The 72,089-nt window shown below is 45.0% G+C and overlaps 1 protein-coding gene and 1 non-coding gene across 5 annotated transcripts; both read left to right on the forward strand.

Annotated features, from left to right (window-relative positions):
- The first annotated feature begins 1,815 nt into the window (after positions 1–1,815).
- On the forward strand, positions 1,816–28,674 carry LOC133044772 (uncharacterized). Of its 4 annotated transcripts, none has more exons than XM_061126473.1 (5): positions 1,816–1,953; positions 4,295–4,595; positions 5,738–6,122; positions 18,500–18,563; positions 28,178–28,674. In XM_061126473.1, the coding sequence occupies exons 2-5, from the start codon at positions 4,392–4,394 to the stop codon at positions 28,359–28,361; spliced, it is 837 nt and encodes a 278-aa protein (XP_060982456.1). In that variant the 5' UTR covers positions 1,816–1,953; positions 4,295–4,391; the 3' UTR covers positions 28,362–28,674. The 4 variants fall into 4 exon arrangements, with proteins under 4 accessions (XP_060982456.1, XP_060982459.1, XP_060982458.1 ...); XM_061126476.1 differs by having other exon boundaries at positions 5,738–5,912; XM_061126475.1 differs by lacking the exon at positions 28,178–28,674 and having other exon boundaries at positions 18,500–18,792.
- Positions 12,008–12,111, forward strand: LOC133045315 (U6 spliceosomal RNA). Its single transcript, XR_009690193.1, has one exon. It is a non-coding gene; the product is annotated as a U6 spliceosomal RNA (small nuclear RNA).
- Positions 28,675–72,089: the final 43,415 nt, after the last annotated feature.

The following is a 72,089-nucleotide window of genomic DNA, read 5'->3' on the forward strand; positions in this document are numbered from 1 at the left end:
TTTGTGATTAATTCCTTATTAAAATTCAGACTTTTTGGTTTATTGGTACTTTTTAAATTAAAAATTTTTTTTTCTTTTAATAAAAGTAGTTCAAATATGTTGTCAAAAAGAAAAAAAAGAAAAGCCTGCATGGGATGGATGCAGAATACCGTGAGGCAGATGGCGAGGAGACAGCCCCAGGCCATGAGGCTGGAATGGACAGGTGAGCACCCAGCCTCCTAGCCTCTGAGTGGAATCACCCACATCCCACAACCTTCTTCCCTCACAGGATGGAGCCAGGGGCCCACAGCTGTGACTCCTCACGGCCTGCCTGTCCTTCTTCTTGGGATTGCCTTCCAAATAAACCACATGCACCCACCTTCCTGTCTCAGGTTCTGCTTCTAGAGGAACCCAGACTTAGACATGCACCTTCTAAATGAAGGCCTAGGTAACTAGGTGGACATAAGGGGGAAAAGAACATGCCCCTGAATGCCAGGATGCTCCAAAGGGACAGGTTCATAAATTCCAGTATCTACAACTACATTTTCAGTGTAGAGAAGTCTCCAAATTTTTTAAAAAATGGATTGATTTACTGATTGAGATAGCACTAGTTTATAGCATTACAGGAGAGCCATGTGCACATTGTATTTCTACTTCTGTGGACACTGCGCTCCTCACACCCACAATGCAGTTTCCATTCAGAAGCAGACAGTCGACCCCCTGCATCCATTTCCCCCTCCTGGCCCCCCGCCCCTCTGGGAACCACTACTCCATTCTCTGTTACCCACCTGTTTGTTTTTGTTTGGTTTGACTTGTTCATTTATTTGGGTTTTTGTTTGTTGGTTTTTTGTATTCCATATATGCCCTGAGGGACAGGACCTGTTAGAAACAGTCTGTTCACAATTCATGTAACAGGCAAAAGGGACAAGGACCCATATCGGAACTCACATCAGAGACAAGAGGCTGAGTTTCCATTCTCTGTTCCTTCATGAACTTACTCCATAGAAATGCTCCCTATGTACTGTGAAGTGAAAAAAAGCAACTTGCATGACCCTCATTTTGTGAGACTATTTACATTAAAGATAAGTTATCATATTTATGTGTCTATTTATACATTCATGGAGCACTGAGTTCCAGGCATTAGGTTTGCTATTATATGAGCACTTTTTCTCTATAAATATTTAGAGAGCATTCATTGCTCTTAACAGACATGTTATCAATTATATATAAACATGGAAGGATGCCAGAAGAAAATATAAGAACATGGTAGAATGGGTCATGGGATTATTAATAATGCTTCCTTACTCATCCTTCGTATATTTTTAGGAATTTCCAAAAGCTAACAAGAATTGTTTTATGACTTAGCAAAAATCAGCATGGTATTTCAAATTCCTTTGTAGCAAGAATCTTTATAGAAATTCCGGAGTCGGCGAGGAGCCAAACTCACACAACAGAGAGGTTTGATCTTGAAAAATGAAACAGCCTCCAGCCATTCTAGGAAGGTCTTTCACAGCACTCAACACAGCATCCTCCTGAAGGTACACCATCCCCAGCTTTCCACTGATGAATCTCCATGATTTTGCTAGGTCCTTCTACCAAGACATGCAGAAATTTACTCTGCATTTGGCTCAAACCTCTTTCTACATTTGAACAGGGCTGAAATTACTAGATGGAAGAAGTGGCTTCAGGAACTCCCACATCTCTCCCCAAGTTCCCATTTATCTCTGATGGTTGCTGACTCATCACCCCTCAACTTGGTGGTTTCAATCAGCAACGAACATTTTATTCTCTCATAGTGTCGGTGGGTGGTTCTGACTCAGGCAATCCTCTGGCCAGTCAGTCATCGGCTGGAGCTGGAACAGACTTGGGGAGCCTGGGCGCTGGAGCAGAGTGCTGGAGCAGTGTGGCTGGACATCTTCCCCCACCCCATCTCTGTTCATGTAACTGCAGGGTGGCCACGCGTGACCTCTACAGGTGGGTGACTGGGCGCCTTCCAGTGCGGTGGCATGGGGACCAGCAGCAAGGAGGAGACTGAATCCCCTTTCATGGCCTGGCCTCGGAAGTTACATCACCCCTGTACACTCTAATGGCCGAAGTAGTCACTGAAGACGTCCCAGTGCTAGGGGGGCAGGACATAGCTCCATGTCTAGACAGGGTGAGTGTTAAGGTACCTTCAAGAAGAGGCTGAGCCATGGGAGAAGCTGCTGTGGGGAAATGGAGATCCCTTTTTGGTAACCCCCCCACCTCCTCATCTTCTGAGACCCAGCTGCGTAGAGATTCTCCTTGTAGGGCAGTCTTCTTGAACATTTTCTCCAGCGATAGGGCTTGCTCCTTGGACCTCCTGTATGCCATCTTGCACAAGTTGGTTGCTCATGAGCCTCTTCGTACTGGGGGAGTTCATGTCTCTCTCCCCAGCAATCCTGTAAACTCCAGGTTCATTCATTTTCTCTTCCTTGTGTTACCTATTCAACAATGTTTAAAATGACATTTTCAAAACTCTTTACCAGCGTGGGTAGTGTAAAAACCCTTTTTGGACACTTTTCCTGATTTTTACTACAATGTGTTACTTGCTAAGATTGTCCCTGATTCCATAGGAAAAGTAAGAAAGAAAGTCTTATTTAGATGGAAGAAGATAAACTAGAAGAAATGTGAGGAAAAAGAAAACCCAAGATTCTACACAAAACTGAATTTTTTTTACTCTAAAGTAAAATTCCAAATTTTGAACAACTGTGGTCAGTACCAAATATATAGATCATAATGTTAGCAGGACAACATGAAATTACCTTACTTAAAGGGACACAAAATCCTCCTCTCTGTTCTTTTTAATACTGGGCCTACTTCATCTTTCACTTGTCTTTACACTGACTGAAAATAAATAAAATTCCCCTTAACAACCTGCTTTTTTTCTTTTTGATGTTTCAAAAACATCAAAACTTTTTTTTAAAAAAAACGGCAAACTTTTTTTTTTAATGTGGACCATTCTTTTAAAAGTCTTTATTGAATTTTTACAACATTGCTTCTGTTTTATATGTTTTCCTTTTTTGGCCAAGAGACATGTGGGATCTTATCTCCCTGACAGGAATCGAACGCACCACATTGGAAGGTGAAGTCTTAACCACTGACCACTAGGGAAGTCCTGAGAAAACATTATTGATTACATAACCACTGCAAAAATAAAAGAATACTTGCCTGCTTGTAACTGGAAATATTTACATTTAGCTAAGAACCGTTTTCACGGGAATGACAAGACATTCTAATCCAAGGAAAGGTTATGAAATTGGCTTCCTTCTCCTTGCCTTCCATGATGTGTGTGTATATATATATATATATATATATTCATCTTTTTCTCATCATTAATAATGGAGGTAGGAATTTCTAATCTGTGGGCTTTCTGATTAATTGTACACTGTAAATGAAACTATATTAAACATCCGTCATCATAAAAACTCATCTAAAGAAAATTTGATTCTTCCTTGGTAATTCAGAAAGGTTCATAATTAAGAATGACCATTATAGGTTTCAAATATGTTTGGTTATTTGAACAATGACTTAGGCTCTGGATAAGTTGTTTCTATTTGATGGATCACTGAAAAATCATAAATGATGTATTTTTCCAATTTTGGTCTGTTGAAAGATCATGCATTATTTATAGGTTGTTTTTAATTAGACATATTTTGTAAGATTCACAACATATTTCCCTTTAGGTTTTCATAGTGGTTTTCAGTGACGGGCCTGATTCTTACTTACCGCAAGCATTATATTGTTATCATTTACACTAGGAAGAGAAAGGAATTGGGAGCAAAGGGAGCCTTTTTAGTAACCCACACCTCAGAAGTCTAATTTCTTCCCACATCTTTCACAGCCAGTGGTGTTTTCTCTGATTTTGATGTTAGTATCAGACCCACTGGATCTTTGAACTGTCCAAATCAGTAAGGTCAGGCAGTCTTGATTTCTCTTTTCATGATTGGAGTTCATCTCTAATGCTGTTTGTCTCCTCAGCCAAGTTCCAAAGTGAAAATGTCCATCCTCACTCACAGTGGAGAAAACCACTTAGTTTTTAAGAATCATGGTGTACAACTGGGGTCTTCATCTTTCCCTGGAGCCACGTGTAGAAGGAGTGATGACCCCCAAGAGTGACACCCTCCCACGGACAGGCCCAGATTTGGGCTAAAATCTCTGAAATGTTCTGAATGGATGAAGCTCTAAAATGGTTTGCCATCACGATTTTATTCCTGGTAAAAGTGCAAGAACATGTCAAGAAGTGCCTCTGCAGGAAAGGAAATACTGGCCATTTCCCCCCTTTCCACCCATGCAGGCAAGGCCAGGGCATGAGCCTTCAAGGCAGGCTCTGCAACATGTGTCAGCTCGACTCCCTGGAATGACGGACCAGAGGTGGCCCTACTGCCAGGCCCATGGCTCCGAGCCCAGGGATGTCCTGCACTCACACCGTGAGAGCTTGGGCTGCCGGTGAAGACCTGCATGCTGCACGCTCCCCACCACGTGTGTCTCATCGAGCTCTGCTGACGACAGGCAGCCTCCCCCCCGCCCACACCCCCACACCCACCAGCGCATCACAGATCCAAGCAGGACACCTTCCTGGATGGCTTCAGCCTCAGGTAGGGGAACAGAACAGCTGAGTTACAGAAACCTCCCATGTCCACAGCTGTGTGTCTGATGGTGAGGGTCTCTGGGGCTTGGGGAGGATGAGAAAGTTGCATTCCCCTCTGTTCCTGGAGGCTGTTTCTGCTGGGCGCCAGTATAGCTCCTCTCTGTCCCAGTGATGTCAATTCTCAATCCCGTCCCCAGAGCCTACCCTCGGCTCTTGTCAACACAGCAGCAGAGAGCGGCGTTGTTATCATGATAACTAAAATTAGCTCTCATTTTCATGAAGGAAATAATCCCCAAGCTTTGGCACTTTTTGTATTGGTTGTAATTGCTTTTGACACGTTTCCCATCTGATTGGAAGTGCAGGTGTGGGATGGGATCTGTGCCCCACTTGGCTGGCTGGGGTCAGTGCCAGGAGCCAGCTTTGCAAGAGAAGGGCCCAGCACTCTATTTAGTCATACAAATTGCCAATTGCTCTTAGAAAACCAGGATTGTGGCAAGGTAAAGGCTACAGAGATTAAATAGAATATATTTTGATCTTTTCATGAAAACAATAAGAAAGGTCCTCAGATGCTGTGAAGTGTGAAAGTCACTCAGTCGTGTCTGACTCTTTGCGACCCCATGGATTATACAGTCCATGGAATTCTCCAGGCCAGAATACTGGAGTGAGTAGCCTTTCCCTCCTCCAGGGGATCTTCCCAAACCAGGGATCCAACCCAGGTCTCCCACATTGCAGGCAGATTCTTTACCAGCTGAGCCACAAGGGAAGCCCCAAAATACTGGAGTGAGTGGGTAGCCTATCCCTTCTCCAGCAGATCTTCCCGACCCAAGAATCAAATCGGGGTCTCCTGCATTGCAGGCGAATTCTTTACCAACTGAGCTATCAGGGAAGCCTTCCTTGCATGTTGGGATGTCCCCAAAAGCCCAAGACAGAGGAGGACAGCTATAAAGCCACACTGTTTCCTGCGTGCGTCCATCAGTCCAACCTCAGCATCTGAGAGTCATCTTTGGCTTTTCCCTCCCTTCCCTCCCCTAAATACAATCACCCGCATCCTGCCATTGTGTCTTTTGTGAATTCTGCCTCGTCCAGTTCTCCAGTCCCTGTTCTCACTGCCTTTCAGACCCTCACTCACTCTCGTATTTTCACTTTGAGGTATTTGTCACCTGCTCTTCGACCAGCACCTCCATCTGCCTCCACCCGCCCTGCATCCTGCCCTGCATCCAGCTTCCAGACTGGACTCCTCCACACATCCCTACACATGCTTCTTCTATAAGAGGAGGCTGTCCTGATCTAGAGGTGGATGGAGAAGAGGCAGTCAGAGAACGCGGTATGAATGCTGTGACAGCAGACACTATCTCGTCCCCACAGGCCCCTCTATGGGCAGTTTCCTACCGTGAGCCTCAGCATCTTGGCCCAGGGCAGCCCTGGGTGAGGAGGAGCTTCACTCACGGGCAGGGCAGGCCGGGAGCACCAGGGACCCGTGAGCCATGCTGCGAGGAGATGCGGAGAGTGCTTCAACTTCTCAGTGCTCAGAGAGGTGCTCTATGCTTCTTTTTCTGAGTCTCCATTGGGAACTGGCCCATCCATCCCCAGCAGTGACTTGTGTGAAGACACACCTGTCTAAAGTACAGTAAGTTCCCTCCATAGGAATAAATTCTGTTCCAAGAGTGAGCTCATGAGTCCCATTTGTTCGTTAAGTCCAACAAAGTTAGCCTAGGTACTCAACTAACACAATTGGCTATGTACTGCTGCTTTTACGCTTGCTTCCAGACATCCTGGGCTTGAAATAAAGATATTACTGTACTCTATACAGTGCTATAAAGTACACAGAAGCACAGCCCCTTGTAGAGGGCTCACGCATGTGACAATGTACACCAGACACGTGAACTAGTTTACATACTTGAACATATGAACACACATTCTGATCTTTGAAAGTTCACAACTTGAAGATTCCTATGTAGGGGACTTACTGTATCAGAATACAGAGTAATACATTTAGCAGTAGTTATTGGTTCAAAGTTATCATTGGTGTCAGACACTGGGCTGAATTTGGGTGACTTAAGGAGGAGGGCGAAGAGAAATCTCTGCAGAGGCTGAGAATGGGGAGTCAGGGCACTGGGGGAAGTCGGGGGGCAAGGACAGGGAGAGGCCCATGGGCTTGAAGGGGCAGGGGTGATCCGCAGTGCCTCATGGACCCAAGGAGGCTCCTGTCTGCAGGTTTTCTGGGTGGATAAAAATGTTCATCGCCTTTCTAGCCTCTCGGCCTCACATTTACCATCCTCTGCTTTGCTTCCTATTTCGGTTTGTTCCTCACATGCTAGACTTCTGACTTCTGCTCAGAAAGACCATTTACTTAGGTGATGAAGTCTGGACAGATGTCCAGGGCTCACTAGCCAGCATGTCATTGTACCTACCATGCTCTGGCTGACTTTCCCATGAGCAGCTCTACCCAGCCCTCACCGTCTCACAAGCTCCCAGGGAACAATCCTCTAAATGTATGTTTTCCTCTCTTTCCTGCTTGATCTATTAAGATTAAACGCAATGGTTCATTTCCCGAAACCGTCAGCACCACTGACAATTGCTGCAGTAACTTGTTACAATGGAGACTACTATTTTAATTAAAATCACCATGGAAACAATGGGGCCCACACAGGTAATGCCAGGGTGGGGTGGGGAGGACAGAACCAAAGTGGGATGTGTCTCGGGTTGACCAGTGTCTGGCCGTTGCTTTCCCGTTTATGAAGTCAGCCAGGAACGCTTGCCAAAACAACTCCCGTCACAGAGAACTATGAGTTAGTTGACCTTCACCCTTTTCTCCATCTCCTCCTACAGACTTCCTGGTAGGTCACATTGATTCCTGACATTTGCCTGACCTGGTTTGTGACTTTATAGCACACAGTTTAAACAGTTAACTTCCAAAATGGTCCTTAATTCACTTGCGCAGCCGGCATATGTCTGACTTTAGGGCGAACTCAGTCCTGGGTAATGCAAATGTCTTTCCATTGTCTGAGCAACTGACCTCTTGAGGGCAAGAATAAAGAATAGTATGCTTGGCAGGATTTATTTATTCAAAATTACTGTTGGTTCCTGACATTGACTCCATCTAGGGTCAGTCAGGCTAGGGGATAAATATGAATACAATATCTCTGTGTCCTCAAGGAACTCATTCACTACCTTGGAAGACAGAGATTTATTTAAAATTGTTCAATACAGTACAATCTGTGCTATAATAGAGTTTTGCATACACTTTTTTGAGGGAAGATACCAAAGTGCTATCCAATTATTAATATCAAATGCCATAATTTTAAATAAGAAATCATTAGAAATTATAACAAATTTCAGTATGGAACCAGTTAGCTGTTTTTGGTAAGTTCTTCTAACTTTTCTATCATTATTTGTTGTTGTTTAGTCACTCAGTTGTGTCCAACTCTTTGCAACACCATGGACTGTATGTAGCTCCACAACCTCCTCTGTCCATGGGATTTCCCAGGCAAGAATACTGGAATGGGTTGCCATTTCCTCCTCCAGGGAATCTTCCTGACCCAGGGATCAAACTTGCTGCATCTCCTGCATTGGCAGGTGGACTCTTTACCACTGAGGCACATTTGTGCAAAAAATAGTATGGTATTCTTTGGAATAAAATTTTCAGTGATAAATTAATCCCTAAGAAACATAAAGTAAATAATAGTTCAAAATAAAAATAAACTGCATTTTAGGCTGACTCGATAATAATTGCTTTTAAAATCAAATGCATATGGAAAACATCCCAAGCTATCTCATCCTGAGATGCCACCATGCTGCAATTCATCCCCTCAAGCTCCCAGGCAAGAAATCTGAATAATGTGTTGTTTACTACAGTTGTCCCTCAGAGTCCACAGGGGACTAATTCCACAGGTGCTGATCCCTTTCATAAAACAGCAAAGGACTTGCATATATAACCTATGTACATCCTTCCATATACTTTAAATCACCCATAAATTATTTATAACAACTAATACAATGTCATGCTACATAAATAGCTGCCAGTGCGTGGTGAATTCAAGTTTTGAATTTTGGAACCCAGGATTTTTTTTTCAAATTTTTGATCCCCCATTGGTTGATTCTGCAAATGAAGAACCTGTAGATATGGAGAGTCAACTGTAGTTTATACTCACTCCCAATTTCTGTATCAATACTGTTGGTTCTATTTCCTAAACACTGTGCCAGTTCATCTCTACTTCTCAATCACCACAGCTCTTGCCAAGGTAAACCCCTCACTGTCTTTCTTTAATATTGCTATATTGGGTCATAACTCAAAGATCTTGAGTTTTTCCACCAACTCTTGCTTCACTACAGGGATATGGGGTAGTTCACCTAAATCGTAAGCCAATCAAGCCACTTTGTTCTTAAAAACATTTGGTGGCTCCCTATTGCCTGCAAGAATAAGGTTAACAATGACACCCCATGGCTAGGCCCTAAATGGCTCATAGTCCTCTTCATACACTTTCTCTTTTGCTGTTTTCTCAATACAACTTAAACTCCATCCTCACCAGCTGTTCAACAGTCTTCTAAAACTTCCTGTCTGTGTCTCCATGCCTCTACGGCCTTTGCTCTTTCTGGAATCCACATCATTTAGGGAAAACCTACTATCTTCTAAGACCTTGCTACTCAAAGAGTGGTCTGCTGACCAGATGCATCATGGCACCTAGAAGGTTGTTAGCAATACAGATTCTTGAGCTCTCCTCCCGACCCTTGACTCAGAAGCAGTGTTTTCACAGCATCCCCAGGGGATCCTCAGACATGCTAAGGATGGAGACGCACTACACTAAGCCATCTCCATCATCAGCTTCCCTGACATACTCTTCATCCTTGTCAGGGACGCAGCTCCCAGAGCTCCACTGACTTTGATGTCGCATAGGAGTCATCTGAGCTCTTGAGAGACAAAGGAATGTTACCTGTTCATATTTATATGCTCAGAGCCAAACACTGAGCTCACTGTCTTTCATCCCACCAACAACTACCAAGCACCTGTGAAGGGCCAGTCACAGTGCGAGGTGGTGATGATGCTAATGGTGAAGAGATGGCGCAGCCCCTGTTCACAGGCGTGAGAATGATATACATCATCAAAGACAAACAGAGACTTTTGATAACAGTCTTGCCAAGAGAGCTGAGCGTGAAGTGTTGGAATTTAGAGGAGCAGAGAAACACGTGCTGACCCTGGGTGTGTCACAGGGTTCACAGGGACATGACTGTATGTAGTTAAGGTCATTGTTGACTCATGTAAATACAGAACAGAGAAACCAAAGAAGTAGAATTGATTACATTGTCCATCACAAAGTACACTGAACCTAGAAAATTTCACTCTTGGAAAACTTAGCGTTATAGCTATCAAGCTGCTGAGTCTTTTCAAGACCCCTGCCCTCTGACTTTTCATTCTTTAAATATTGCTGCAGTCAGAGACCTCTCTACACCCACAAGCAATTCCTTGCATCTTCAATTAGCTGTAGCAGCCAACTTCTTCCTCAGATTGAGTTCATAAGTCTACCAACATCTACTCTTAACCTCCTGAATAGTCTTGGATAAGTCATGTTCATTCTACTCACTGCTTCCCAGCTGGGATATCTTATAAGAATGAGTAACTATGAAGGATGCTTCATCAAGAAGCTAGTGTTGAAGGCAAGTGATTCATCCTATTTGGAATCCCTGGAGGACATGCCACAGAGCCGGTCCCCCTGGGAGGCTAGGAAATTGAGGTATACACCAAAAATCCATCCATTATCCTAAAAGGCTGTTTTTAGGGGGTGTGTTGATTCTTGGGCACTTCTGGCCTTTCATAAGGCAAAGTGAGCATGTGTCAGAGTCAGAACAAGTGCAGAGTAGAGAGTCTTTACCTATAGAGAGTGAGTCCTGAGAGGGTAGGAGCAGGGCCCCAGCAGCACCAGTGGCAGGAGAGATGGGAGAGGGACACTCAGGTGTGCTTGTTCAAATAAAGACCTTGGCCTCTGGAAAGCAGAAACAGAGCAAAAAAGTTGATTTTATAGTATTTCTTTCAAGGAAAGGTAGTAAGTATTCTATAAATCTAAAAAAATTAGTGTAGAGAGTAGACTTTTTCAGCAGCTGTTGCCAACACAGCTCTAGCTTTCTCTACGGATGCTTTTTTGGAATAGCACCACTCAGCCTAGGTCATTCCAGTGGCAGAGCCAGAGAATCTGGAGGGATGAAGCCCCTCATCTTTTCTCTTCCTAAGGGGGTGCTCCATGCCAATACCACCAGGTGCCCAGCCCCCAGGTCGCACCAGGTGACTGAAGTGAGATTGCTCACAGAAACTGGGGCAGCTTGGAATGCCATGGAATCCATCAGTAAGTGCCACCTGCACCAACTCTTGGTCCCAGCACCTCAAGAGAGCTGCCTCCACCCTCCGAGCACCCCAGGTCTCCCTCAAAGTGTTGCCTTGAGGACAAATGCAGCATAGAACTCATGAGAGAAGTTCCTGCCCTTTTCCATCAGAAACTCAAAAACTCCCAGGAACACAGAGGCGCTTATGAAGGTCGTAGCAGCAGGAGCCCTAAACTCCGCACAACAGGGAGGCTTTCCCTGCTGCCTTTAGGTATGATCTGTTAGGGGTAAGCCCACTGGTTTGCCTCCATTAGGTAGGTAGCTGGTTGGTCTCTCCAAACACCCAGGTTGGGACCTCAATTTTCAGTCATGGAGGACCAGGAGAAGTGGGGACAACAGCTGAAAAAGGCAGACATTCTGCTAATTAACTATGAGTTGGAGACAGGATGGAGTAGTGAGAAAATTGGAAGAAGTGGTTATTTTGACTGAGAAGTTACACTGAATTAAATTTAAACTTTTAATAGGGGGTAAAAAAATCTGTAAATGTTGGATGACTATATAAGGAAGTATTCAGTTCTGGGTTGTTTTCAGATGCATTCTTTATTCAGGACCCTGTAATAAACTCTGAAAAAAGCAGAGTGGCATATCTTCGCTGAAACCAGTAAAATCAGTCTAGCCATGATAGCATTTTCCCAGTCGGCGCAACCATGAATCACTACTTTCTCTAAGGACTTAATTAACGTCAAGGCAAAAGCCTCTAATTTTCCCCCTATTTATCATTTGGCAATAAAACCTGTTTACTTACCACGGATGCCAACGAATAGATTAAGCTGATAAAGAAAAGTATAAGATTAACAAGTGTAATTTACTTGTCAGATGGAGGTATTTTATTGTTTCACCGAGTTGTTCTCTCTAGAGGGAAACTTGTGCGTTGATACTTTGCAACAGAGATGAAGCCAGGGCCAGTTCATAGGTCAGTGACAGGGAGGTGAAGCCCGATCATCTCTGTGGTCCAGGGAATGCCCTTCCCACTCCCCTCCCATCACCGGAGAAGAGAGATAAGAAAGGATCTTTCTTACACGCTCCAAGTTAAACCAAGTTTTAAGTGTGCTTGCTTCAGCAGCACATGTAGTAAAAGTGGAACCAGACAGAGATTAGCGTGGCCCCTGAACAAGGATGACGTGTAAATTCGTTAAACACTCCATTATTAAAAAAAAGAGTTTTAAATATATTGCTGTAGTAAAGGGAACCACACACACACACAATAAAACAATATTACAGTGGCAAAAAGGGAAAAATGGGGAGGTGGGGGTAGTTAGGGAGTTTGGGATGGACATGTGCTCACTGCTGTATTTAAAATGGAAAAACCAACAAAGACCTACTGTATAGCACAAGGAACCCTGTTCAATCTTATGCAGTAGCCTGGATGGGAGAGGAGTTTGGGTGGGGGATGGATACATGTATGTGTATGGCTGAGTCCCTTCGCTATTCACCTGAAAACTATCACAACATGGTTAATCAGCTATACCCTAATACAAAATAATAAGTTTAAGAAAAAGAAGCAAATAATTACAATATTATAGGTGGCAAAAATAGGAAAGTGGAGTCTATAAAGTCTATCTATACTTCTTAAATTAAGACATAAACGTACTTATTATTCATAAGTGTGACATGTGAATAATAATGCTGATGACTTGACAAGTTAAAAATATACTATAAATCCTCCCAAGTACTGGAAGTCAAACACACATAGCCCACAAATATTGAAAAGAAGCGAAAGGGGAAAACAAAGCAAAGAAAGGAAAATAAATCCCTAGAGCAAACGAATTAGGAAATACAGAGTATATTGAAAACAAATCGCCAAAGTGAAGCTAGCAACAAGTAACACATAAACCATCATGTTCAAGTCATACATTCAGATGAAATGACACTAACAAATGCACATCATTCAGCATACCTAGTGGGAGAAAGTCTTGCAGAATGAAGTATGTGTGAAACAAACTGATAAAATCAGATTGGGCAAAGACTGACCAGGCAAACTCTAACAAAGAGAAAGCTATGAGTCACAGTAACAATATCAGGCAAGGATAAAGTTAAAGCAAAAAGTGACAAACCTAGCATGAAAGGGGTAACAAATATTAGCACACGGCATCACCCACAACGATAATGCAACTGTGTTTTATGCGCTAAATAACAATGGGGAAAGAAAACAAAGCATAACTCCAAAGACTTCCCTGGTGTCTTCGGCTTCCCTGGTGGCTCAGTCAGTAAAGAATCTGCATGCAATTCAGGGGACCAGGGTTCAATCCCTGGGTCAGGAAGATCTGCTGGAGAAGGGAATGGCAATCCACTCCAATATTCTCCCCTGGAGAATCCCATGGACAAAGGACTCTGGCGGGCTGTAGTCCACAGGGTCACAAGAGTCGGACATGACTTAGTGACTAAACTACCTAGAGACTTATAGAAAAAATTAACAAAACCCAGAAGTAGTATGAAATCTACTTATCTTATTCTTATGATATCGTGATTGATCAAGTGGATAAGATTTCTCAATTAGTTAAAGCAGTAGAGGTTCAGAATTCTGTCAGCCTCAGCCCAGATGGGTTTGCTCAAACACAAATCACTGGGGTCCACCCCAGGGTTCTGCTTCAGTTGGTCTGGGTGGGCACTTGAATCCTGTGCAGATGGACATTCAGTAGAGAAAACTGAGGAGAGATGGTGTCCTTTTGAAAGGTGAGGGATTACAAAGACAAAGATGATTCAACAAAGAACTGGTATCAGAAGTCTCCAGGAACTTGAAAGACTTAGGTGGTGGGTCCTCCAGCCCAGGGGGATCACAGCAGAGCCTTGAGGTGACTGCAGGCCCAGCAGGAAAGCCACCAGCCCTGGGGTTCAGAGGAGAGACATGAGGACAGAGAGGGAATTTTGCCCCCAATCTCTGTTTCCAGGGCTTCCCTGGTGGCTCAGATGGTAAAGAATCTGCCTGCAATGCAGCAGACCTGGGTTCGATCCCTGGGTCGGAAAGATCCTCTGGAGGAGGACATGGCAACCCACACCAGTATTCTTGCCTGGAGAATCCCACTAACAGAGGAGCCTGGTGGGCCACAGTCCATGTAATCACAAAGAGTCGGACACGTTTGAGTGACTAACACTTTCATTTTCACTGTTTCCAAAATGCAGGCACCTTTTGTTACCCATGGGAGCAGAATTCCTCATTCTGTACGGGTCTGTCCATCTTAGTCTTACCTCTCCTCAGCTCTCTCAGGTGCTAAAATTTTCCTCACAGACTCCCTTTTATTTCTGCTCCCATTTAAAAAAAAAAAAAAATCTCTGTTTGGCCATGTGTTGAGTCCTTTACACACATTCCTTGACTGTGTCCCTGTGAGGGCCATGACCCCCATGTTATGGGTCAGGGATCTGAGGTCAGTGAGATCACCTACCTGAACACAGCACGTGTGGTAGAGGGGCTTGAATCTCCATCCACTTTGACCTAACGCAAGAGCCACATGACACTCCCCACTCTGCTTCTTGTCTGTTAATCCTCTTTCTCTTGCCCTCGTCTCTTTCTCCCAGCCAGGAAGGGTAGGTCTGCTTAGTCTTTTTTTTTTTTTTTTCTCCTCTCTTTTTCTCCTGGTTCTTTCCCAGGAAGTAGTCAAGTTTATATGAGTCTCCTTCAAGCCACCTCCCATGGCCACATTCCTCTGTCTGCTGAAACCACTCCTTCCTCTTGACATTTTGATCTGGTTGGAAGGCAGAGGCTGTCATCAGAGAACAGCCAGATGCTGGTAGCACCAACATCCCACACGCCCGTCTGTCCTCACATGGCCTGCCAAGTCCCTGGGGCCTGAGTCTCGGCTTTGAAAGTCTCCAAAAATGGCAGCATCCTTGGCCAGAGACAAGGTTCACCAGTTCTTCCTAATTCTGTAGCTTAGAAATCGTTTGCCTTTAAGGTGTCTTTGAGCTTTCACGTTGGCGTAATAACTTACAGAGTTTTGAAGATGCCTTGCTCTCATCTCTGTCTGCCTTTCCTGTTGATCAGAAGTCAACTGAAGAGGGGTGTGCGTCAGACCAAGAAATCTGACCAGACCCTGATTTCAGCACCGTGGGAGCGGACCAGTGGGGGTGGGTGGTCTCCAGGAGTCCTCCCTTGCTAGACATTCTAATTGTTCACCAATGCCCTCTGGGAATGCAATGCTGGATTCCATCCTGAAGTCTGGAAAACTCTGGACTTTAAGGAGATGATCACGTTCCAAAAATTGAGATAGCAAAACAAACAGGATGGAAGAGTCTGAAGGCACTCCCTTGATTTCCAGCTGTTTCCAAAATGTGTTCAGTTGAGCGAAACGCCAAACACATGGTGGAAAGCTTGGTTCCCTCTAAAAATGTTAAATCCACACATCAAACTAAAAGAAACCATCTCTGTATGAATCAGATTCATTCACACTCAACTAATGCAAAGCTTGGCAAGGAGCAAATGGAATATGAAGAGACTCATTTTGGTGGCCCAAAGACATCTTCCCTTGCTCCAGGTTGCCTACTAAGAAGGGGAAAGAGGAAAGAGAAAGCTGGACTCCTTGTCTCACTCAACACCTTCCACTGGCAAGACTCTTTTCAGCACTAAAGCACAGGTAGGAGCAGAAGACACTGTCTGTGAAGAGGATATGCATTAGATCTAGAAAAATGGTCCTGACAAACCTATTTTCGGGCAAGAATGGAGATCCAGACATCAAGAGTGGACTTGTGGACACAGGGGAGAAAGGAGTGGGCGAGCAGATGGAGAGAGAAGCCTTGAAACATACACATTCCACCGGGAGCTCAGCTCGGTGCTCTGCGATGACCTGGAGGCTCAGGAGGGAAGGGGTATGTGTATACATACAGCTGATCCACGATGTTGCATAGCAGAACCTAACACATATTGTAAAGGAAGTATATTCCAACATAAATAAGTAAATAAGAAAAGCCTCTGGCACATCCATCACAGCCTTACGAAGAGGCTCTCAGTCCTTCCTTGCCTTGCCTCCAACCACGATTCTGGTTGAGGGGCACTCTATTTTCTCCCCGGATTATTTGAGCATGCAACTCCGAGTTCAATTTTGCCCTGTTTAACCTGCTCCCTCGCCAGGATCCTTTCCTTTCTAAAGGATCTTGTTAATCAGGTAACTGCTCTGTGACTGACTTTTGGCCTCACTCTCACCTGGAAGTCCTACAAACTCTTAGTTACTTTGCATTAAATATCTCCCCGACCCCAGACCCTCCCTTGAATAGCAGCCAGCTATTCTGGGCTTTTTAGAAACCTGCCCTTTCATTTCTCTTACTGGTCTCTTCTTCCCTCACTCCGTTTAAAATCCTATTCTTTTTTTTTTTTTTTCTTCATTTATTTTTATTAGTTGGAGGCTAATTACTTTACAATATTGTAGTGGTTTTTGCCATACATTGACATGAATCAGCCATGGATTTACATGTGTTCCCCATCCCGATCCCCCCTCCCACCTCCCTCCGCATCCCATCCCTCTGGGTCATCCCAGTGCACCAGCCCTGAGCACTTGTCTCATGCATCCAACCTGGACTGGCGATCTGTCTCACACTTGATAATATACATGTTTCGATGCTGTTCTCTCAGATCATCCCACCCTTGCCTTCTCCCATAGAGTCCAAAAGTCTGTTCTGTACATCTGTGTCTCTTTTTCTGTCTTGCATATAGTGTTATCGTTACCATCTTCTTAAATTCCATATATATGTGTTAGTATACTGTATTGGTGTTTATCTTTCTGGCTTACTTCATTCTGTATAATGGGCTCCAGTTTCAGCCATTTTTTTTTTAATTGGAGGCTAATTACTTTACAATATTGTAGTGGTTTTTAAAGAACCACTTTAGGGACTTCTCTGAGGGTTTAGTTGTTTAGACTTCACCAGCTAATGCAGGAGGTGTAGGTTTGATCCCTGGTGGGAGAACTAAGGTTCCACATTCCTTGGAGCCAAAAACCAAAATGTGAAACAGAAGCAATATTGTAACAACGTCAATAAACACTCTAAAAATGGTCCAGATTAAAAAAAAATCTTTAAAATAAATAAATACCCACTTATATAATACTTCCTCTATCTAGTTTTTAACTCGTTATTTTTTTTTTAATAAGTTTAGATTTTTACAGGAAAACATAAAAATAGGACAGTAAGTCCCTGAACTATGACCCCAGCCTCCACTATTGCCAACAGTCTTACATAACCATCCTGCAAGTATCAAAACCAAGAAATTCACATTGGTTCAGTTCAGTTCAGTTCAGTCGCTCAGTCATGTCCGGCTCTTTGTGACTCCATGGACTGCAGCACACTAGGCCTCCCTGTCCATCATCAACTCCCGGAGCTTGCTCAAACTCATGTCCATTGAGTCGGTAACCATCTCATCCTCGGTTGTCCCCTTCTCCTCCTGCCTTCAATCTTTCCCAGCATCACGGTTTTTTCCAGTGAGTCAGTTCTTTACATCAGGTGGCCAAAGTATTGGAGTTTTCAGCTTCAGCATCAGTCCTTCCAATGAATATTCAGGACTGATTTCCTTTAGGATGAACTGGTTGGATCTCCTTGAAGTCCAAGGGACTCTCAAGAGTCTTCCCCAACACCACAGTTCAAAAGCATTAATTCTTTGGCATTCAGCTTTCTTTATAGTCCAACTCTCACATCCATACATGACTAGTAGAAAAGCCATAGCTTTGACTAGACGGGCCTTTATCTCTGCTTTTTAATATGCACACAGATTTCTCAGGAGGCAGATCAGGTGGTCTGATATTCCCATCTCTTTAAAGAATTTTCCAGTTTGTTGTGATCCATACAGTCAAAGGCTTTGGCACAATCAATAAAGCAGAAGTAGATGTTTTTCTGGAACCCTCTTGCTTTTTTGATGATCCAGCAGATGTTGGCAATTTGATCTCTTGTTCCTCTGCCTTTTCTAAATCCAGCTTAAATATCTGGAAGTTCATGGTTCACGTATTGCTGAGCCCTGGCTTGGAGAATTTTGAGCACTACTTTGCTAGACTGTCAGATGAGTGCAATTGTGCGGTAGTTTGAACATTCTTTGGCATTGCCCTTCTTTAGGATTGGAATGAAAACTGAACTTTTCCAGTCCTGTGGCCACTGCTGAGTTTTCCAAATTTGCTGGCATATTGAGTACAGGACTTTAACGTTATCTTTTAGGATAATAGATTCACATTGGTTCAATACCACCAAAAAAAAAAAAAAAGACTAAGGCCTAATTTGACTTCCACTAGTCTTTCCACAAATGTCCCTTTTTTCTGTCCTGGGATCCAACCCAGGATCCCTTAGTGCCCCTAGTTTCACCCCTTGTGGTTCTAGACTTGCTTTCTCACAGAAAGATGAGACACAGTGTTCTGTCAAACCAGTGTTTTCTCAGGAGAAGAAGCCTTTGAGCTGGCATCTCAGCTGAGTGCTGACCGTGTACCTGACAAGCAACAGGCTGGCGACACACAGACAGAAAATACTGGCCACTGGAGTCCTTCCCGTCAACTCCAAATATACAAATGCCACACGCTACAGACCACTACAGATGCTCTCTCAACGTTGTCACCTTTATTGTTTTTTATTTTTCAGGCAAGAATTTATGTAAGAAGATGATGAAAAGGAACAGGTCACTCAACGACCTATTGGATGGAATGTGAGCTATTTATTCGATAAATATTTTGTTGAGTGTCTACATGCGCAAGATGGTTGTGGAAAGGACAAAGAGGCACCCGGGAATCTGGGACAAGATGTGTTTCTGTAATACTTGTTTATTTAGGAAAATGGGATTTGTAATTCCCAGAAAACTTTGATCCTTGGTGGTTACTGCTCAGTCCCAAACTTCCGCTGCTTCACCCAGCTAGTCTCTCTCTCTCTCTCTCCCCCTCTCACTCACTCTCTCTCTCTCTCTCTCTCTCTCACACACACACACACACACACACACACACACCCTCCTCCTGCTCCTGAGCCCTTTGTCTGAGTGATGTCAGCTCAGGAGACAGTACCTAGGAGCCTCCAGGAGAAGAACCATAGCATCAGAAGATAGAAGGAATTCTCAGTGGCCCAAAGCGATGGCAGTTTTGCTTTACACTCACTAATATCAAAACCAAGTTGAAAAAGAGGCAAAAAAGACATAAAGGAATATGCATGCTTATAAACCAAGAAATGTCCACTTTGTCTAAATCCTGATGAAACTGAGGGCCCTAAAAGGCTTTGGTTCCTGAAGTCACAAAACTTCCAAATGTCCTGTTCTTTCAACACTGGTCTTCCACCTTGAGATTATCATACCGAGTGAGGTACGTCAGAGAAGGAGAAATATGTAACATCCCTTATATGTGGAATCTTAAAAAGAAATGAGGCTGTTGTTTAGTCACTAAGTCCTGTCTGACTCTTTGCAAGGCCAGGCCCCTCTGTCCATGGGATTTCCCAGGCAAGAATAATGGGGTAGCCATTTCCTTCGGGGCATCTTCCCGACTCAGGGATCAAGTCCAATGTCTCCTGCATTGGCAGGCAGATTCTTTACTGCTGTGACAGCTGGGAAGCCCATTTATTTATATAAAATACTCAAGCATTATAATATATTTATAAGAACTGTATTCCATAAGTGTTGTAATGTATTTGTATAGCTCTAGTAAGACATATCACGTTGAACAAGTGTGGGATTTCAGAGGATGTGCCCACAGCCCTGGCAGTGCCCGGACTGTCCCACCACTTTGTTGGTGATTATGGTGTAGGTGTGGCTTCTGAGCAATATCTGTGATCAGACTGAGGGTATATTAGGTAAAACTTTTCTATAAAACCATCGGAGCATGAAGCCTTTTGAAAAGACAGATTTGACAGTCTTTCTGGTTTCTATTATGGTGCTTAGTCTAGTCACTGTTTAACCTCTTCTTGACAAATGCTGTTAATTTATGGAAACATCAAATGCACCTAGATTTTTTTAGTTTTGGATGAAATTTATGCAGAATGTGCTCTTAAGGAAAAGCTTTTTATCTGTCTGCTCATTTCTTTTCTCCTTCACAGTGCATCAGGTTGTGGCTCTTCATGTTTTTCTTGAAGAGATGTGCCTAAGATTGATTTATTTACTGGCCTTTTCCTGGAAGCAGCATTGGTTTTATTTATTAATTCTACATATTGCTTATCTGGGCAATTTTGTTTGATTTCAAATTCGTTAGTGACTACTTTGGTGTTTATAACTGCTTTTTTCTAACTTCCTTTGGTTGTACATTCTTTACTTCTTGAGTAATTTCTAGTGAATATATTTCCAAATATTTTTTCTGTTAATTAAAACATTTATGACTACGGACTTCCTTCAGCTATAATTTTGGACCAATATACAGTACTCTCCTTGTCTTGAACTTCTAAAAAGTCTATAATTTTGGTGTTTATTTTTCTCTAGTTTGATCTAAGGACTTTTTGAATTGCTATTTTTAATTGCAGATGGTTAGATTGGTAGCAGTGGAAAGGGACAGGGGAAACGTTATTTTTAATTTCCAGTTGTTTTAAGGTTCTGTTGTTCTGGTTTCTATTTATTGGCTTTGTTTCTCTGATATTTTGCTTCTCTGGTTATCCTCCAGTAAACAATAGGAGATATAATATGATTTATATACAATATATTATAAGGAATTGGCTCACAGTAGACTGGGAAGTCTCATGACCTTCAGACAAGGAATATGTGTGAAGGTGTATTAGTCACCAGTCGCGTCCAACTCTTTGCAATCCCATGGACAGTAGCCCACCAGGCTCCACTGTCCATGGAATTTTCCAGGCAAGAATACTGGATTGGGTAACCATTCCCTTCTCCAGGAGATCCTCACGATCCAGGGATCAAACCTGGGTCTCCTGCATTATTGTTGTCTTCTTTTTGTGGTATATTCTTATTCTATCCTGTTATTTTCTTTATTAAATGTCCAATCTTTTTCTTTTAAAAACAGTACAGCATTTACAAGTGTGGTTTCCAAAATCTACTCTTTCAATTCCCTATCTCCACCCTGGCCAGTTATTTATCTGACTATCTGTCTGTCTCCCTGTTGAGATGTAGCATATGTTAAAGGGTTTGAAAGTGCCTGGCGTGTAAGAACCCAACAAATGTTTACCCATGGATCTTTTTTATGACTATCATTTTATTTTATGTTATAAACAGCAAAGCATTTATCTTATAAATAAGGAAGCATTAGAATTTAGTTTCTTAAATCCAGTCTGAGAGCTATATATTTTAAAAGGGTGAGTTAGTGAAGTAAAGTGAAGTGAAAGTCTCTCAGTTGTGTCTGATTCTTTGTGACCCCATGGACTATACAGTCCATGGAATCCTCCAGGCCAGAATACTAGAGTGGGTAGCCGTTCACTTCTCCAGGGGATCTTTCCAACCCAGGGATCTAATTCAGGTCTCCCACATATACTTTAATAGGGTGAGTTAAAATCCATCCAAATTGTTTTCCACCATCATTAGTGGGGGTTTTATTTTTATACCTATTCTTCCTTTTACATTTTTTATTCACTCGGATTTTTGTCATTTTAGCTGGTTCCTGTCTCAGCTGGGGAAAATGAATGATTCTGGAAATTTATCCATTTCAACTGGGTTATCCTATTTTGTAACAGATTAGTCTTCATAGTGTTATACTTCTTTTTATTTCTGTAAAGCCTTTCATTTCTGATTTTTGTCATTTGGTTCTTGTCTCTTTTTTCTGAATCTACTAAACAATTTGTCAATTTTGCTGATCCTTTCAGAGAATCAATTCCTGCTTTCATTGATTTTTCCAGTCTCTATTTTGTTTTTTTCTCTCTTTTAATAATTTTTATTGGTCTCCTTTTGCTATTTTGGGGTTATTTGCTCCTCCTTTTATAGTTTCTTAGGATATAAAGTTTTGCTATTTGCTTGGATGTGCCTTCTTTTTAACATAATTGAACATATATGTTCAATTAATATATAATTGCAGTTATAAATTTTCCTCTTAGGTCTGCTTTCGCCATGTCCTATACGTTTTGGTATGTTGTGTTTTCGTATTTGCTATCTTATTTTTTTTAATTTCTCATTGATTTCTTTTTGAACTATTGGTCATTTAAGATTGTGCTGTTTAATTTTCATGCTTGTGGATTTTTCTGTTTTCTAGTGCCATTCTATTGTGATCAGAAAAGATATGCTATATGATCTCAGCCTTTTGAAGTTTATTAAGTCTTTTTCCTCTGCTCAGTAAATGCTCTGTGGCCTGACATATGGTCTACACTATAGAATGCTCCATTCTACATGCTCCATGTGCACTTGAGGAAAATGTACATTTTTTATATTGTTGAGGCACTGTTTTTATGTCTGTTAGGTCTAATTTAATTAGAGTGTTGTTCAAGTTCTCTATAGGCCAACTCAGAAAAATTGCAGGTTCAATTTCAGACCACCGCAATGAAGTGAATATTACTATAAAGGGAGTCACAGGAATCTTTTGGCTTCCTAATGCCTATTAAAATTATATTTACACTATACTTAAACTTATTAAGTGTGCAATAGCATTATGTCTAAAAACCAATGTACATGACTTAATTTAAAAATACTTTATTTCTACAAAAATTGATAACCATCATCTGATGATGGAGAGTTGCCACAAACCTAAAAGGACCAGAAGTAGTCTGATCCTGCTACTATCAATCTGAGATCATCATTTCTTACGTAACATCTACATTTCATAAGTTGCTCAATTATTTTTATCAAGTATACTTGAGTCCTGATACATAAAATTTTAAGCAGAAGAAACTCTTTCCAAACATTGCAGCACAAAGGTTTCTAAGCTGGATAGAACCCTGCTTCCCTGCCACAGTCAAGATTCTGAGGACCCCAGGGATAAATCAAGTTCCTCAAGAACACTGATTTTTATCCAGGCAATGTATAGGAGATGTCTGTTCAAATACATAATTGATGGAGATATTTCTCTTAGATCTTAAATATGTCTTTTGTTGAGCTGGGCAGGCTTCTCAGCAGAGAGAGTGCTCTCAATTCTCCTGAGTACTTTAAAATTTCCAGTGATTTTTGCTTCTCAGAAAACTTCTTGCTTTCAGCAGTTTCTCAAAGAATGTCAACAGAAATCTGTTTCAGTGTTACAATGAGTCCATTTTATCCTTTACATTCCTCTTACTTCTGGAAGACAGCTCTTTTAGAGGTTTTATCTCTCCCTTCGCTCTTGTATATTATAGAATTTTGTAGGAGGTCCAATTTATTAGATCACCCAGAAAAAGCCAGGCATACCCTAGTCAGACTGCCTGAGAGTGACCGGCTTTGTCCTCTGCTCAGGAAATGTCTCATAGCTCTCTTCCTTCTGCGGACAGCAGCGGGAGCTCAGTCCTGACTACCTGGGAGAGCAGTGAGGACACGTCCCAGATTTGTCCTGACCAGGAAACAAGGAGAGGGAGAGTTGGTCCACTGGCTCCTCTCAGTCACTGCCTGAGGGCTTCTCCTGGAGATATTAACTCTCCAGCATTTCTGGCCTCTCCCGTTGTGGGAGAGCAGGCTTAGGTAACTAGAAATGGCCCACTGGCCAAGATTCTCAAGTACCTGCAGTTGGTGTTCTCAGCATCCTGTCTGCACATTGTAGGAGATGAGGATAGGAGGATGTGGATGGGTACCAGCCACAGCTGCTGCATTCCTTCAGTACTTCCTTCTACTCGTAGGAGAGAATGGTGAGATTCCAACCTTCCCTGCAATCCTCCAGATATATGCTCTAAGAAGTCCTAGGGAAAAAGGGGAAATCATGATTTTGACAACTGAATCTTCCACTATGTGAAGTTTTCTATAAGCCAAAAGCATTTCCAAGAGAATATATTGCTATTCACAAAGAAAGGTCCATCTTCTCCTGTCTTTACAGTGTGGCTCAGTATACAGATAGGCTTCCCTGATAGCTCAGTTGGTAAAGAATCTGCCTTCAATGCATGAGACCCTGGGTTGATTCCTGGGTCTGGAAGATCCCTGGAGAAGGGATGGGCTAACCACTCCAGTATTCTTGGGCTTCCCTTGTGGCTCAGTTGGTAAAGAATCCGCCTGCCATGCAGGAGACCTGGGTTTGATCCCTGGATTGGGAAGATCCCCTGGAGAAGGGAAAGGCTACCCACTCCAGAATTCTGGCCTGGAGAATTCCATGGACTGTATAATCCATGGGGTTACCAAGAGTTGGACACGACTGAGCAACTTTCACTTTCATTCACTGTGTACAAATGCACTAATTCACTTTTAGTGTAAAGAAAAGTCTCAGAATATTAGCATCTTCTATGATGTGATTGGCATAAACCAAGCATGCTGATATTGCTGGAGCAGCAACAACCAGGGGAAGGATCTTTCTATATTAAATATGTAATTTATTTTCTGCCTACTGCTTTTTAAAAGTATACATATATAGTATATATGTATTAGATATGTACATTTGAGATACTCCCTTGAGATGAACTTAGCTGCCTATCTTTAGTACATCCACATGCAGAAAACTTTTTTACAGAGCATGATATCCACTCAGGGTACATTAATCAGGGACCTAAAATGTGCCAGATACTGTGCCTGGCACAATAAATAAGTGATGAACTCCTACAAGGCTGGTCCCAAGGATCCCACACCATAGGAGGGAAGAACAAGGTAGGGAGAAGAGCCAGATCAGCAGAAGGTCACAGAGAGGAGTGGTCATGAGTGTAGACCCCAGAGTCGGAAGGGCGTTCTTAGCATCTCCGTTCAAACCCTGCTTCTGACACTCACTCATCACTTGTCCTGAGCCAATTGTAAAAGTGGCTCAGTTGCATCCAACTCTTTGCGACCCTATGGACTATATAGTCCATGGAATTCTCCAGGCCAGAATACTGGAGTGGGTAACCATTCCCTTCTCCAGGGGATCTTCCCAACCCAGGGATCAAACTCAGGTCTCCCACTCTGTAGGTAGACTCTTTACCAGCTAAGCCATGAGGGAAGCCCAATTACAGAGCCGCTGATCTTTAGTTGTGCTCACCTATGATGTGCTAATAACACTACCTGCTGGGGACAGAGCAGAAAGACTAGAGGGATTGAGCATCACGTCAATGGCTCAGTGAATAGTAAATGTCAGCTATTATTAGTGCAAAGAACTGGATTAGTAATTGCTTATTGCAGAACAAATCACCACACATTTAGCACCTTAAAGCAAGCCATATTTCTTACCTTTCGGCATCCATGGGTCAGAAATCCAGATACAGCTTAACTGAGTCCTGTGCGTCAAGGTCTCTCATAGGCTCCAATCAAGATGTCAACCAGGCCTGGGTTTCCACCCAAAGACTCACTTGGAGAAGGGCTGCCCCCAAGCTCCTGGGTTCTTCCTGAGAGGCTGGACTGAGTCCTCGCCTCCTTTCAGGCTGTGGCTGAGGCACCCTCATCACTTGCCACACGGTCTCCCCAGCATGGAGGCTGCTTTTTTAAAAGGGAAATAAGGAAGGTCTGCCAGCAAGAGATGAGCCACAGTCCCGTGAGATCTAGTCACAGAAAGACTTCTCCCACTGTTGTCACATTTCATTGGTTGGAAGTATGTCACAGGTCTCACCCAGAGTCAACAGGAGGAGATTCCTCAAGGATCTTAACATTGGGAGGTGGAGAAAATCAGGGGACATGTTAGGGTCTCCTGCTACAATCATGTTTTAAATATACAGTAAGTCCCCTACATATGAACTGATTCCATTCCAAGAGTGGTATTCATAAGTCCAATTTGTTCATAAGTCCAACACAGCATAGCCTAGATACCCAACTAACACAATTGGCTACATAGTACTACACTGTAATAAGTGTATAATAAATTTCACACAAATAATACACAACAAACAAACACAAAAACAAAGAAAACATTTTTAATCTTACAAAACAGTACCTTGAAAAGTTCAGTAGTACAGTTTGACAACTCGCAGACAGGGACATGTTTATATCTTTGAAAGTTCACAACTTGAAGGTTTGTGTGTAGGGGAATTATTGTAATACGGTGTAAGTGGTCTGCTCAAGGAGGTGAGATTAATTAGTAAAGGATATCAAGGAGTGTCTTCAGGGAGTAGCTGCTAAATAGAGATGGGAAATGTAGGGATTTCCCAGGAAGACCAAGAACCAAGGGAATCCCGGAAAGAGCAGCATCCTGTACAAGGGCAGGCAGTGATAAGCCACGTGTTCTCATCCCGGGGGCCACATGGGTCAATGGAGAAGCAGGCAAGGAAGAGCATTACACTTCATTAAAATACCCTTCATCTCCCCCTCTGCATCCATGCCATCCCCTGCTCTGTGCCCTGGGAGGCTGACCATCACAGCTGGCTCCAGCTGGGTTCAAACAGTGCTGAACATTCCGAGAGGTGAGAGGGCAGAAAGAGGGAGAGACTGGGATGTCTCTGCTTTCTGGACCCATCCTGGGGGTTTGGCTTGATCTGGTGGAATCCTTGGACCAAGAGTAAGACCCTCACAGCCAGCTGTGTCTCTGGATTCCATGACCACCCCTCCCTTCACCTCTTCAGGCCTGGGAGTGATAATAGTGTTATTTGTTTCTAGATTGTGTGCATGCATGCTGAGTCTATTTAGTCGTGTCTGACTCTTTGCGACCCCATGGTCTGTAATCCACCAGGCTCCTTCATCCATGGGAGCCTCCAGGCAAGAATACCAGAGTGGGTTGCCATGTCCTCCTCCAGGGGATCTTCCTGACCCAGGGATTGAACCTGCACCTCCCGTTTCTCTTGCATTGCAGGCAGATTCGTTACTAGTGAGCCACCAGGGAAGCTCATGTTTCTAGATTGGGGGCACTTTTGGGGGGCTTTCTTACCCGTTGCCTGCAGTTCTGCAAATGGCCCCTTTATTAAAATGTCTTCAGATTACCCAGTGTGAGTGTGGCCTCTCTTTTCTGTTAGGGTTAGGCTCACCCTAGCCTGGCTGTGGTCCTGACAAGGGAAGCTGAAGCCCATCTGTGAGGCAAGGGGACAGTGAGGAGATGGGCGGGGAGGGGGGGGGTGCAGGGTACAAGCATGTGTGAAGTTTTGTCCCAAGGACCTAGCATCTTATCGGAACAGAAGAGAATTCACATGGCTTCCTGGTCTGTGCTTGGCCTTCCAAGAATGGCTGCGTATGTCACCCGGTGGAAAGTTCAGAGGAAGAGTGAGTTTAAAAAATGGATGATGAAGGTTTGGCTCAGACACGCAGAACCACAGGATCATGTGGAACAGAGAGCAATGCCCACGAGACATGAGGTGTAGACATTTGTAGCCGGTCTGAAGTAGAGACACGAGGCAGGAGGCATTAGTGTGAAATTTGTGTTTAAAAATATTGGGGAGAAAGAGGTGGTGTAAGGAAAGGATCTGGAGAGAGAGGAACAAGACATTTCAGAGATAATTAAGGGACAATGAAGACCTAATAGATATAAAGGAACACCTAAATATTTTGCCATTTTCATAATACAAGTGTTTCCCCCTTTTTGATTTATCCCACAAGTATTTTTGACCAACTGCCACTGTTCTAGATGAGTTTGGTCCATCAGCGATCAAGAAAGGCATCAGCAACTTGCCTCATGAGACTGTGTTCTGGCAGGGGAGGTGGAAAGTAAAAACGAGATCTAGGGAACCAGTGTTACAGTAATTTAGAAGGTGATAGGAGACAAAGAAAAAGTGTGGTGGGGGTAAGGCTCAGAGAAGTGTCAAGGAAGAGGATGAGGCTCCCAGGATGGAAGACGCTCTAGGCAGAGGGAACAGCAGGGTCCCTAAGAGAAGAGCAAGCCTGGCCAAGGGCCAGCAAGAAGGTCAAAGTGGAGAGTGAGCTGGACAGAAGAGGGAAGATGATATCAGAGACAAAACAGGAGACAGAAGTCATAAGAGTCATCGAGGACAGTGAGGAGCCCTGCAGTGGGGGGGCGCTTATGCAGAGGGGGAGCCACTGTGAGCTGTGAAGACCAGCTGTGAAACTGCCTGATGGTTTGGACAAGGGTGCAATGTGAGCTGACTCTCACTTTACCAGGGCCACTTTGCCCCTGGTAGGGAGTCTGGAGGGGCAGGGGTGGAAGCAGGGGGATTCCAAAGAAGGCCTTGCACAAGGGATATGGTGGTAACTGTGACCACATGGTAACAACAAGAGGGTGAGAGTGGACATGTTATGTGCACATTTTAAATATGGAGTCAACAGGGGAAAAACCAGCTATTTCCTAGGAGTCACTGATTCAGAGTAGGGTCATCAGTGGGTTCTAAAATCCGCGGTGAAACTTGAAGACAAACAGGATACTTACAAAGTCTTCAGGTATCTTCTCACAAGATATTTATTAATTGCAGAAATTGGGGAAACCCAGCAGATGTCACATTCACCAAGGGATTTGTGTTGACATCACCCATCATGAGACAGATGGACATCTTGTGCTGGACAATTCGAAGCACCAAGGAGGATGCAAAGTATTTCAACTGGAAGCTTGCTCACAGTGTTCAGTTCAGTTCAGTTCGGTCTCTCAGTCTTGTCTGACTCTTTGTGACCCCATGGACTGCCACACGCCAGGCTTCCCTGTCAATCATCAATTCCCGGGGTTTACTCAAACTCATGTCCATTGAGTCGGTGATGGCATCCAACCATCTCACCGTCTGTTGCCCCCTTCTCCTCCCACCTTCAATCTTTCCCAGCATCAGGGTCTTTTCAAAAGAGTCAGCTCTTTGCATCAGGTGGCCAAAGTACTGGAGTTTCAGCTACAACATCAGTCCTTCCAATGAACGCCCAGGACTGATCTCCTTTGTGATGGACTGGTTGGATCTCCTTGCAGTCCAAGGGACTCTCAAGAGTCTTCTTCAACACCACAGTTCAAAAGCATCAATTCTTCAGTGCTCAGCTTTCTTTATAGTCCAACTCTCACATCCATACATGGCTAGTAGAAAAACCATAGTTTTGACTAGACGGACCTTTGTTGGCAAAGTAATGTCTCTGCTTTTTAATATGCTGTCTGGATTGGTCATAACTCTTCTTCCAAGGAGCAAGCGTCTTTTAATTTCATGGCTACAGTCACCATCTGCAGTGATTTTGGAGCCCCCCAAAATAAAGTCAGCCACTGTTTCCACTGTTTCCCCATCTATTTCCCATGAAGTGATGGGACCAGATGCTATGTTCTTAGTTTTCTGAATGCTGAGCTTTAAGGCAACTTTTTCCATTCTCCTCTTTCAGTTTCACCAAGAGGCTCTTAGTTCTTCTTTGCTTTCTGCCATGAGGGTGGTATCATCTGCATATCTGAGGTTATTGATATTTCTCCCAGCAGTCTTGATTCCACCTTGTGCTTCATCCAGCCTAGTATTTCTCATGATGTACTCTGCATATAAGTTAAATAAGCAGGGTGACAATATACAGCCTTGACGTACTCCTTTCCCTATTGGAACCAGGCTGTTGTTCCATGTCAAGTTCTAACTACTGTTTCCTGACCTGCATACAGATTTCTCAAGAGGCAGGTCAGGTGGTCTGGTATTCCAATCTCTTTAAGAGTGTAACACCAGACAAATCCCAGATTCAAGGGTGCTCTGCAAAATATCTGGCCTGTACTCAAAAAAGGAAAAAAGTAAATACAACAATTGAGGGATTGTTTCTGATTTTAAAGACTAAAGTTTATTGATAAGATCGTGAATGACTCCCCCCCCGCCCTTTTCTAATAAAGACCATTTTTGGGTCAACTGACAAAATCTAACTTAGGTCTTTAGATTAGAAACAATATCGTGTACATGCATGCTCAAGTCGTTTCAGTCGTGTCTGATTCTGTGACCCCATGGACTGTAGCCCATCAGGCTCCTCTTGTTAATTTTGTGATTTTAATATCAGTCCTGAGTTAAGTAAGAGAATGTACTTGTTCTTAGGAAATGTGCTCTGAAGTATTTAACAATAAAAAGAAAGAGTTAGATGTCATATCTGCAACTTACTCCCAAATGACCAGAATAAGCAGTAAAATACATACCATGATAATGCAAATGTGGGAAAATGTGAACTTCGGGGGAATCTGAGTGAAAGATACACAGGAAGTCCTCATGGTATCCTTTCAACTTTTCCATAAGTCTAAAATTATTTTAAATTATGAAAGCTATTTTATTTACGAAAACTCTTTCCAGGAATTTTGGGAATTTCCAGAGTTCCTCAATTCTCTAATCAATTTCAGCTTATGATTAAATACTAATAGACATTATATTAAAGACATATTTAAATCCCTAAAATAAGATAACCAGAAGGAGAGATCCACTATTTAACATATGTTTTCCTGAAAATTTATAAATCTTTCCATTCATATTAAGTTCATCAGGTGGTGGTTTCTTTTTTTCCATGCTCTGTCTTTGGGTAAAAGGACTACACAACTTGCTCTCATATAAAATTAACCCCAGCCTGTGCCTCACAGCTACCAGATCCCCTTCCTCTTCTATTCAAGGAAGACTGACTTCTTGATGTGTTCTCGATGTTCCTGGGAACCCAGCACGAAAAGTTTTCCACCAGAGGATCTGGGGTGAAAATGCATCTGAGAAGGAAATGCTCGTGTCTCCATTACCCCCAAAGGCAACATGGATCTTATACCTTGATTTGGCTTAAATCAAACTCTTTACCACTACTTTTGACTATAGAGCTCTTGGGATCCAAGATTCTCAGCTGTGGGATAACCTTTAGACCATCTTTAAATTTTGATACTCAACACATTAGGAGGAATTGTTCTAAAAAATGCACACAAGAGAAAAAACCCATATTTCAGACCATATGGAAACAATAAAAAGATGCGTCAGCAGCTCTAGGAAGATGTCAGCAAATTGTGAAATTTCAAGGGAGCGAGGCAGCTTATCTGAGCCTGGAGACACAGCTGGTGCCTGGGGGTTTGGCCATTTCCTGGCCCACAGCTCACTAGTTCACTGCCTCTGACTTCAGGCAGTAAAGGTGGGAGAGATGGCAATCAGGATTCAGACATCCCTGCTGCAGAAGAGCACCCTGTGGGCCCCGCTCAGTCCCCATGTCCTTGGCATTGTTTCTCATCCTCATAGTGCATTGATCAGACTGGATGTTTTTGCTTAACTTTAGGATTCTTGCAATTCCAGGCATGGGTGACCAACTCCACTGTCTTGAACAAAGAGGGTTCTGGGCAAACATCATTGGTGGTGCCCTAGTCCTCAAATCTCTCCCTACCCCTTCATTAAAACAGGCAAGGGAAAAAAGAAAAAAAGAAAAACAGGCAAGGAAAACCCCTGGTAGTCACATGCATAAGCAGATGAACACACACAGCCCAGAGGCACAAGTCCTGGATGCTATGAGCTTGGGGTACGGATGGGGTACAGAAAAGGAAGCAATAGGGCAATAGGGTGTCTGATGGCAGAATCCCAGACTCCACAACAGGGTCTGCACAGTGGGAGGGTGTGTCCCCAACAATGGGTAGGATCGTTGTACATGGTGCCGATGAAGAGTGGCTGACTTTTAGCCACTGATATTATCTTGTTCATATTCCCTGTGGACAATGTACCCTTGGCCCCATCCTCACAGTGATGGTCACTAACATCGCAGGAAGAGACAACCAGACGTCACAGCCTCCTGAAGGACGGTAACCACGTGACCTAGAGTCCTGCCAGAGACATGGAGCCTGACTTCAATCCAACTTATGGGAGATACTCAGGGGCAGGTTGAATGGTGCAGCAGTGTCTCCAATACAACCCACGCTGCAGACCAAACGGCAAGGCTCTGCTTGTTTTATGACAAATTATAAGGAAAAGAGAGGACTGAGGGCCAATCTATAGACTGAAAGAGACTAAAATAACAAAGCAAAGTTAAAACTATGGACAGTAAGAAGGAGAAATATCATATGACATCCCTTACATGTGGAATGTAAAAAGAAACGATACAAATGAACTTACAAAACAAAAAGAGACTCATAGACTTAGAAAACGAACTTATGGTTGCTGGGGGAAGGGATAGTTAGGGACTTTGGGAAGGTTATGTACACACTGCTCTTTTTAAAATGGATAACCAACGAAGCACATGGAACTCTGTTCAATGTTATGTGCCAGCCTGGATGGGAGGGGTTTTGGAGGAGAATCGATATGTATGGCTGAGCCCCCTCGCTGTTCATCTGAAACTATCACAGCATTGTTCATTGGCTGTACCCCAACACAAAGTGTTTTGGTGTTAAAAAATAAAATAAAATTTAATAAATAAATAAAACTATGAACAGTACTAAACTACATTATCCAGGGATTCACATTTTGTTTTAAAATTACAGAGGGACTTCCTTGGTGGTCCAGTGGCTAAAACTCCATGTTCCCAATGCAGGGGACCTGGGTTCAATCCTTGGGCAGGGAACTAGATCCCACCTGCCACAACTAAGACCAGGTGCAGCCAAATAAATAAATAAACGTATTTTTTTTTTTAATTACAAAGAAACACAGGAGATGATGACTATAAAATTTGGGAGAGTGGTTACATTTGGAGCTGAGAATGTGATTAGATTCCAGGGACTTCTGAGATAACTAACAATATCCCACTTCCTGGCCTGGGTGTCCACGTCAGCCTTGGCTTTGGAGTCCTGATTAAGCAGTGCATTGTGTCTCATTTCAGAATAAATTGTTTTATTCATGGTTTGAACAATAGAGGGAATAGGTGGATAGTTAGATGCCATTGACAGGAAGCCCAGTGTACAAGGCAGCTGGGAGATGTGACATCCAGCCCCCAAACTGGGTCTGTCTGAGGATGAATCACATACTCCAAACTACTATACTTTTCCTGGGAACCCACCAGATGGGCACTACCTCACCTTTGGAAAACTGAGCGACGGAGTCTGGGGGTTCTTGATTGAGGAGGAAGGTTAAGGAGCACAGTGGACATGGGCCTGTTGTTCATCAGCAGATACCAAGTGAAGATCCACTCTGACCTCCTGTCTCTCTCCACTGAGTGAATCCCACCCGTGAGAGGAACTTACCCAGCACCTGGGACATCCAGGAGCCCAGGCTGACCTCTCGCTCAGCCCCTGGGTCTGCTTTGCGCCAAGGACTCTGGCAGTCTAGGTAAGCCGTCAGACCCCTTCACGTGTGCTCTGCTTAGTCGCTCAGTCGTGTCTGACTCTGTGACCCGATGGACTGTAGCCCGCCAGGCTCCTCTGTCCATGGGGATTCTCCAGGTAAGAACACAGCAGTGGGTTGCCATGCCCTCTTGCAGGGGATCTTCCCAACCCAGGGACTGAACCCTGGTCTCTCACATTGCAGGTGGATTCTTTACCATCTGAGCCACCAGGGAAGTCCAAGAATTTGGAGTGGTAGCCTACCCCTTCTCTAGGGGATCTTTCCAACACAGGGATCAAACCCAAGTCTCCCACATTGAAGGTGGATTCTTCACCCTCTGAGCCACAGACCTTATCATAGACTGAGGCTTTCCAGTATGGAAAACACACAAGATTACAAGGAAATGCACCAATCAAAAAATACATATGTATCTGTATTAAAATGTGTTGAATAATTAAAATGTTTTCACTTAACAAACTGAAAAAATAAAGATATAGCTGTGGCTCTCCTACTGACCATGATTTCAAAGGATGTAAAGTGTGAAGGATGAACATCTGTGACAAATGTAAAATGATATCAAAATGTGGTTTTTTAGGGCGACAGAAAGCACAGGGTTCGCTAACACTACTGTGCTTTGCTGTCTGCATTTATAACAGAAGGACCTGTGAAGCCTCTAAGAAAAGAGAAGTCAGTTATAGGTTTGGGGTTTTCCTGGTGGCTCAGACAGTAAAGAATCTATCTGCCTGCAATACAGTAGACTCCGGTGCAATCTCTGGGTGGGGAAGATCCCCTGGAGAAGGGAATGACTACCCACTCCAGTATTCTTGTCTGGAGAATCCCATGGACAGAGGAGCCTGGTGGGCTACAGTCCATGGGGTCACAAAGAGTCAGACATGACCAAGTGACTAACCCTTTGCTCTCCACCCAAGGTCACGGATTCCCCACTGTTAGGGACAGTGCCCTAGAGAGGGTTTCCACAGTCGAGAGTATTCTTTGCAGATCCTTGTAGTGTGATGTAGACTAGATTTATAAGGAAACATTTCTACGTAAAACTTATTTAAAAAAAGAGATAAAACGCCTCAAAGAAGGGCTTATGTCCTTTACAACAAATAGTATTTTTCTTCACTTTTCATCTTGAATGAAATGAAGGAGAGAAGGCAGGTCACAAGCTGCCTGTTTGTGTGTCTGTCAGCGGGAATGCCCACATGGAATCCTCAAGAAGGTTGGGATATTTTCCTTGGTTTAAGCAGAGGATAGAAATCTAATAGTGTGTTTACAGTCACACTAAAAAAAAGAATCAGCCCAGAAAGATTATTTGAGGGCCTTGTATTCAATTGCATATGTGTGACCAAAGGAAGTGGTTTTTCAGAGAACACATTTTTCCAATTCAAGCCTGCATTTCTCTGATGCACTGAATTTGAAAATGAAATGAGCGTTTCTGGTGTCTTGCACTTTTTCTTAGGTACAGGACAATAAACTTTGTGTTAAAACTGAAACAGCACAGCCTGGTGACATCTTCCAAGTTGGAACAAGATACAGTAAGAACTCTACACGCGTGCATTAGTCGTTTCAGTCGTGTCCAACTCTTTTGGACTCTATGAACTGTAGCCCACCAGGCTCCTCTGTCTATGGGATTCTCCAGGCAAGAATACTGGAGTGGATTGATGTGCCCTCCTCTAGTCGAAGTCCCCTACATAGGAATTTTCAAACATGTGAACGTGTGTTCCATCAATGTCGGGCGTGAGTGACGTTGCAGCTTGTCCCCCGTAGTCTCCTGTTGCTGAGGATCTTTCAACTCTACCGTCTCCCACCTCCTCCTCTTCTCCAGTCACTAACTCTTCTTGCCTATGGGATTTTAACTCCCTGACCAGAGATTGAACCTGCATCCCCTGCATAGCAAGGTGGATTCTTAACCACTGGCCCACTAAGGAAGTCCCAATAAAGACACATTTGGTGACACAAAGTAACAATGCTATCATCTGCCTATGAGTAAATATTTGCCTAAAAGGCAAGGTTCTAAGTGTATGCTGCTGCTGCTGCTAAGTCACTTCAGTCGTGTCTGACTCTGTGAGACCCCATAGATGGCAGCCCACCAGGCTCCCCCGTCCCTGGGATTCTCTAGGCAAGAGCACTGGAGTGGGTTGCCATTTCCTTCTCCAATCCATGAAAGTGAAAAGTGAAAGTGAAGTCACTCAGTCATGTCCGACTCTTAGCAACCCCATGGACCACAGCCTACCAGGCTTCTCCATCCATGGGATTTTCCAGGCTAGAGTATGGAGCCTGTCAAAGCCCAGGAGATGAACCCTTTTCTCAAGAAGCTCATAACCCAAGGAGGAAGAAATCTCATCCCATGGAAAAGCCACCCACTCCTGGCAAGAATATTTGTACTTCTGGGCTAGAGGGAAACCTAGATACCTGGAAAACTCTCCTGGCCCTGATTCCAAGCTAACCTCTGCTGGGGATGTTCTGATAGCCCTTAGTCCATGGATTTTCACAACTGCCTTGTGAGTGAAGTTTATTACTGCCCCTCACAGAGAGGAAATTAAGGTTCTGTGAAGAAAAGAAACTTGGAGTGTGATCTAAACACTCTAAACATTTCTCTCATGAGAAAATGTTCCGCAGAGAATTTACTGATCTTGCAGGCTTTCACTCAGTGATTCAGAAATCAGGCAGCATCCAAACCAACAAATAGAAATGGGCTCCAGAGTGTTGTGCAAGGTGGCAGATTTTTATAGAACAAGATGAGCGGAAACAAGGGGTTTACCTTGGGTCTTGGGTAAGAGACTTTGCCCTTTCATATCAGACAGCATGGGGCCACATGTGCTTGACCCTGGATGATGGGCTGGTGTCCTGGGAGTACTTGCTTTCCCATCAGAAACCTGAGTGCTGAGTTTACCTGTCAGCACTGTCTTGCAGTTGGGGAACAGGACATTTTTTGTTTAATTTCTTCAACCAAGAAGGCACTGAGTAATTGGAGCAGAGCTTCAGGGAGCATGCCCCCAGCTCATGCCCCCAAAGGCTTTGAAATAACATCTCTCGGGGCGGGGCTGAGAGACCACATGGCTCGAGCCACATGTGACTACACAGACTACACTGGGATGCTCTGTGAGGGGTGGAGAACCAGCGGAACCAGCATCTTCATGTCCTCTTTGTGCAGGAAGAGCTACATCATCTCAGCTGAAAAACAACGCTCATCTGAAATGAGTTGAATGTTCAGCTGAAATGAGCTGAAATGGGCTGAAAAATGAGTTCAGCCCATTGCCCTTCTGTTCTATTCAGTAGGTGAAATTTAGTGATTAGGCCATAAAGCTGAAAAAGACAAGACCCCAAGAATAATGCAGGATTGAATGATGTAGGGGTGGGAGAAAGATGAGTTAAAAATAACAGATGCATGAAAACCCTTAACTTAATAAACCAGACAAATCTAACGACCTCTGTGAGGACAAAGTGCTGTAAATACTGGGCTTTCAGAGTTGTTAAAGAGAGATTTCTGTGGACATGGGAAATCTCTGGACTTACACTGTCCAATGCAGTGGCTACAGTATTGCAATCCTACAATGTTCTTCCTTTTCCCATCAGAAAAACGTACAGAATAGCTAATTAAGGAAGCAGGCTGGGGAAGTCAGAGGTGGAAAGTTGAGGCTTTAAGAAGTATAGAGAAGATGGTGGGGAAAGTAACAGAGGCCATGAACAGGGGGATGCTGGGTAATGCTCTAAGGTCCCAGAAGAGGGAGGCAGCCCAAAGAAATCAGGGAGAACAGGTCCCAGACTTCCTCTCATCAATTCCAACCATTGTAATCAATTCTGAAGTAGTCATTCTTTGGTTGAATTCACTATTGTTGCCAAAATCTTGGCTCCCTGTCCACCGATGCCTAATAGGAATATGGAGACCGAGTTTAGAGGAAATAGAAAAGACTAGCTTTACTAACTTCTCCAGGCAAAAGGTTAGCACCTCAAGAGCTGTGCCCCCTTTCTTGGGAATAGGGAGAAGTTTTAAATCCTCTTGAAGGTCTTGCTGTTTTTTCTCTTTAGTAAAGTTTCAAAATGGCCGCAGCTGGCATTAGGCAACTCAGCAGCTGGGTCTTGTGTCCCTGAAGTTATCAGCCCATGACGTTTCTGAAATGCAGAATGCTACAAGAGAATGTAGGGGGACAAGAATGCCAGGTACAGAGTATAATCTATACAGAGTCAGAGAGTAATTAACTTGGTGAAGGACAAGTCCAGCTACAAGTGTTTTTTTTTGTTTTTTTTTTTAATTTTATTTACTTTGATCTGTGCTGGGTCTTTGTTGCTATACCAGCTTTTCTCTAGTTGCAGTGAGTGGGGACTACTCTCTAGCTGCAATGCATGAGGTTCTCACTGGGGTGGCTTCGCTTGTTATGGAGCACAGGATCTAGGGCATGGGGGCTTCAGTAGTTGTGGCTCATGGACTTAGTTGCCCTGCAATAGGTGGAATATTCATGGACCAGGGATCAAACCCGTGTCTCCTGAATTGGCAGGCAGATTCTTTACTGCTGAGCCAGCAGAGGGCTGCCAGCTACAAGTGTCTCTTAGTAGTAATAGCTAAAGAATAACCAAGATTGTTTAACTCTTGTAGGCTTGTTTGGCTGGTACGTGCCAAAGGCTGTTCACTCATTTCTGTTGTTGCTGCAACACTATTAGATTTTGAGCTGGGCCCTCCGGGTTTGCCTCCTGATTTTGAATTCAAATGGTTCCTGGTTGTTCTTCATCACCTTGGGAAAGAAGGCAGGAAGGGAATTTGAATTGTTCATCCAAGAGGTGAGTTAGACAAAGGGGAGGTGTTTCTAACTGCAGAAGCCCTGAGGCTGTGGGCACCTGACCCTGCAGACAACTGCCAAGGCTGCCCACTGTCACCCTGGTATACCGAGGTGGGGCAGGGATAGGTGGCTCCAGGGGAGGCAACTCTTCCTCGTGGGCCCCTTTGTCTCTCTGCAAAACTGAAATGGAGCAAATCCACCACAAAACCCAGTCCAATCTAGACTGTCTAGAGCAGTGGGGGAGCCTGTCTCTCAACAGGGGACATTTGACAAAGCTTGGAGACTTTTCTAGATTTCACAAAGGCGGGGATGGGAGGGGGGGCGCGGGGGGGGGGGGGTGGGTGGGTTTGCCACTGGCATCTCAAGAGTGGAGCCCAGGGATGCTGCTAAACATCCCATAAGGGGAGGACAGCCCCTTCCTCAGAGAATCATTCAGCCCCAAATGTCAGTGGGATCCAGGCTGAGAACTCTGCTCTGCATCCTTTTGGGCAAATGCAATTTAAATTCCTATGATGGGTTCTCTGCTCTGAGAATATGGGCAGCCAGACTTCCTTCTCTACAAGGGACACTGGTGCCTTTGTTAAGAGGGTCCATCAGAGGCCCCTTCAGGGAGTGGGTTTAGGGAAACGGGTTGGGCCTGGGGTGTGGAGGAAGCATTCCAGGGTGAGTTTCAGGAGAGACTCAAAGTGGGGGCTTCCACTGACCCCATGGGGGCCCCTGGAGGGTGGGTGATACCTCAGAAGGTCCCAATCTGAGGTTTCACAGCCCTGCACCCACAGTCAAGGTCAAGGTCATCCTGGGAAAAAGAATCCTATGTCTGTGGGCATTGAGGGGCCCCAGGACCCCGACGGCTGGTGGCTGGGAAGCCACACATGATGTCACACTGATGTCACACTGATGTCAAGGAGGGATGCATGGAAGGAGCTGGGGGTCAGGCAACACTGACTCTGTTCCCTGGGGGTGGGGGCCGGGGGTGGGATGCAAATCAGGGGGCAGCGTGGGTCACTGTGTCTCCCCTCCTGTAGAACCTCATGGGTGGTGGTTTCAAGGGATGAGGGCTGTGGAGATGGGAATTCCCTGTTGGAAATTCCAGGGTGAATGCCCCCAAAAGCAGGGAGACTAGCGCCAGTAGGCGCTACTGAATTCCTCATGACTGAATTCCTCCATGTTCTCGCTGGGCTTCCGCAGGAGCTTTGAAGAGAACTGGGGCACATGTGATGGGAGGGGATGGGGGTGTCTTTTCTTTTCTCCTCTCCTGCCTTCTCTAGTTCCTCTTTCCTCTAAGCACTGACCACCCCCGCCTCCGTCATTACTTGAGGCCTAACAGGGGCCCTGGTACAGAGCGTAGGGAGACGGGAGACTGCAGGTGGATGGACAGAGCCTCACCTGGGCGGACACCATTGTCCGGGGCCCTGGGTACCCTACCCCGTGGGCCAGGGGAGTCCCCACCCACGTCCAACCTTCTCCCCCACAGGGTCTTCCCCGCCTCTCCTTCCAGTGTCCTAAGTCACCAGAAACCTTTGAATCCAGGCTTCAGGGGGCAAAAAGAAAACCATCTCAATCCATCTCGCTGATAAGCACCTCTCCCTGGTGGCCTCCTTCATAAACCAAAGACCTGCCTGCGGGGTCCTCTAGCAGTCCTTTCCCCTCAGGGAAGGAATCTGCTGTTACAAGCTGAGGTCTTTACCCCAGCGTCCCTGGAGAGATTCAACACAGGACTCTCAGTGGGAAGAAATGACAAGTTAATTTCCACCACCCTGTAACTGAAGTCTAGCAATTCTGAACAAGAGGTGCATAGTTAATTTGTACACATCCAGAAATGCAGAGTTCTCCAGCCCTCACCTCATGTATTTGAAAGCCTGGGGTGGCTTTTCTGGGACCCACCCTATGTAAAGAAGCAAGGTGTACCAGGAAGCCACGTTCTGCCCCCAAGCCACTGACCCCACATCTGGAAGGTGGCCCACACCCTTGGCTGGCCATCCTCTGTCCCAGAGTGATGCATAGCGGGCACAGCTCCCCAGCCACCCACCGCCTCCTGGCTTCAGAGCAGGGTGTGTCAGGCACTTTCATGCCTTATATCACGGTCTCTGCCATTTCCTTGCCCAGCTCCTTTTCAGTCTCCCGTGGGTCCTGCCAGCCCCTTTTTACAATTTGTCCCCATTGCCCTTAAGGACATTTTAAATTGCAGAATTAAGAAACACAACGCAACAAACAAAGAAAAGTCTAGATACCAAGGTTTATTTGTGGAATGCTTTAAGAACTCAAAATACATTTCCCCAGGAACAAAGGAGATAAATCAAGAAGGCACTGTGGCTCCCTCCCAGGCCTCCATCCAGAGAGAAGCTTTAGCCTGTGATGCTCAAAGAGCATAGTGTTATTTTAACAGTAAATTGCTATTAAAACAATGCATTCTGAGTTCAAACTCACATGCCTAGCACCTTCCTAGGAAGACATGATGGTTTTAAAGTGTGACCTCCAAATTCTTCATACTTCTTCCACTGGGGTAAGTCTGTGGTCTCTCCCCTGGAAACTGGGCTCTGTGACTACTTGACCAAAAAAACATGGTGGGAAGGATGTTGTATCAGTTTCATTTTATAAAGATAGTATTATTCTGGTACCAAACAAAGACAGTACAAAAAATAAAAACCAAAGACCAGTACCCCTCATAAATATAGATGCAATGATCCTTAGCAAAATGTTAGAAAATAGAATTCTGCAAAATGTATCAAAATAATCACACACCATATCCAAGTGGACGTTTCTCCAAGGATGCAAGGCTGGTTATTTGAAAATTTCAAATATCTGAAAATGAATTGATGTAGTCTACCATACGTGTATGTGTTAGTTGCTCAGTCATGTCTGACTGTTTGTGACCTTCAGACTGTAGCCCACTGAGTTCCTCTGTCCCTGGGATTTTTCAGGCAAGAATACTGGAGTGAGTTGTCATTCCCTTCTCCAGGGGCTCTTTCAGACCCAGGGATCAAACCCGGGTCTCCTGCATTGCCCAGGTAAAGTGAATTCTTTACTGTCTGAGCCACTGGGGAAGCCCAATCAACCATATTAACAGACTAAAGAAGGAAAACCATCTGATCATATTAACTGATGAGAGGGAAAATGCATTTGACAAAATTCAATACCCATTCACAATAAAAACCCTCAGGAATACAGGAGAACTTCCTCAACTTAATGAAAACCATTTACGAACAGACTGGTTTCTCTACATGGGCACTCTAGGCAGCATGTGTATTGTTGTTCAGTTGCTCAGTCGTGTCTGACTCATTGCCCCAAGGACTACAGCACACAAGGATTCCCTGTCTTTCATTATCTCCTGGGGTTTGCTTAAATTCATGTCTATTGAGTCAGTGATGTTATCAAACCATCTCATCCTCTGTCACCCCCTTCTCCTCCTGCCTTCAATCTTTCCCAGCATCTGGGTCTTTTCCAAAGAGTCAGTTCTTCGCATCAGGTGGCCAAAGTATTGGAGCTTTAGCTTCAGCATCAGTCCTTCCAATGAATATTTAGAACTGATTTCCTTTAGGACGGACTGTCATGTGTATGGGGACTTTCTAGTGTCCAGCAAGATGAAAGTCTTGGCTCCCTGGTCGCCTGTTCTGATATCTCCTGTTGTGGGAGGTGGGGCTGCCCAGTGAAGGCTGAAGTCCTAATGCCCTCTGGGCCATGGTTGGCATGGGCAAGGGTGGGGACACGTGCTTTTCTATAGTTTGAGGCTGGAGAACATCAGTTCTTGTCAAAAAGTATTTTCTCTTTCCAGGCTGCTCTTTTCCTACTCCTCTGGCTGGAGAGAGCAGGGTTTTTTAGTGCTGTTTGTGTCTATGTCTTTGGCATTTCTGGGTTGTTGGCTTCTCTAGCTCCAATTCTGGGGTATCTGAGTCAAGAAGAACCCCACGCCCACACAATGTTTTCCTTGGGTCCTGAGGTTGGTCGCCAACCAGTCTTCTTCTTTCTACCTTCCACAGTCTTCTGTTGTCTTCATGTATAATGGCCTGGATTTTAGTTGTCCTTAGCAGGAGAAATAGGGGGAAATCACCTATTCCATCTTCCTAGACTATTAGGCAGAAGTCCTGACAGTTTTGAAATATCTTAGCTCTCCCTTACTGTTTATTATTTGGATGTAATAGAATTTTAGGCGACATCTCAGAATTTGAAGGTTTTGCTGCACTAATGTTTACTCTTCCAATGGTGCCTTCTGACTTTTTCCCTTTAAATGGGATCTCTCTCTCTCTCTCTTACTCTCTCTCAATATTGCTTTGTCTCTAAAACTCTGAAATCTCAGGAACATAAGCATTGGTGTGCATGTTTCGATCTCTTTTACTGGGTAACCTGGAGTCTGGAGACTCATGGCCTCAGAATGGGGAATTGTCCTACCACTTATTTCGTGGGTGCATTTCCTTTGCTCTTTTCATTATTTCCAAGTTTCTGAAGAGTCAGATGTCATGTCTTCTTGAGTGACTTTCAAAGTTCTTTTCTCACCTGCATGTCCTCTTCTTCATTTTCTTTGTGCTCATAGGTTTAGCAGATAGATGTTTTCTTTCTTCACCATCACTAGGGTAATTCTAGGCAGGAGGAAGGAGGAAGGCTGAGCACAGCCCGCAACATTAACCGGATGCTCACCCTGACCTTTGAGGTCAGTCCCTCGGCTGCTAGCATCCACCCTGTGTAACACATATAACCTGGTAAAGAGTCTTTCAAGATTAGGTATTTCTGTTTATATTTCTTAACCTAATGTGACTGCTTTTGCCCTAGAGAACTGCACCATTTTATTACTAACTTCCGTCAAAACCCTCTCATCTGTGACCTGGAAAGAACTTAAGAACTTTTAATTTAGGATGAAATTCTAGAAAACCACTTTGCAAGCCTTATACACTGCTTGTGTCAAGACTGCTCTCCTTTTATTATTATCTGTATTTAAATAAACTTTTTTTTCTTTTCAAGTAGTTAGAGAAGTTGTAGGGATAGTCCCATCTATCTCTCTGGTGGTCACCATCTTATATTACTAGGTACATTTGTCGCAACTAAGGAACTGATGTCATTTCCTCTAAGTTCACACTTTATTTGGCTTCCACTGTCTTTTTCTGTTCCAGAATCACATCCAGGAGATGAGATTACATTTAGTCATCCTATCTCTCCAGCCTCCTTGGGTCTATAACTGTATCTCAGACTTTGATTGTTTTTGATGGCCTTGAAGAACACAGGGTGTGCCGTGTGTAGAATGTCCCAGCAACTGGGTCTGTCCGGTGTTCTTCTCCTAGTTAGGGGTCATGGGGCTGGGAGTCCGAAAGCAGCAGAGACAGAGTGAGTGTCCTTCTCAACACGTCCCATTGGGGGACACGTCTACAGGGCCAGCGGTGGTGACCGTCGTCAGCAGCAGCTCTAAAGCTGCCCCTGTCTCTTTTCATGTCTGCTCTCCAGAAGCAATTCACTAAGCTGAGCCCACTCCTGAGGGGAGCAGGGAGGGCAGTACCTCCTGGGGACCTCCCCCAACCTGCTTTTTATTTTTACAAAGCCAGAAATGATTTCAGAGCTCCAATTAGCTGAAGCCTCTCCGTTGAGGAGCAGACGTGGTCCTGTGTGTATGTGGGAGCATCCCTGATGCTGGACAAGGCCAAGTGTCCTCTGAGGCCCCCGACATCCTTCCTCCCAAGATAAAACAATTGTCTCTTCTCAGAAACAAAGTCCATGACGTCAGGGCAATGGGTTTTCTATAGAAACCAGGCCCATGTTAGGAGGCCTCCTGGGGTTCAGAAGAGCCAAATTTATACTTAGCTGTGAGTTTCAGAAAGCAGTTAGATGTTTGTGTGGGGTTTTGTTTCGCTTTGTTTTTTGAAGGAAACTGTACATTTGGCACTAAAAGCCTGAGGAGGGCAATCCAGGAACCTGGGGCCATGTGCAGGCGGGTGGGGTGGGTTTGGGGTTGGGGGGAGGTTTGGGGGGTGCAGGCAGGTCTTTTCCCTCCCTACTCCAGTTTCCTCCATACCTGGCAGCCTCTGCCTTCCATGGTGAGGGATGTGGACCATCTCTCTCAGCACATCCCCATCGCTCCAGGCTCTTCTGGGGCTAAGGAAATAGTGTCTGGAAAGTTCTCTGTGCTCCCTGGACAGTAGACGAATGCCAGGCTGCATGGATGTTGCCCGTGTATTGCTGACTGCTTCACCATGGGCAGCACTGGCCAAACTCCAATCTCTCTGGGTTGATGGGCAGGAAACGGTGAACATCTCCTGCAGTGCCAACCAGTGTGGGTGTAAAAGCCCACAGAAAAAAACATGACCCTGTGTGTCACCCACTCAGCACCTCCATAGACGCCTCCTCCAGGGCTGAACCCCCAGGTCAATGAACCATCTCCAGCTTCACAGCTTCAGGCCCTTTTATCCAGTCCCTGCGAGGTGTGAAAGCAAGCCACTGCATGCAAACATCTTGAGGTGAGGTCCCTCAGCTATGTGACCTGCTGGCCACTGCTCCACATACCCAGAGTTCACCCCAGGGAAGGGCAAGTGAAATCATTCTCAACTCATTCTCAGAATTACAGGCCAAAATATGCAGAGTTTAAAATGCCCTGGACTTGGAGGAGCTGGTTGGGGGGAGTAGAAGGGTCCCTGACTACAAGGCTGCTGGTGGTGGTGAGATTTATAGATAGCAAACACATTGGAAGAAGCTGGGGTCCTCTCTCATTGACTCACTTACTCCTGGGCTCACTCATCAAAGATGCAGCTGGCCTGCCCACCCGCCCTGCACCCCTGAGGCCCAGGGACCAAGGAGTAGGGCGACTAGAGCCATGGGGCCGTGTTTGAGAGGAGGCCAAGCTAGGGGTGCACACGGATGGTGAACCCGCCCAGCTCCTCACACTCTTTCCAGGAACACACCCAGGAAAAGGTGAGGCCCGCTCGCTGCATGGATGGTCTGGCCCAGTTACAGAAAGACACGGGGTTATTTTTATAAAGAAAGGAAAGAGGCAATCCTTTCCAAACAAATCCCAGCTGGGCTGAGACCCCTTTCTGTAAAATAAACACGCCCAGAACATAGGAAGTGCAAAGGGAAATGTTTACAGGGAGATCTGAGAGCCGCCTGCTGGGGCCGAGGGCCTGGAACCTGGGCCGTCTGAAGTCTGCCTGTTTTGTGAGAGTGGCCATCGAGGCCTCAGGAACTTAGCCCGGATGCCAGGGTTCTTCACACACTGACACCAGTTTCTAAAAGAGACAGTCACCTGTGAGGTATGAAATTCTCCAGTGTTTGATTAAATCAAGTATTTTTAAAGTCTGTATTAAGCTGTGCTGTGCTGCGCTTAGTCGCTCAGTCGTGTCCGACTCTTTGTGACCCCATGGACTGTAACCTGCCAGGCTCTTCTGTCCATGGGGATTCTCCAGGCAAGAATACTGGAGTGGGTTGCAGGCCCTCTTCCAGGGGATCTTCCCAATCCAAGGATAGGACATAGGTCTCCTGTGTTAATCTACTGCCATGCAATTTGCCTTTTATTGGTACCTATTTATAATAAGCAAGTAAACTGAACATATGACATGAAGAAAACAAGCAGGGTGTGTGTGAGTAGGTGTGAGCACAGAGGGGCACGGGTGAGTGGATGGATGAATGAGTGTGTGAATATTAAGGCAGCCAGATTTAGCAAATAAAAACGTGGAACATCTGGTAAAATGTGAATTTCTGATGAACAGCAAATACTTTTTGAAGGTAAGTCTATTCCAAATACTGCATGGCTCTATTGCAAATATGCATTGAACTTGCTTACACTGAAAATTTTTCCTTGTTTATCTGAAATGCGGTGTAACCTGCACACCCTGTGTTGTATTCAGCAATCCTAGTAAATGAGAGTGTATAGGGTTGGGCTAGCATGTGTGTCGTGAGTGTGAGTGTGTTGGAGAGAGTGTGTGTGTGTGTGTGTGAGTGTTACAGAGTTGTGTGTGTCTGAGTGCTTATATGTGTGTGTGTATAAGTATGAGTCCTGTGAATGTGCACACACACGAGCAGGCTGGAGTCAGGAGAGCGGAGGAAGGCCTGGTGAGGAACGTGGTGAAAGTGCCACCGGCAGCTGAGGGCACTGGTGTCTCAGCCATCCATCCTTCCCCCTCCAGAAAGAAGCAGTGCCAACCAGAAATGCTAAACTACCAGTCTCGATCATCTCCAAAAGATTTCACGCAAAGCAAAAATATAAATTTGAAGAACTTTTGTGACTTTGATCAAAAACTTTCACATCTGAAAACATCTGGTCCAGTGAATCTCTGGCTTAGGGACCGACTCTGAGGACTTTTTCCTGAGACTCAGGTTCCCTATGTCACTCCCTTGCTTATCGTGTACACAAATAGCTTTGAACTATGCCCTCACTTCATCACTCCACAGCTGGGGAAATCATCCCAAGAAAAAGTCTGCAATGCACTCACTGCAGCTGTAAGCACAGTATTTATGAAATAGAAAACACTTGCAGATACCTAAAGGTTATTGAAAAGGATGCCCATGTCCGTGTGGGTCTATTTACACAGCAAAGCAACGTGCAATCAGCAAAGCAACACTCGTGAATGTTTTATTTCATGTACACTCAAGGCAAAGTGGAAAACAGGAGACAAAGCACACGTGTAAAAGGGTGCTTCAGTGCAAATACTGTATGAAATCCACAATGTATGAAGGGACTGGTAGCAAAAGTACAAAAAAAATTCACAAATTTTAATCAAATTGGAAAGACACAAATGAAAGGAAATGCACTAATTTATTGGTAGAACTTTTCTTTTTGTGATGGATTTTTAAAAAATGGTGGGTTTGGGTTTTGTTTTGTTTTTGTTTTTGTTTTTTGTACTTTTCCTGCTTTTCGTAATGAAAACATGTTGCTTTCATACTGGGAATAAAATTTACTTTGGAAGCAGAATGAATGTACACAAAGTGTGTTGATGGTGGTGATGCAGACGGGCGTGCTGGGTGTCTGAGATGGGGTGGACCTGAGAACAGCCTGGGAGCCTGGGATTCTTGTGAAGTGTAGATGCCCATCTGGCTCATGGCTGACCCTGATTCTGGGGCCCTGGGGCCTGTAGCCAGGGGACTCTGCCTAGAGAGGGGGTCAGGTATCCAAGTTGAGAGGAGGTTTCAGCGAGGAGGAAGGTCATGACTTTTTGCCAAGAATGGCTACAGGGTGGCTGGCCTTGGAGCAACAATAGAAATGCAAGTCTATTGCCTCAGGGAAGGACCTTGAGTCAGACCAGCTCCCACAAGTGAGCAAAGTGTTTCCTCTCCCTGGGCTCTCCCACCTGCTGTTCTCATGGCCCCATGCCCACCAGGTCCCCTCTGTTCTTCACAACTTCCCATGATTCTAGCATCTGTCTGTGAGTCCCACCTTCCTTTACTGTCCATGTGTATTTTCTCAAGAGGACCCTTGAAATCTCTGACCCGGGGATGGCCAGGGCATGGAGCAGAGGCCAGGGGATAAGATTGCATGGGCCCAAGGGGAGGGTTGAGGCAGAGCTGATATTGACCCTTCTGAGTGGGTGATTCCAAAGTGACATTGTGAAAACAGAACTCAGAGCCTTGCACTGTGTTGAACTCTGCTCCAGAGCATGGCCCCAGCTGGGGCACAGATCTGTATACAGCCCCTGGAGGAGGGCTCCTGGCTCCCAGTCTACACCCCACCCTCCTCTGTCTGCGGGCAGCTGTGGGTTGGGGTCTGACTGTCTCAGCCAGTGGGCAGATGTCTGCCTCCCTTGCCAGGGGATCCCTGTGAGTGCTAGTCCAAGAAATGGACACGTTACCCAGTCTGGGCCAATGGGACAGGGGGCAGGGCCCATCGGGGTGTGTGAACACAAATCTTAGAACGCTGAAGTAGCACTGTGAAGGAAGTCAGGGCCCTGGAGGAAGCTGGCAGGACAGAGTGTAGGCGGCAGGAAGGACCGCCCCGTTGAAACAGCTGCTTTCTAGGTATGGGGTCAATAGATGCCTTTTATTGTCCAAACTTGTTTGCCTGAGATGTTCTGTCGTTTACACAGAAAACCTCTGAGCTGGTTCCTGTATAATTTTCATTCAACAATGAGGATAATGAATGTGTCAGAAAAATAAAGACAAAGACTCGGGTTTCTTGGAAAATCCAGGATCTACAGTTTCACATAAAACCAAAAATAATACCTTTTCCCTCAAACAACATGACTTGGAGGCTCAATTAAAATCATAACTGACAAAAGGTGTGACATGAAACGGTGGGGTGCTCAGGTCCAGAACAGCCCCAGGCCTCACCCCATCTCTGTCGACTTTTCTCTCATCCTATGTCTCTGTCTCCACGGTCAACAACCTGGGGCCCACTGCCAGATAGGTTGTGGCCTGGACAGACTTCCGTTTCTTCACTTACTAGGGGGACAGCTTGGGCAACTTCAGAGATGCCTCCGGCAAATTTGCCTCATGTCAGCTGGCTCCCAGTGGAGTCATGTCAGCCCGTGAGCCATCCTTCTGGGAGAGGAACTCCAAGGGATGCATACTCACTGACTCAGTCACTGGGGCAAAGAGCGTGGGTCCTTCACCCTCATTGGTTCGGACCAGCCTTGACAAGAGGCCCAGTGATGGAGCACTGGAGGGTCAGTCATTGCTATGTTGGCTTCCTACTCACCCAGGCTGTCCATTTCATTCTTACCCTGCCTGAGGTTGACTCATTCATCCTCATTTAACATCACTGATAAATGTTAAAGTGAGTTAATACTGACATTCAGTATTACTGAATGTACATTCAGGGGAGGCTGTGGCCTCCCCTCCTGACAATTTTCTTTGGTGCTGAAGGCTGAAATCTTGGGGATTGCCCTGGTGGTCCAGTGGCTAGGACTTCACATTCCCAATGCAGGGGGCCCGGGTTCGATTCCTGATCAAGGAACTAGATCCCACGTGCTGCAACTAAGACTTTGCATGCCACAGTGAAGACCCTGCATGCTACAACTAAAAGATTCCACATGCAACAACTAAGACCAGCAGTCAAATAAACAAATATGTTAAAAAAAAAAAAAAGACTAGAATCGTGGTGGTGGGAGGGTCTCACTCACCCTTTAGGAAAGAACGTCAGTAGAGACAGAGGAATGAAAACAACCTGCCCATCCCAACCCACCACTTTATGAAATGTAACCCCAAGCACCCATGGCCTCTTGACCCCAAGAGGCTATCTACATGCCACGTGATATGAAGCACCACTGACACGGTCAAGTTTAAATATGAGACAAAGTGAGCACCCTTCCTGACATGGCCATGGCCAGTCTCTAAGCAAAAGCAAAGCTAAACAAAATTTGGAGCTTGTGGTTTAACAATGAGACCAAAGACTTGAAAACTGGGTCGGTTACAGAAAGTTCAGACTCCGGGATTGCATTTCCTCATTCCCACGGCGCTGATGACCCTGCACTCCCGTGAAATAGGGTTGATGAGATGAGAGCAACAGGAAAACATTTGGAGGGAAAAGAAATCCATTCTTCACGCAGACAGAGTGGACACAGTGAGCAGAGGAATGAAATGAAATGCATTTCTTTAATGACAATTGACGATTAGGAACAATCAAGTCCTGAGTTGAATGCAGAGTGTTTTTGGCAGGGAGAGAGAAAGACTGTGTCAAACATCTTAACAAAGCCTATAATACCACGGACCTCAACAACAAGTCATCCAGGCACTGGTAGGAGTACATACCAAGACATATTTTGTGCTGCTTTTTCCACTTCACACTTTAAAGAACAGAAAGAGAAAAGTAAGATTTAAGTTGTAATGAATCACGGTTCCTGTTGAAGAGCCAATTAAACAAACACAAATGTGAGCCACTTCGGGAAAACCTGACATAACTATCTGTCAACCTAGGAAAATGCACAGCATGGATGAAACTGTGAATAACACAGCAGACCTGCTTAAAAGTGGTTCAACACAGAGCTCATATCATGTATTAACACAAATATGTGGAATCTAGAAACATGGTGTAGATGACCTTATCTGCAAAGCAGAAATAGAGGCACAGATGTAGGAGACAAATACATGGATACCAAGAGGGAAGGTGGGTGGTGGCGGAGAGAGGTGGTGGAAATTGAGAGATTGGGACTGATGTATATACACTATTGATACTATGTATAAAATAACTGATGGGAACATACTGTATAGCACTTGTGTGTGCTAAGTTGCTGCAGTCAAGTCCAACTCTTTGTGCCCCATGGACTGTAGCCCACTAGGCTTTTCTGTCCATGGGATTCTCCAAGCAAGAATACTGGAGTGGATTGCTATGTCCTCCTCGAGGGGTTCTTCCCAACTCAGGATTGAACCCAAGTCTCCTGCATTGGGAGATGAGTTCTTTACCACTAGCACCACCTGGGAAATACCACTGTATAGCACAAGGAACTCTAATTAATACATTGTAATGACCTAAATGAGTAGGAAGGAAGTCAAAAGGAGGGGATATGTGTAACAAAGATGGGCATAATAAAGGACAGAAATGGTATGGACGTAACAGAAGCAGAAGATATTAAGAAGAGGTAGCAAGAATACACAGAAGAACTATACAAAAAAGATCTTCATGACCCAGATAATCACAGTAGTGTGATCACTCACCTAGAGCCAGACATCCTGAAATGGAAGTCAAGTGGGCCTTAGGAAACATCACTATGAACAAAGCTATTGGAGGTAATGGAATTCCAGTTGAGCTATTTCAAATCCTAAAAGAGGATGCTCTGAAAGTGCTGCACTCAATATGCAGTAAATTTGGAAAACTCAGCAGTGGCTGCAGGACTGAAAAGGTCAGTTTTCATTCCAATCCCAAAGAAAGGCAATGCCAAAGAATGCTCAAACTACTGCACAATTGCACCCATCTCACACGCTATCAGAGCAATGCTCAAAATTCTCCAAGCCAGGCTTCAACAGTATGTAAACTGTGAACTTCCAGATGTTCAAGCTGGATTAAGAAAAGGCAGAGGAACCAGAGATCAAACTGCCAACATCCATTGGATCATCAAAAAAGCAAGAGAGTTCCAGAAAAACATCTACTTCTGCTTTACTGACTAAGCCAAAGTTTTTGACTGTGTGGACCACAACAACCTGTGGAAAATTTTTAAAGAGATGGGAATACCAGACCACCTGATCTGCCTCTTGAGAAATCTGTATGCAGGTCAAGAAGCAACAGTTACAACTGGACATGCAACAATAGACTGGTTCCAAATCGGGAAAGGAGTACATCAAGGCTGCATATGGTCACCCTGCTTATTTAACTTATATGCAGAGTACATCATGAGAAATGCTGGACTGGATAAAGCACAAACTGGAATCAAGATTGCCGGGAGAAATATCAATAACCTCAGATACTCAGATGACACCACCCTTATGGCAGAAAGTGAAGATGAACTAAAAAGTCTCTTGATGAAAGTGAAAGAGGAGAGTGAAAAAGTTGGCTTAGAACTCAGCATTCAGAAAACTAAGATCATTGCATCTGGTCCCATCACTTCATGGCAAATAGATGGGGAAACAGTGGAAACAGAGACAGACTTTATTTGGGGGGGCTCCAAAATCACTGCAGATGGCAACTGCAACCATGAAATTAAAAGATGCTTGCTCCTTGGAAGAAAAGCTATGACCAACCTAGACAGCATATTAAAAAGCAGAGATGTTACTTTGCCACCAAAGTTCCGTCTAGTCAAAGCTATGGTTTTTCCAGTAGTCATGTACAGATGTGAGATGGACTATAAAGAAAGCTGAGCACCGAAGCATTGATGCTTTTGAACTGTGGTGCTGAAGAAGACTCTTGAGAGTCCCTTGGACTGCAAGGAGATCCATCCAGTCCCTCCTAAAGGAAATCAGCCCTGAATATTCCTTGAAAGGACTGATGCTGAAGCTGAAGCTCTAATACTTTGGCCACCTGATGTGAAGAACTGACTCATTTGAAACGACCCTGATGCTGGAAAAGATTGAAGTTGGGAGGAGAAGGGGATGACAGAGGATGAGATGGCTGGATGGCATCACCGACTCGATGGACATGAGTTTGCATAAACTCTGGGAGTTGGTGATGGACAGGGAAGCCTGGTGTGCTGCAGTCCATGGGGTTGCAAAGAGTCAGACATGACTGAGCTGAGCTGAGCTGAACTGAACTGAGAGCTGATTCATTTTACTGTACCGTGGAAACTAACACAACATTGTAAGGCAACTATACTCCCAAAAAATTAATTTAAAAAATATTGGGACTAAAATTAAATATATATCTTGCTACATTAAAAAATAAAAAATGTGCCATGAAAATGAACAGAAACAAAATACTCTTTTCCTGAAATCTCAAATTTTCAAAGATCTTACAGCAGCTAAGGCAGGGTTCTAACTGGTTGACTCAACAGCTGTCCAGGCACCAAGGACCCATACGCTCTTTTTCCCTCTGTTAGACCATCTCCTGTGGGCTGAGTTGTGCCAGACGGGCTGCGCTGTGGTTGTAAGATGGCTGGAGGAGTTCTGACAGCTGGGGTCCAGGGACAGAAATGGGTCAGCCCTTCACGTATCTCCCTCTTAAGATTGAGGAAAACTTCTCCGGTAGCCTAGCAGTCACCTCCCTGGGATCTGCTGGTCACCCTTGGGCCAGTGCTCAGCTGTGACCCAGTCATTGCGAGGGTGCCAGGCTGCTATCAACAGCCTGTATCAGCCATATATTCCACTGGGGAGGTTGGGGTCATCACCTCGGAATCACACAGAAAAGGAGTAGATACCTGAATGGAATCAGAGCGTGATCGGGAAGTTATTCTAGTCATGTTGTCCTAGTTCAGCTGTTTCTAAAAGCACAAAAGTTCAATTTTGGCTTGAATTGACTGGCCAAGAATTTAAAACACTTTTTATTTCAGAAAATAGTATCAGAGTCAGCAATTAGGGTGACTTTTTCCTCCAGATTTTTGCTTTGGTTCTAATCTTCTATTTCAAATGCATGGTAATTTACCTTATAAACATTCTACACACACAATACTTGAGAGTGTGTATATTGTATGGAATATGGCTCACTTATGTTTGCATTGGAATGAATTCTGTTCAGGGAAAATACTGCAGAAGTGCTCCAATGGTAGTCCCAGGCTGTGCTTTGGAAAGTTGAATTTCTGTTGCTTCTTACAAAGTATTAAAATGTCACTTTAAATATTCTTTTCTTTGACCTATATACAATATTAACATTTCCATAAAGAAATGCTAATTGAATTTTATGTGTAACTGAAGAATACAATGCAATTTAATACAATTCCAAAAATGTAGAAATTTAATTTGATTGTTATTGACTATGAAAGAAAGAAAAGTTGAGCTGTCATGTCTGAATATATTTGGGGAGAAATCTGCCAAAAAAAAGAAATCTTTTGCTTCCCCAAAAAGGCCTATTTTAACCTAATTTGAGGACTATGGATTTATATGACAATGTCACGATGTTTATCCAGAGGTAGGAGAAAATGTGGTCAGTTTTAGCCAACTCCCAGATAGCAATTAACCCAAATAGCATTTTTGGCCACCTCCAAAATTGTAAAGCCCAGATTCATTTTCTTGTGTCTTCACTTGATGACCACGATGGCAGAGACAGGCCACCCACTTTCTTTATGTGCAATTTTGGTTATGCGAGATGTTATTTGATTCAACCTTTCTAGAAACACAAAGCTGAGAGTTAAAGTCCCTAAAGGCCCACCATTCACCTTCATTGCTTCCCAAGGTCTGTCTTCCTTCTGTTTGTCCGTTTTGGGGGAAGAGGTCACATAAAGAGGTTGGGGCCTCACTCCCGGGCTGACCCTACAGTATCAGGGAAGGGGATTCACTGCCACACCTGAGGAAACATAAAAATTGTGTTCAAGTTTACCCACTGTTGGCACTCCAATTTTCCACATAAGGGAAACTCTCAGAAAATAGCACCAACTCCTTGGCCTTGAGGGGCAGGCCTGGCTGAGGCTGTGGGGCATCACGGGAGGTGGGGCTGCCCCTGTGGGCCTTGAGTGTGGAGCCAGAACCGCGATCAGTGTCCACTGGGAACGTCAGTCCTCAGGAGGCCCAGACCTACCCCAGGGAGGGGGAAGTGCCCGGGAATGTGTGCCAACAAGCTTCTGGGGGCTCTAATGATGCTCCAATTTGAGGACCCTGGTCTGGATCATTTTTCATTCTTCTCCCACCAAGAGCTACATTTCATTGCTTGCAAAAATGAGGTTGTGTTAATTAGTTATGTCTGTGAGTTATTGAAGGTTTGGAGGGAAAACTGAATTCCCCCACTAAAGCCAACATTGTACATTGTACTACAGCGTCCTGGGGGCAGCCAAGACAGCACTGCAGGTTCCAGGTCTGGTGGACCCTTCTGGGATAAGAAGCCTGGACTCGGGGACGGACAGCTTCTTCTGCTCATGAATAACTCACAGTGAGCACCCCCGGACTGAGAGCCAGCCCCAAGTCCCCACGGACCAGTCTCTACCTGGAACTGTCAGCGTGTACACGCAATTTGAGATAATGGAGCTTTGTTCACTTTACCATTAACGCATGCATCCTGTATGGGGATTTGCCCTGAGGGACATGGAGTAGCAACCACCCCCACACCCCCCAACCACGTGGCCAGAGGACCCCTGATGGCATGCTGTCACTGGGGTGGAGCAGAGGGGTCCTCCCAGGACAGGAGTTCACCAAGACCGAGTGCTCTGATCTCAGCTCATCCCGCCATGAGAAGCTTCCAGAACACAGAGTGGGTGTGAGTGTAGAGGGAGATGAAGGTCAAGGGGGATGACTTTCCACACCTCAGGCAGGCACCTGTGCACTGCATTCTGTGTGGGCTGGGGGTCAAGAGTCAATGGTACCCTCCGGGTGCCCAGGGGAGGCAGAGAGAAGGACTTGACTCTGGGATCTTCACCCATACAAATGATGGGAATTCACACTCGAATGGGCTTTCCTAGTGGCTCCGATGGTAAAGTATCTGCCTGCAATGCGGAAGACCTGGGTTCGATCCCTGGGTCGGGAAGATTCCCCTGGAGAAGGAAATGGCAACCCACTCCAGTACTCTTGCCTGGAAAATTCCATGGATGGAGGAGCCTGGTGGGCTACAGTCCATGGGGTTGCAGAGTCGGACACAACTGAGTGACTTCACTTCACACACAAATGCTCTAGCTCAGAACAGAGGGATTTAGGCAAAGTTTTAAGTAGCTGTGCTGTGCTTATTCTCTCAGTCATGTCCAACTCTTTGAGACCCCATGGACTGTAGCTCCCAGGCTCCTCTGTCCATGGCATTCTCCAGGCAAGAATACTGGAGTGGGTTGCCATGCCCTCCTCCAGGGGATCTTCCCAACCCAGAGATCAAACTCAGGTCTCTTGCATTGTAGGCAGAGTCCCTACCATCTGAGCCATCAGGGAAGCCCATGAATACTGGAGTGGGTGGCCTATCCCTTCTCCAGGGGATCTTCCCTACCCAGGAATTGAACCAGGGTCTCTTGCATTGCAGGTGGATTCTTTACCAGCTGAGTTACCAGAGAAGCCCTTTAAGTAGCTAAATGGCCCTAGAGTGAGGTGCCGGGATCTGACCCTGACCTGTAGCTTGTGCTTGCCCTGCATTCCCGGGTGAGTTACCAGTGTGTTTGTATAGGATCAGCCTACATGTTCCAGCTGCTTCTCTAAACAAGTGAGGTTGAGGGTGTGAAAGTGCTCGAAGATGTGGAATAACTGGATCTACTTTTACCTGGTTTTCGCCAGGTTTTCCTAAGATATCCTCCAGAATTAATTTTTAAAAAATCCTAAATATCCAGCAGCAGAAACCAAGAGCGGAAGCAGTGCTTTGTGTGCATACCTGTCCAGGAAGAGCTGGAGTCATGAGGGTGCTGAAACCACCGAAAGGCAGTCCAGGAGTCTTCTGGCTTGTTCTCATTTCTTGCTCTGGCGACAGTACTTGTGCCTGGTAACTCTCCCTCCTTAGAGTTTCCATGTTTCTTCTCCACTCACCCTTCCTCTCGCTGCTGCTCTGGAGGTGCCTCGGGTCTGGATGAGGGTCGGGGTGGAAGTGGGGGCTGCTGCTGGCTGAGTCAGGCCCGTGTCCACAGTATACAATCAGTCAGGTCCGCTAGGAAGCCCACCTCCCATCTGCAGAGTAGAAGCAGTTCAAGCCCACCTGCACTGGGCTGAGCATCCCAGCACCAGACACTCACTTGGGCGGACCTTGGAGATGCCCTCTCTGCCCTGAGGTGCCCACACCTTGGGCAGAATCATCGAGCTGCATTTGGCAGGGACTGGGCAGAGAGCTGGGCAGAGACAGGGCCATCAGGCTGGAGAGTCACTGGGAGGAGCCATTTTTGCCACATGAACAAATTAAGAAATGGAAAAACCCCACACAAACCCATCTGATGGGCTTTCCAGTGGACCTACTGCTGCCCATCAGCTTCTCTGCTGATGCCAACCCATGGTCTTTCTGTGCTGGAAAGACCCAGTGTGAGCCCCAGCCCTGCCCAGCCACTGTCCAGACACTTTCTGGGGACTGATGACCATCACGAGATGGGTTGGCTCCTGTTTCTTCTTCTGGGCCAGTGGGTGGGTCCTGCCCTGACTTGCTTTTGCCTCTTCTCTGAAACATGGGAATAAAGGAACTTACACTCTTAACCTGTGAAGAGGACCGAGTGGGGATGGTAGGGGAAGGCCTGGGAACCACATGGTTCATGTGGAAGGAGTTATGGGTCTTCTTCTCCATGAGGCCACAGAGCCCAGAGCTGGGTGGGTAGCAGGGGTACTGTATGTGGCCTTCTCTACGTGAACCCTAGGTCACTCAGAGCTGTTCTGGTAACAGTACCAGGGACTGTTATCCCGTGGTACAGTACCGTAACAGTACCAGGGACGAATGATCTACCCTCCATCCGTCCCACAGATCCAGTCCAGGTGCTCTGTTTTAAGTGTGGCGTGGCGGAACTTACAAGTTCAAGGCCGATTGGCAGGTGTGCACACGCCCTGCTGACGGAGGGGACACTCCTTCGAGATTCAGCTGTGAAATGGCGGCTGTCACTTCGTGTGTGGGTTCAGAGTCTGCACTGCTCCCAGACTCTCTCCCGATGTGTTTATTCAATAAACTGTTCATAGGAAACTAGACTGTCTTTGAAATGAGAGACCGCCTTTGAGTCGCTGTCGACAAGCTGTAATTCTGAGAAACCGCACCGTTTCTGAATCCAGCATCTACTCTGCAGCGCTTCCCAGCACCTTGGCATTTAGAGTTCCTAGGAGAATGGAACGTGTCCACCTAGGTTTGCTTTGAGCTGGCTCCAAGAGGGGTAAGAAGCAGGGAGCTGATGCTGTCGGGCCCCGTCCGTACCCCTCGGCCTTGCCGTCAGGGTCACGGGGACAGTGTCGCATACCTTCCCTCCCCCAGGGCCTCTTTTCTGCTGGGGGAGCCAGTGTCCCTGAGAGCTGCCCCTGGGCCATGATAGATGGCACTTTGCTGCTGGTCCCAGACACCTCAGTCCTGGTTGACACCCTGGCCACTTCAGCCCCGGGAAGGGTACAGGCCACTCTGCACGTGGTCCTCATCACCTCCTGAAGCTCCCTGTGGGTTTGGGGCCCGAAGCCCACATGGAGATCTGCTTCTGGAAAACCCTGCTCTTCCCTTCCCTGGCTCACTTCTCCACTGCCCTGAGGATGCACCTGGGTTCACCTTCCAGGAAAACCGTATAAAAGGCAGAAAGGAAGGAAACCCGCATGTGGCCTCCCTCAGGGTCCACGGCAGGGACAGGGAAAATGCAGATGATGCTCTGCATTTTGTTCCCGTGAAAGGAACATAAACAGTGGAGTAGAGCCTCGGATCAGTTACAAATGGAGAGGAACTTACTCAGAGCTTCCCATTTTAATTTTTTAAATGCTTACTCTAATGGAGGGTTAGGGTTTGTTTTTGTTTTGTTTTTTTTTTTAACTCTTTTAAACTCAGCTGTTTCCTACTTCTGCTTTATAAAACCAGAACGGAGGCGATCTCAGTGTCTTACAGGGAATAATGCCTACTGGAATCCCACCCCCCATCCCTGAGGGTCAGCAGCTCTGAGGCCCTGCTGGGAGTCCAGGGACTAGGAGCCGGATGGTCAGGTGAGAGCCGGCCTTGTCAGAACAAAACCACAAAGTGATGCTCCCAACCTCACGCTCTGTCTAGTCCAGAGATGATGGAGAACCACAATCCTTCATTATAATTCAATTCCCGGGCACTCTGAGGAAGTCAAGCCTGTGACAAGGTTTTTGCCTGAACTGTTAGCACCGTTACTGATACACATGGTTCATCAGAAATAAGGGACCATCAACCTCCTGCCACAGGACAAGACGTGCTAACTGTTACAGACATTCAGGAACAGTTGGATAATATCTGCTAAAATCTAAAATGTCCATACCTTTTCACCCAGATATTTAGCCTTGAGACTTCTATAGATATCTAATCTCTACATCTCAGACATTTAGTCTAGAACTACTTAAAGATATACAAGGTGGTGGTAACCATGACTTTGTAAATAATACCAAAAATTGAAAGAAAAAAAAAGAATCAACAGGGAAATAGTTAAATGTGTGTGTGTTCAGTCCTTCAGTCATGTCTGACTCTTTGTGACCCCATGAACTATAGCCCACCAGGATCCTCTGTCCATGAAATTTTCCAGGCAAGACTACAGGAGTGGTGTGCCATTTCCTTCTCCAGGGGATCTTCCAGACCCAGGGATCTAACCCGGATCTCCTGCATTGGCAGGTGGATTATTTACCATTGAGCCATCTGGGACATCCTGAATAGTTAAATAGATGATGGAATATGGACTATTCTCTAGAATACGGTGCAGCCAATGATGTAAGCCCATGTTCACCACATGGAAGAAATTAAGATTAATTACATGAAAAAAGTAAGTGCAGAATGATAGATTTGCTAGCCGCTCAAGCCAAATCAACCGATGGATCAACCCAGGAGCCCCTGCAGCCTTGGGGCTGTGTGTGTGTGTGTGTGTGTGTGTGTGTGTGTGTGGACACTTCATCCAGGGCATGTGGGGGAGGAGAGCCAATCCACGCAGAGTCACCTCCCTGGGGTGCTGGCCTGGGTGTCTTTGAGCAGCAGGACACCACCCGTGTAAACATGGCTGCAGGTGGGAGAGTGGTCTTCCTCCTGCCGTGAGGTTAGCAGAGAAGTGAGTCTACAAAGCACCAGAAAGGAAATGGAGAGATTAATACCCAAGGAGGAAGTGCCTGCCACATGGGATCCCTCGACTCTGTCCTGTTCCAGCGTCAGGGGATATGCCCACCCGTGGGAGACACAGGCCGAGCTCCATCCTCCTGTCCCCAGAACTGAGGCACAAGCTCCTTTCTATGTGGGAGATGCTTAATTCAACTACAGTCGTTTCTCTTACTTGCCACCCACTGAGAACGTTCGAACATGTGTCAATTCTGGAGATAAGGAGCTATTTCTATTCGTAAACCTCTCGCAGATTTCTTGACTTGCTGGTTGCTTGGCAGACTATTCCCTTCTCCTGACCTTGACCTTTGTTTCATGTTTTCTGTCTGTAGTGTGTGACATAGTCCTAGTTGCTTGGCTGGCATTTCGTAAACGCTTTTGGTGCATGAACCAGCAGACTTACCTTAAATGATGCAGTGATAGACGAGGAGGGCCAGTGAGTTTGCTGTATAAAAATGTTCCCTGTTCAACAGAACTGTCCTTCATTGGTGATGTTCAATGATTTTTACTGCAAAATAATTCCATGTGTGATGACACTGAACCATTTATAAGGCCTTTTCACATCTTTGATCACTTGTTTGTGGGGACAGGCTCCGGGGAAGGGGACTCTTCCTAACTCACGGTGCCTTGTGTATGTGTGCTAAGTTGCTTCAGTTGTGTCCGACTCTGTGTCACGCTACGGACTGCAGCCCGCCAGGCTCCATGGGATTCTCCAGGGAAGAATGTTGGAGTGGGTTGCCATGCCCTCCTCCAGGGGATCTTCCTGACCCAGGGATCGAACCTGCTTCTCTTAAATTTTCTGCATTGGCAGGCAGGTTCTTCTACTGCTAGTGCCACCTGGAAGCCCATCCCAACCCGCAGAGTAGGGGTCAATTCAGGATTTGAATCCACCACCACCAGTGCCCCTGGCACCTGTGTCTGAGAAGAAATAGAGGGCAACCTGTGCTCTGCTACAGCTCAGCCCAATGTCCCTGGCAACCACACTCGCCACACTCCCTGTGACTCAGGACACACTTGAGTGCTGAAAATGTCTCAGTTTTGCAAAGCCCAGAAAATTCAGTTGCCCAAGTCCCTGGGGACTCATATTCAAACCTGAAGAGGAAGAAGGAGGTGCCCTCCACTTAGAGTGAGAGAGAACTTACTTCTCAGGATCATAAGATTCTGTTTCAAGATCTTGCCAGAAACTTGGTTCATATAAACCTAGTATCTTGTGATCAAAGCCAAGTTTTCATGTTAAACTTAATAAAAACATCATATCACAAGAGCAGGTGTCTTTTAGCTCTGAACTGGGATGATCTGAGAAACTATTTCAATAGTTCCACTTAATGTTTGGATTCCCCCAGCTGACCGGTAAACCCAAACTCTGTTGCATCTTTCCTTTCCACTCACCTGCATTTATGACCTTCATTTTCTGGCCATTGATGGAGTACGTGTAGCCAAACAAGTGCCATGCTCAGCTTAGACACAATCACCATGTTCCTGGTATGTATGTCCTTTGACAAAAGACAGCAAGTGTCTTTAGTGAACGGTTGCCATGACAATACCAAAACTGAAAGAATAGTGTTTCTTGCACACCAAGGATGCTTACAATGTAGGCTTCACGTGAGTCATCATCTCTAAAACTTTTGTTAAGATTTAAAGTTGACTGTCAGCCAACTGCCCCTTGACACCCATCCATTTTCCCAGTTTTATTTGGCTTGCTGTCCCCAATTCTATCCACAAGAGTCAAGCTCCAGTTTTCTGAAAAGCGTTGGAACATTTGGCTGCTGTATACCAGACTCAGAGGTCACTCCAGGTGGACACTTCCCAGTTGGTAACAGAAATAAAACCTGTCACACCCACAGAAGGCTGTCACTTCCCTTCCCGGATCGTTCATGGTTTCCCTGCCTTTGGCCAAGCTTCTGTTTGCCTTTCTGTAATTATTCAGCCCTTGAAATGTCAAAATCCTTGGACATTTGCCTCTCTGTCTGGTCACATACCACTAACAAGAGAAGTGAAAAAATATAGGTGAACCTGATAAAGATCAATAAGTAAGTAAGTATACACACATACAACCATACATACATGTAGTAAGTTTTGTGGTCTGAGAATGGCGCATTGCAGGCACTCAATAAATGCATCTTAAATTAATGATTGCAGGCACAGAATTAAATAGACTTGAGCACCTGTACAACTCATCAACCCATTTTAACTTGGCTGCCTTTAACATGAATTCTTTGTAGATCCTGAATATGTGTTTGGAGGGGGTTGCCTAGACAGACAATGAGAGAAATAAGAGAATTCAGAACCAGATCCACCTGATTTGTGATGAAAGGATCCCCAAAAGGCAGCAATCTTTTCAACAAAGTGCTGTGTCGACTAGTCCTCCAGGTGGAAACATTGAACTTTGACCCCTACTTCATACCATTCTCAGAAACCAGTACAGATAGATCATAGACTGAAATGTGAAAGGCAAAATGATAAACTTTCAGAGGAAAACAGGACAACATTTTTTTGACCTTCAATGAAAGTCCACTCCTGTGTGCTCCTTTGACATTTGGTGAAATTGGGAGGATCTCAAATGGCTTAACCACAAATCACTTCCCCACTCAGCTCCCACGAATAAGTTCCCTAACAGAACACCCCACCTCATCAAGGGAACCAGTGCAGCTCCTGTTTATTCCTGAATACCGGGTTTCAGTTCCCTGCAACACACAGAACCCTTTAAATAAGACAGTCGCCTTCTCGAACAGAGGAACTCCTCCCCACCCTCTTGATACTGACCACATGGCCAGCTTCCCACAGGCTTTGCTGGTTCACTCTGATCCCAAGTGCAACCCCTGTGTGGCCCTGCATGGAATGTGAGGTCTTCCCCAGGCTATGAGTATGTGATTAACAAACTGATGGCAATCTCATCTTTAATTATTGGGTGCCAAGTGTTTCGCCATTCCCATAACCCTAGGGTGGGAATTCCTTACTCATCAGCAGAGCAAACAGTAGGCCATTAAAACATCTGACTATCCATCCACCCATCCATCCATCTACCCATCCTCTGTCCAGTTCAGTTCAGTTCAGTTCAGTTCAGCCGCTCAGTCGTGTCCAACTCTTTGCAACCCCATGGAATGCAGCATGCCTGGCCTCTTTGTCCTTCACCAACTCCCGGAGTTTACTTAGATTCATGTCCATTGAGACTGTGATACCATCCAACTATCTCATCCTCCATCATCCCCTTCTCCTCCCGCCTTCAATCTTTCCAATCATCAGGGTCTTTTCAAATGAGTCAGCTCTTCACATCAGGTGACCAAAGTATTGGAGCTTCAGCTTCAGTATCAGGTTTTCCAATGAATATTCAGGACTGATTTCCTTTAGGATGGACTAGTTGGATCTCTTTGCAGTCCAAGGGACTCTCAAGAGTCTTCTCCAACACCACAGTTCAAAAGCACCAATTCTTCAGCCCTCAGCTTTCTTTATGGTCCAAGTCTCACATTCATACATGACTACTGGAAAAACCATAGCTTTGACTAGACGGAACTTTGTTGGCAAAGTAATGTCTCTGCTTTTTAATACGTTGTCTAGGTTGGTCACAGCTTTTCTTCCAAGGAGCAAGCGTCTAATTTCATGGCTACAGTCACCATCTGCAGTGATTTTGGAGCCCAAAAAAATAAAGTCTGTCACCGTTTCCACTGTTTCCCCATCTATTTGCCATGAAGTGATGGGACCAGATACAATGATCTTAGTTTTCTGAATGCTGAGTTTTAAGCCAACTCTTTCACTCTCTTCTTTCACTTTCATCAAGAGGCTTTTTAGTTCCTCTTCACTTTCTGCCATAAGGGTGGTGTTATCTGCATATCTGAGGTTATTGATATTTCTCCCAGCAATCTTGATTCCAGTTTATGCTTCATCCAGTCCAGTATTTCTCATGATGTACTCTGCATATAAGTTAAATAAGCAGGGTGACAATATACAGCTTTGACGTACTACTTTCCCAATTTGGAACCAGTCTGTTGTTCTATGTCCAGTTCTAACTGATGCTTCTTGACCTGCATACAGATTTCTCAAGAGGCAGGTCAGGTTCACTTATATATTTTACAATACCTGTAGTTTTGCTTGTATTTTGAAATGATGTTTTATAGATGCACTAAGAAAATATCACCCCTACACATGTCCAAGTGTTCCAGTAAGAACACCTTCAGGGTTCTTGAAAGCTTAATTTCCAGAAATGTAAAGTTGCTGACACACCCGATGATGCAAAGGTACAGCTAACATTCCAGCAAAGGACAATGAAGACTTGAGAAAGGTCAGCCAGATTCCTACTGTCAATAAGAAGGTGTTTCTAAAGTGCTAAGTGCAGTCAAATGCTCGAGCCTGGTGCACTGGGAAGACCCAGAGGAATCGGGTGGAGAGGGAGGTGGGAGGGGGAATCGGGATGGGGAATACGTGTAAATCTATTGCTGATTCATGTCAATGTATGACAAAACCCACTGAAAAAATAAATAAATTTAAAAAAAAAAGAAAGAAAAATAAATAAATAAAGTGCTAAGTGTCCTGAAGAAAGGACGTCAGAGAGCACCCACGCACAAGGAGTGTGAATGATGCTCAGGCTGAAGAAATGCTCTCCTCCAGTCTCTCAGCATGTTCCACACTGAGGTCCCAAGACAGGGGAGCTCTAAATCTGGGATACCCATGGAGGCTTTCAGATGCAGATACACACCTGGTGCAACTGAGTCAGTGGGTGAGGAGACTGACCTGGAGGAACGAGCAATCAGCCTTGGGCTTGTGCTCTAGCCGGACCTGCCTCCTCTACTCCCAGGTGCTGGAAAGTTACGCCCTCTGGGCTCCTCAGCTGCCTGCATCTCCAGTTTGGGACCTGGAGAAATCTGTGCTCCAGCCTGTTATTCCCTTCAGCCCAAACTTCATCTTCTCTACTCCAAACTGTGGAGAGATTAGAGGGGATACTCTCAAGAGAAAATACTGTACACACTCAAAACAGTAAACATGAAAACTCTGGTGAAGGAGATGACCTTTCAAATTGTTCAAGTCGTCTGGTTCTATGGTAAGCTCTGACAGTTGTCATTTGGTCCCGGGATTTCAGAGGAGGGAAGAGTCTCAGTGCTCATGCAGTCCTGGCTTGTCAGCCGTGAGTGGACATCAGAGGAAAATGCCTGGAACCAGGCATCCTGCTGTTTTTGATGATCTCAGGTGATTCTAGCATTGAGGCAGGATTGAGAACACAGAGGTGGGTGCTCCAAATTTCCTTGACTACAGGTGAAGCCAGGAGACTCAGAGACCCCAACAAAGCAGGATTACATGGCTTGCCGTCATCAGGAAGAAACTGTTTTTGTATTACCCAAGTGAGCATCTTTTCCACTCCCCAGAATTTCATGTCTCTGCTACAGGGGAATATAAAGAGACCCAGTGGAATCCTTCATCTTTCCATTTTCTTAGTAGTCTGGCCGACTATCACATGGCCAGAAAGGTCCATAAATTTCCAGGGTGAATTTATACCAGAAATAAAGTACTTGACCCCAAAATCACAGAAAAAGCATGAGTCATAGGACAGAAATTTGATTCGACCCTACTTCACTGAGGATGACACAGGGAAAGAAAATATTTATCGGTTTCTTTTTTACGAAATTATTTTTTCCAGTTTTATTGAGAAATAATTGGCATACTTTACTGTATAAATTTAAATCATACAGCGTGATGGTTTGATTTATATGTATTGTGAAATATTTACCATAACAGTTTCAGCTAATATCTGTCTTCTCAAATAGATGCAATGAAAAGAAAATAAACAAGGAAAAAGTAATTTCTGTGATGAGAACTCTTAGGACTGACTCTCTTAACTTTCCCATATATCATACAGCAGTGCTAACTATAGTCATCATATCATACATTACATCTCTGGTATTTACTTATTCATCTTATAACACCAAGTTTGTACCTTGTGACTACTTTCATTCAATTTCTCCTTCCCCTGCCCTCTGGTCACAAGTCTAATCTCTTTTTCTGTGAGTTTGGTTTGTTTATCTTTATATTCCCCATATAAGTGAGTATTTGTCTCTCCCTGTCTGACTTATTTTACTTAGCATAATGCCTCTGAAGTTGATCCATGTTGTCACAAGTGGCAGAATTTCTCGATTTTTATAGGTAAGTACTATTCCATTGTGTTTGTGTGTGTGTGTGTGTGTGTGTGTGTGTAGAGTGAGAGAATGCTGGGATCTCGTGTGATCACACATAGGGAGAGGAAACCTGAAGTCTCCCAGTGATGAACAACCCACAGTGAACAGATATCCCACTGATGGCAAGAGAAGAACCTGATGGAGTCAGAGTGATGCTGGGGGCCAGAAATCACACCCACAACTCTGGACTGTTCTCGATAGAAACTGTCTAGGTACTGAATGACCAGCTCCAAGGTGACATCTGCAGATTGCCCCCGTCATCCCAGACATGAGACGACAGAAAGCAAAGGAAAGCAGAGATTAATAGTAACTGCCTCCCCCACTTGAGAAAACACAAAGTTTACCATAGACGCCAAAAGTGACCTTACTGAAGTGAAGCCGTATGTAAGCTTCTGATGGAGCCTGGCTGGGGGAAGGAGGTGGTTTTTGAGGCTGGGTTTGAGGCTGCTTAGGTTTTTGAGGCTGTGACTCCAGGGAAAATGAGCCAGAAGACCTTTCCAGACCTGGCTGGATGCCTCTTCTCACACACACACTTAGCCACTCTGAACTCAGGCTACACATGTCCCGAGGAATCATAGTGTCTTCCACTGGGACTTCACAGGGCGGCTGTGAGACTGACCGGGATGTTGCTTGGGATGGACTTTGAAGATTCTGAATAGAAAGTAGGTCTGAAGGAGAGAGCCAGCTCCTTCTACTTCCTGGATCTCTCTTTCATGAAGGCTGCCTGATTTCTCCAAGGCTACAGGTAGTTCAACCAGTAGAGAATCTGCCTGCAATGCAGTAGACCTGGGCTTGATTCTAGGGTTGGGAAGATCCCTTGGAGAAGGGAACGGCAACCCATTCCAGTATTCTTGCCTGGAAAATTCCATGGACAGAGGAGCCTGGTGGGCTACAGTTCATGGGGTCATAGAGAGTCGGACACAACTGAGTGACTATCACTTTCAGTTATCTCTGGCCAACCATGCTGATGCAGAGTCCTTCCTGGTGGCACACGCATTGCTCAGCCAAGATGAATGCCAGAGAGGATTCTGGAAGGTGAGCAGACATGTGGCATCTCCTTTTGACCTTTCCCACATTCTTCTGATTGGTGGCGGCTTGTTAGTTCTATGTTCCTTATCAGGACCTCCTGTCACAAAATAACTCATGTGAATGGTTACTCTGGTGCCTGGCCCAAGGTGGGCAGTTTCAGCCATTGTGCTTCCCCTACCAGCCCTCCGACACGCAACCTTCCTTCTCTAATCTGTGGAAAATCCACGTCCTTCTCAAGACTTTCAGGAGTTTCTGTGGATAGGTGTCCTCCCCATCACTTTGACTTTGGGGCGAGTATTTCCCAATCCTTACTCTTCATGTTTGGACCCTATTTCATCACTGCTTGGAGAGAACTCAAACCTGAACTCTAATTTCATCAACACACATGTACATGCACGCACACACACACATTGAAGTCAGGGGGACACTTTAGTCAGTGTTTGAGGGTGGGGGTGAAAGGATTTGCGTGAAGAAAGGCCAATGATGTAAAATTAATTACACGGTCCCACCTTCCAAGCACTTCACCCCAAGGCACTTGCTGGGCCACTCAGGGGCCGCCCCCATCCCACCCTCTTCTTTTACCTCTCAGGGTCTCCGAGACCTTTGCATTTTGAATTCAGAGCAGCTGGAGCCAGCTTCAGACTCATGACCCTGGCCAGCCTACCATCCCTACCCCACCCCATCCCCACCCTCATTTCTGCCCTGCAGCCCACCCAGAACTCTGTTCTCAACAAGAGTAATCCCCTCCGCCCCACGAGAGGAAGGATAGCTTGAGCCCTGAGAGTAACCACCCCCACCACACCCACTGTCCCACACGCACCTCTTAATCCTACCCCCACTCCCCAACCCCAGATGAAGAGGGAGACGAGATGAGGGCTGGGCTGGAACTGAGTCTGATCTGCAGGGGCTGCTGTTTCACCCTTCGCTTTCAGATCCTGAGCACGGCTGGGGGAACTGAAATGACTGCCTTGCCCTGGAAAGTAAAACGCACTGTCGCTCTGCTCCCTGTGGGGACCACAGGGCTTCTGGCTAAAACTGGAAACCAAGAAGAGGGCTGCATGAATCCTTTACAAACATGGAGCGACTGGCTGTATGTGAATGTGTTATGTATTTGGAGAATTCTAATGGTCCCCGTCTTGATTTTGATCTCCCACAAAGCAGCCCTTAAGACAAGGACTTAAGATCAAGTAGTTTACACGGAAAGTGATTCCAAGAAGCACTCTGAGGGCTTGGGGATGTGAGAGAGGAAATTGGTAAAAATGGGCCCCCAGAGGGTCAGCCTTGGAAGCCCTGGTGACCTGGGTGATGGTGCGAGTGGAAAGCCTCAGAGCTGCCCCAGGAGGGTGGAGACAGAGAGTGGCCCACCAGCCCCCATCTTCATGGTCCCCTGGGCACCATGCGGGCCTGGGCATTTCAGACCCACCCGGCTCAAGCAGTCAGAATCAGCAAGTGAGTTCAGCTGGTCGTCACTGAGGGAATATGGGCTGGACTCCGACTCCATGTGCTGCTAAGGACCAAGGTGACTTTTCCCCAGTATAACAAGTATGTGTATTATTTGCTTCCTACCCAGTGAACATTCCTCCTATTTAAAAATAAGACTGTGGCTCAGAGAGGGTAAGCACCTGGCCCCATGCCTCACAGCCAATCATCACGAGGCTGGGCTGACTCTAACCTCTGATGCTGTGATACATGTCTTCAGCAGTGTCATCGCCCTTTGACACGAGACGTGTCACCTGTAGTCATCTCCAAATCTGGGCTGGCCTGAGACTGCTTTGGCTGACATGTGAGGCAGGGTTACACCATGCCAGTCCTGGAACCAGGCCTCGTGGCGCTGCAGTTCCCAATTTTCTTTTTGAAGTCAGACTTCAGGGGCCACCCGAGACCAGCCGGCTCGCTTTAGCCGCCTGGGGAAGCCCTGGGGGCAGCACTTAGAGCTTCCCAAGTCCAGCAGCCCAAGGAACACAGCAAAGTGAGGGACCTCAACCGACACCCAAGACACTCAAGACCCAGAGGAAGTGCTTGGCGGAAACCAGTCAGCCAACAGCTCCGCAAACAGGAACAGACGTTACTGTCTTCGGCCACAGACTGGCATAGTTTACTGCATGCAACAGTCTACTGAAAGGAAACCCAACCATTTTTTTTTGTTTGTTTCAAAGACACCCTCTACCTGTATATAACTTGGATGAGTAGAATTTGTTTCAGAACTAAAAACGGTAGTTAAGGAAAGATCGGATAGGGGAATCTCATTTCTCTTCAGTTTAGTTCAGTTCAGTTGCTCAGTTGAGTCTGACTCTTTGTAACCCCAAGGACTGCAGCATACCATGCTTCCCTGTCTATCAGCAGCTCCCAGAGTTTACTCAAACTCATGTCCATTGAGTTGGTGATGCCATCCAGTCATCTCATCCTCTGTCGTCCCCTTCTCCTCCCGCCTTCAATCTTTCCCAGCATCAGGGTCTATTCAAATGAGTCAGCTCTCTTTGAATCAGGTGGCCAAAGTATTGGAGTTTCAGCTTCAGCATCAGTCCTTCCAATGAATATTCAGGACTGATTTCCTTTAGGATGGACTGATTGGATCTCCTTGCAGTCCAAAGGACTCTCAAGAGTCTTCTCCAACACCACAGTTCAAAAGTATCAATTCTTCAGTGCTCAGCTTTCTTTATGGTCCAACTTTCATATCCATAGCCTTGGAAAAACCATAACCTTGACTAGACGGACCTTTGTTGGCAAAGTAATGTCTCTGCGTTTCTCTTAGCCATCATGCAATTGTGAAGCATCCCCAGGCAAGTCTGCTTTAGCTGCAGGCAATGATGCAGCCAGCCAGGACACGACAGAGTCTGCAGCCCGCATCTGTCCTTGTTCTGAGCCTGGGCTGCCTTGCCAACATGCATTTAGGGGTGGATTTGTCCATCTCTGTCTCCATTTGGAGATGCTTAACCAGGGCCAGGAATAGAAACTGCAGCTGAGAGGCTGGCTGACATAAGGAGACCCAAGGTCACTGTGGCCCAAGGACAATGGTGTCATGCCCTCAAGATAGATGATCGTGTTCAATGAGCTGTTCTGTCATTGGCTTTCTGGGCCCTCGGGGAAGGACCCAGAAAGGAGGCAAGGTCTTGTCCTCAAGCAGTGGCCAGTGTAGCTGGGAACATAAAGTTCCCATGAGATAAGATTAGGGAGCTCCAGAAGAAGAGAGTTGACTTCAAGACTGACTACAAAGCTACACCAATCAAGACAGTGCAGTGCTGATGAAGAAACAGATCCGTGGATCCATGGAATGTAAGATGGCACAGCTGTGTTGGAAGACAGTTTAACAATTTCTTACAAAATTGCACATACTCTTACCATTTGATCCAGCAGTCAGGCTCCTTGGTATTTATCCAAAGGAGTTGAAAACTTAGATCCAGATAAAAACCTGCATGTGAATGTTTATAGCAGCTTTATTCATAATTGCCAAAACTTGGAAGCAACCAAAATATATCTTTCATAATTTAGTGGATAAACAAACTGGTACATTCAGAGAAGGTAATATTATTCGGTGATAAAAATAAATGAGCTGTCAAGCCATGAAAAGAGATGGAGGAATCTTAAATGGAAAAGGGAAAGAAGCCAATCTGAAAAATGCTACACACTCTTATGATTCCAACTCTATGACATTCTGGAAAAGGCAAAACTGAGGAGAAAGTAAAAATATCAGTGGTTGCCAAGGGTTTATGAGGGTAAGGGCTGGGGAAGAGATGGAAGGAGGGATGAATACATGGAGCACAGGGGATTTTTAGGACAATGAGAAAATTCTGGGTGATATTGTCACGGTAGATACATGTCATTAGATATTTGTCAAAAAGCCCACAGCATGTACAACAGCAAGAGTAAGCCCCACTGTACACTATGAACTTTGGTTAATAACAATATGTAAGCATTGGCTCATCCTTTGTAACATATATATCAAATTAATGAAAGATAATATCAAAAGAGGAAACCAGGGATGGGCAGAAAAGGAGGTCTTTCTGTACTTTCTGCTCCTTTTTCTTTTTTAATATTTATTTATTTATTTGGCTGGGCTGAGTCTTAGTTGTGGCATGTGGGATCTAGTTCCCTGACCAGGGATGGAACCTGGGTCCCCTGCACTGGGAGCATGGAGTCTTAGCCTCAGGACTGCCAGAGAAGTCCCTAATTTTTCTGTAAACTTAAAACTGTTCCAAAAATGGTGTTATCATTTTAAACAAATACATAGATGTAGCCATGTATGCAGAAAAGTGAAATCACTCAGTCGTGTCCAACTCTTTGCAACCGCATGGACCGTAGCCCTCCAGGCTCCTCCATCCATGGGACTTCCCAAGCAAGGATACTGGAGTGGGTTGCCATTTCCTTCTCCAGGGGATCTTCCTGACCCAGGGATCAAACCCATGTCTCCTCCACTGCAGGCAGACTCTTTACTGTCTGAGCCACCAGGGAAGGCCATTATGTATGCAGAAGTGAAGGATAGACACTAAATTCTCTCTCTGGGAAATTAGACAGCAGATGTGAAAGTGTCCTTCCCTGATTTATGGCATGGGGAGGAGGAGTTGAGGCTGGGTGCACTGAGATGGTTTCCATGAAAAAATTTTTTCCATGAAAAAATTGGAGATTTGGGTTAGCGAAAGAAAATAAATAAAGTTCATGCCTGGGGAAGAAAAACAGGTTTTTCAGAGCTAGAATGTAAATTGCTGCAGCCAGTGTGGAGAATAGGACAGTGGTTCCTTAAAAAACTAAAAGTACAGCTATCATATGATCTAGCATTCCCTCTCCTGGGCACATATATGGAAAAGTCGAAATTCGAAGAATTGTATACACCCCAATGTTTATAGCAGCACTAGTTACAGTAGCTAAGAAATGGAAGCAACCTTAAAATCCATCAACAGATGAATGGATAAAGAAGGCATGATACACACACACACACATATATATAATGATGTGATATATATGTATAATGATGCAATATATATATAAATACAATAGCATTCTACTCAGCCATAAAAAAGGATGAAATACTGCTATTTGCAGCAGCATGAAAAAACCTAGAGATTATCATACTAAGTGAAATAAATCAGACAAAGAAAGATAAATATCTTATGATATCACTCATATATGGAATCTTAAAAAATGATACAACTGAACTTACTTATGAAACAGAAATAAATTCACAGATACAGAAAACAAGCTTATGGTTACCAAAGGGGAGGAATAAATAAGAAGCCTGGGATTAGCAGATACAAACTATTACATATATAATAGACAAATAATAAGTTCTTACTGTATAGCACAGGAAATTCTGCTCAACACTCTGTAATGATGTAGATGGGAATAAAATCTAAAAGAGAGTGGATATATGTATATGTATAATTGATTCACTTTGCTGTACTTCAGAAATTAATACAGCACTGTAAATTAACTACAACTTTTAAAAAGGAAGCAAGGGGCATACGAACAAGCCATGCGTAACTAGCTTTGAATGTATAGAGGGTGGAATACCAGCCACCTTGCTTGTCTTTTGCAAAACCTGTATGCAAGACAAGAAACAACTGTTAGAACTGGACATGTAGCAAGGCTAGTTCAAAATTGGGAAAAGAGTACATCAAGGCTGTATATTGTCATCCTGATTATTTAACTTATATGCAGAGTACATCATGTGAAATGCAGGGTTGGATGAAACACAGGCTGGAATCAAGATTGCCAGGAGAAATATCAACAACCTCAGATATGCAGCAAGGTCCGATGCTGTAAAGAGCAATATTGCGTAGGAACCTGGAATGTTAGGTCCATGAATCAAGGCAAATTGGAAGTAGTCAAACAGTAGATGGCAAGAGTGAATGTCAACATTCTAGGAATCAGTGAACTAAAATGGACTGGAATGGGTGAATTTAACTCAGATGACCATTATATCTACTACTGTAGGCAGGAATCCCTTAGAAGAAATGGAATAGCCATCATGGTCAACAAAAGAGTCCGAAATGCAGTACTTGGATGCAATCTCAAAAATGACAGAATGATCTCTGTTCATTTCCAAGGCAAACCATTCAATATCACGGTAATCCAAGCCTATGCCCCAACCAGTAACACTGAAGAAC

The sequence above is a fragment of the Dama dama genome, chromosome 23, assembly GCF_033118175.1.
Source record: "Dama dama isolate Ldn47 chromosome 23, ASM3311817v1, whole genome shotgun sequence".
Taxonomy (NCBI): domain Eukaryota; kingdom Metazoa; phylum Chordata; class Mammalia; order Artiodactyla; family Cervidae; genus Dama; species Dama dama.

Bases quoted from the DNA above. Each gene is read 5' to 3' on its own strand.
- LOC133044772 (XM_061126473.1), top strand. From the start codon at position 4,392: ATGGCTCCGAGCCCAGGGATGTCCTGCACTCACACCGTGAGAGCTTGG. The intron at 6,123-18,499 runs GTGCTCTATGCT...TTTATTTTTCAG, and splicing joins ACTTCTCAGTGCTCAGAGAG to GCAAGAATTTATGTAAGAAG. The intron at 18,564-28,177 runs GTGAGCTATTTA...TATTAATTGCAG, and splicing joins AACGACCTATTGGATGGAAT to AAATTGGGGAAACCCAGCAG.